Source organism: Chiroxiphia lanceolata, unplaced genomic scaffold (assembly GCF_009829145.1).
Source record: "Chiroxiphia lanceolata isolate bChiLan1 unplaced genomic scaffold, bChiLan1.pri scaffold_52_arrow_ctg1, whole genome shotgun sequence".
Taxonomy (NCBI): domain Eukaryota; kingdom Metazoa; phylum Chordata; class Aves; order Passeriformes; family Pipridae; genus Chiroxiphia; species Chiroxiphia lanceolata.
Window position 1 is genome coordinate 53,088 of NW_022476525.1, and position 65,647 is coordinate 118,734.

Here is a 65,647-nt window from a genome sequence, read left to right on the forward strand (position 1 = left end):
ATAAATACTATAACACAGATGTAGTATAACTCGATTTTAACCCATACTAATTATAGACTGAGCTTCTTTTAGCATCTTCCAATCTAAAGCTTCTCAGGAATTATTTTCCCTATCGTCTACAAACACAGGGAAAGCACCAGCTTCTGAGAGCCCAAAGTCTCCATCAGAAGCAGCACTTCGTATGATGGTTCTCTAATTCTGTGCTGGATTACCACTCACCCCCTCCCTCCTCCTCCCCCCACCCGGCAAGGCTGGAAATCCTGTACCAGAAGTTTCCACCCCGGGCATCCCAGGAAAGGGGTTTGGAGGAGGTGATGTCGGCACTGTAGACAAAGCTGGAACATTGGAGAAGTATGGATTTTGTGGAGCGAGCTGTCTCTCTGCTACTTCGCTTTCAAGCTCTTGGAAGCAATGCAGCAGATTGTTCATTTGCAAGGATAGCAACATCTTCGTTTCTATCTCCCGAGCTCTCATCATCTATCATCTCATCTCATCCAGCTCCTGTCCCTGCTGGAACGGCGGCTTTCGCCGGCTTAGCGGCGGCTTTTTTTTTTTTTTTTTTTTTTGGAATAGCTTCTGTGGCTACGGCGGCGACTCTCGCTGCCTTTCTGCCGGGTTCGGGTGCGACGGCTCCCGATGACAGATTCAGGCGACACGGTGGCTCCAGGTGACCGCAGGGACCTGTGGTGACGCGGAGGCTCCGGGCAGCGTTGTTGTTCCTGCGCAGGAGCCGCTGCGGGCTCAGCGCCCGGAGCGGGCGCGGTGGGGAGCGACGCCGCTGACTGCGCGGCCGCGGTGCCGCTGGCTCGGCTCCAGCCTTGTCCTCCACAGCTGCTGTTTTTCCTGCAGCCTCTACATTTTCTGCCGGCACAAGCGCGGTGCTAAACGGAGTTGATCCCGATGCTTTTAAGGTTTTTAGCGTTCGCGACTTTGAAATCGCGGGCGCCAGGACCTCCCCGAAGGCAGACTGATCGCCGCGGGGACGCGCCGTGGTCCCGCAGTCTCCCGACAGAGTGATGCCGTGGAATGTTGGTGCAAAAAAATTAACTCAGGAGCAGTTAATTAGGGGTGAGATAAGGAAAGGGTTTAATTGTGCCAAGGCAATAGATGTTACAAGATGTGTGCACCCCTGTGCCCGAGATGTTGCATTTTATGATACCATCCATCCAATCCCAAGTGTGTCCACCCCGTAGCCTTTGCTCTGGACCGTCCTGGGTCCACCCCCTGAGAATTGAGTCTGGGGGCTTTGGGGGACCACCTCTTCATCATCTTCACCATCTTCAGAGCACAAAGGGTACATAGTCACCTAGTTCTTGACTCTGTTTTGTTACTCAGGCCCTGATATGGGTGTTCTCTAAACAGCCTAGGCCTTGCCTTGACAAGAGACTAAACATTGCCACTGAATTCAGGGGTAGATTTGATATGGGGAGCATAGAATGGGGTAAGAGGGTTAAGGAATGTGTAAACTACTTGTACTACAGGGAAAGGGAGTGAGGGCTGCTGCTTTTAAAATCTACTTCTACTACTTATAAAACTTACAAAAATTAGAAAAATAAAAACTAATAGGGGCTTAAGGCATCAGTTCTGCCTGAACATCTATGAGTTCCCACTGCTCAGCGCTAAATTCTTGCAACGATTTAACTGCCAGATGCCAAATCATAGGATATTCTTTAGTGACTTTTGATCCCTTAGAAATTTCTTCCCATAACCGTTCCTTTATAGTGTCCCGTGTGGACACCTCAAAGGCAGCTTGAGCTGTGGGGATTAGTTTCTTTGCTCTAGTCCATACTAGCAACCCTTTAAGGGCTTTTTCATCACAATTAGAATCTCTCTCAGAGAGAATTAAATGGAGGAGCTTTTCCACCGCCTCTTCTTCTTTTGAAAGAACGGACCCCATACTCCCCCCTCAGCCACTCACCTGGCCAGGGCAGGATTTAGCTGTACTGCACGCAGCTTTAAATTCTTGGCACTGGGGGCAACACTGCACCTTCAACTGCTTCCCTCAGCTCCTTCCATTCGCCTTCCATTCATCCCACAGAATGACGAATCAGGAGTCCCTGCTTTTTCGGGCACCAGATATCGGTGGAGAGGCACGGACAGGCTGCTCACAGACCAATTTGATCGGCAAAATGTCCGCTTTATTAGAAGAAAAACACTTTACATACTGCTTATTACACCCAGATGTGTGATTCTTCTTCACACAGCATTGGATACATAAGGAAAACATACTTTGTTGTCCACTGCTAATTGGACCACAACAGGTGTCCATATGAGCTGAGGGCACATGTTCACCCTCTTGAAACTCCACCTTAACCTTGGCAGGGAGCCTTCTTTGTCCTAACTTCAAAGACTGAAGCCATATTAGCTACGCAGTTCTTTTACTGTCTGCACCCAGCCATGCCAAGGCAAGGCTCACAGAAATGCAAAGGAAATTGTTCATGCACAATCTCTATTCTCCCAACACAGCCCCAGTCCAAGCAGGCACACATCAGCTGCCCCATCATCTCCCCCTCCTGCAGGTTCATCTCCTTGAGACAAAGGCACTGAGGTGACCCCAAGACCTGTCACTGAGGTATTCATGAGACAAAGGCACTGAGGTGACCCCAAGACCTGTCACTGAGGTATTCATGAGACAAAGGCACTGAGGTGACCCCAAGACCTGTCACTGAGGTATTCATGAGACAAAGGCACTGAGGTGACCCTGAGACCTGTCACTGAGGTATTCATGAGACAAAGGCACCGAGGTGATCCTGAGAATAAGTGCAAGGCAGAGGTGCTGCTGAGGAAGGACAGCCCCGTGGTGGGGAAGAGGCCAAGCTGTGAGTGCCCAGCCCTGAGAAGGTGCTGTGTCCATCCCCTGTGTGCCAGGTGAGCTGGGGCTTTGCTGCAGAGCTGCGGGCGCTGATTTGAGCGGCTCCAAGTGCTGAGATGGTGGGCACCCAGGAACACAAACTGTGCCTGGCCACGGAGCCTGCAAGGAGGAGCAGAGACAGCCCTGGCAGTGTGGGGGACCAGGTTGTCCCTGTGCCTTCCCCTGCAGGCCCTGGCTGTCCCTGCTGGGCCCCTGTCCATCCCCATCAGGTCCCTGCCCGTCCCCCCCGGGCTGAGCTCCCCCCGGGAAGTGCCGTGGAGCTGAAGCTGCTGCCATCCCCCCCCTGCAGCCGCTGCCCCAGCCAAGGGAGCAGCAAAGGCAGGGCCAGGAGCAGAGGCAGCAGCAGGGGAGCCCTGGGGGGAACGGGAAGCTCTTGTGTGGGGCAGGAAAGAGGCGCTGGGCACGAGGCCGGGGCTGTGCTGAGCAGGTCCAGCCCTCACATCCCCCCAGCCAACGCCGGCTGCCCGGGGGGCGCGGGAGGGACCCCCAGCCCGTGTGCCCCACAGTGAGCTGGCAGAGAGAGAGCCAAGGGACAGGGACATGGGTGAGGGACAGCCAGGGACACAGCCAGGGACACGGGTGAGGGACAGCCAGGGACACAGCCAGGGACACGGGTGAGGGACAGCCAGGGACACAGCCAGGGACAGAGGTGAGGGCACATATCATAGGTTTGAAGAGATGTTGGAATTTTTTCCCAGTGTCCCCCCTTCCCCGTCTGTTTCTTCTGGGATGGAGGGGGGGACAGAGCGAAGCTGCTTGCGCTGGGCAGTGCAGGAGCAGGGGGGAGGACGAGCTGTCTCGGGAAACGCAGTTGCTGGGGGACGGCTGGGAGTCGGTGGTTTGGGGGTTTTGGGTTTGGTCCGTGGACTGGACAGAGCAGAGAGCCCAGTTTGGGCTGCTTCTTTTTCTTTTCCTGAGAGGAAATTCTTTTCCCCACGGGACACCTCACGGAGAACAACTGAGTGAGAGAGACCGACCCATCTCAGAGCGGGGTATTCTGCCTTCGGACTGCCCGTGGGAAAAAGCACTTTTTTTTCAGTGCAAGCAGCTGTTGAACTGCCAGGACAGTCCTGCCTTCCAGCCCCCCCCTCCCCGGGTTGCTGTGGGTTTCTCCCCCTCAAACCTGGGGAATTGGGACTTTGTTTTGTTTCTTCTGAAGGTTTTTGATTGCACCATTTGTTGTTCTTTCAGGTTTTGTTAATAAAAAGCTGTTTCTTTTCCTTTTCCACACTTCCACCTGAAGTTTCTTAATTTCTAAATTGTAATCTTGTTAAACTAAGACAGCATAGCCAGGGACACGGGCAGGGACACAGGTGAGGGCACAACCAGTGGCAGCAGAGCTGCCCAGGGCCAGGGGCAGCTGGGGGTGTTGGTACCAGCCACTGCTGGGGCCGAGCAGAGCACGAGGCCTCTTCCAGACCCCTGGAGCAGCCTCCCACTTGCCAGCCCTGTCCCCATGGGGTGACACTGCACTCACAGGGGTGGTCACCACAGGGGTGGGCCTGCACTCACACAGAAACCTTCTGAGGGTCCTTTTGTCTGTATCCCCATTTGCCAGTCCATCCCGGGCACTCGAGGAACCCTCTGCAATCCCATCCCTGAGGCAGAATTCCCTCTCCTGCCCCTGACTGACTGATGTCACAGGTGCCATCTCTCTGCTCGTGAGGAGCTGGATCTTGCACCCAAGGCATCAAATCCTCTTGCCAAAGCCTCTTTCAGTCCAGCCTCGGGTGCAGTGTCATCCCCCCTGTCAGGGCAGATTTCAGAGTTCCCAAGGAGAGGGCACAGCTGGGACCCCCGGGCTCAGGAGGGTGATGCCAGCCCGGTCCTGCCCTGTCCCTGTTCCCCGGGGATGCTGCTGCAGCACCTGGGGAGACAAACGGGGGCTCAGGACCCGGGGAGACAAACGGGAGCTCAGGACCCAGGGAGACAAATGGGAGCTCAGGACCCGGGGAGACAAATGGGAGCTCAGGACCCGGGGACACAAACGAGAGCTCAGGACCCGGGGAGACAAATGGGAGCTCAGGACCCGGGGAGACAAACGAGAGCTCAGGACCCGGGGAGACAAATGGGAGCTCAGGACCCGGGGACACAAACGAGAGTTCAGGACCCGGGGAGACAAACGGGAGCTCAGGACCCGGGGAGACAAACGGGAGCTCAGGACCCAGGGAGACAAACGAGAGCTCAGGACCCAGGGAGACAAATGGGAGCTCAGGACCCAGGGAGACAAACGAGAGTTCAGGACCCAGCCCCCGCCCCGGCCCCCTCTGGCCTTTCAGCTCCCTGTGGTGACACACGGGTGCCATTGCCCGGAAGCTGCTGGCCCCAGGCAGCTGTAGAATGGCAGTCTGTGTCCCCATGGATGTTCCTCCCCCTGCATTCACTCAGGTGCCCACAGGGAACCAGGAGAATGTGGAGACCAACAGCCAGGTGTCATCCCAATGTGAGTCACTGGGAACATGGGTAACCAGGTCTGTTCCCAATGTGGATCCTCCGATGGGTGATGCAGTTGGAGCAGCACATGAAGCTCTTCCTGCAGTTGGTGCACTTGTAGGGCTTCCCTTACAGGTGGGTCCATTGGTGTGTGGTCAAGGCCCACCTCTGCCTGAAGCTCTTCCCAGGCCCACCTCTGCCTGAAGCTCTTCCCACACTTGTCAGACGTGTAGGGCCTCTCCCCGCTGTGGATGCGCCAGTGGGTGACGAGGTGGGAGCTGCGGGTGAAGCTCTTCCCACAGCGGGTGCAGAGGAAGGGTCTCTCCCCTGTGTGTGTTTGACAATGCAGGAGGAGATGTGAGCTGGTCAGAAACATCTTCCAACACTTGAGACACTCGTAGGGCTGTTCCCCACTGTGGATCTTCTGGTGGCAGATCAGGTTGGACCTGACGCTGAAGCTCTTCCCACACTCAGGGCACTTATAGGGCCGTTCCTTTGTGTGCAGGCGCTGGTGGGTGATGAGGTTGGACTGGTCACTGAAGCTCTTCCCACATTTCCCACACGTGTAGGGCTGTTCCCCCATGTGGATCATCTGGTGGCGCTTCAGGTGAAAGTTCCGGCCGAAGCTCTTCCCACATTTCTGACACTTGCAGGGCTTCTCCCTTGTGTGCAGGCACTGGTGGGAAATGAGGCAGGAGTTCCAACTGAAGCTCTTCCCACATTCCAAGCACTTGTAGGGCTGTTCCTCAGTGTGCATGGATTGGTGGGTGCAAAGCTTGGAGCTCTGGTTGAAGCTCTTCTCGCATTCCAAGTGCACATGGAGCCCTCCTCAGTGTGAACCCGTTGGTGGAAGAAGAGGGTGGAGATCTGGCCAAAGCTCTTCGAACATTCCAAGCAACTGTAGGACTTCTCTCTGGGGTGAAACTCAACGTGGACCATCAGGTCAGGGCTCTGGATGAAGGTCCGTCCGCCTTCCCGGCACAGGGTGGGTCTTTCCTCCTCAGAGCACCCTGGGCTGGCTTTGGAGCCCCTCCTCCGGGGGGATCTCCGGGCCTTTCCCTCCCCACTGCCTTCCTGTGCCGTGGAGCCCTTCAAAACGGCCTCTCCCACCAGGCTCTGCTGGGGGGATTTGTCCTCCGGGCTCTCCGTCCTCAGCTCGGGGCCTGGGGCAGGAAGGAAGAAGGACAGGGAGGGGATTTGCCTCCAGCCCAGAGGGAAGGCCAAGGACATCCCCCCAACTCTGGCCCCGGCAGGACAGCGGCGGCAGCGGGGTTGTCCTGCAGCCGGGGGCCATGCTCAGCTGGGAGATACAGGAAAGACAGGGCAAAGGGGCACTGACTTCCTCCTCACCTGCCTGGGGGTCCTGGGGCATCTTCCTCTTCCTCACAGCCTCCTCTTCCATCCACCCAAGGTTTGGGAAGGAGAAATCCTGGTGTAGGGGGAAAAACAAAGTGTGAGTGCATTGGCTTGGGGGTTCCTCCTGCCCAAGTCCATCTCTAGAATCACTAAGTGTCCTGTGTCCATAATAACCCCTACAAGTGACCCAACTGCAAACCATGTTGGACACAGACCTACTGACCCACATTGCAGGTGATCCATGCTGGCAGTGCCTTGGGTTTGCCAGGTTTTGGTAGCAGGGGGGCTCCAGGGCTGGGTTCTGTGAGCAGCTGCCAGAAACTTCCCCCATGTCCAGCAGAGCCAATTCCAGCTGGTTCCAGGACACACCCGCCGCTGGCTGAGTTCATCAGAGATGGCAGTGACACCTCAGGGAAAACGTACTGAAGGAGGAAAAAGTCCTTGTGCAGATGGAATTGGGTGCAGAGAAGAGCAGAGTGGGAACAGGGGAGAGGAACAGCTCTGCAGACCCCCAGGGCAGTGCAGAAGGAGGGGCAGGAGGTGCTCCAGGCTCTGGGGCTGAGATTCCCCTGCAGCCCAAGGAGGAGCCCACAGAGCAGGGGGATGCCCAAAAAGAAGGATGTGAGCCCGTGGGAAGCCTGTGCTGGAGCAGAGTCCCTGCAGCTGCTGCGGCCCCAGAGACCTCAAAGGGTCTCACTCAGCACCGCTGGTTATGGGGCCCCCACAGAAGGGGCTTGAGGCACAGGAATTGTCCATCCTGGCCCCAAGTCAGGTCCGTGACTTTCTCTGAAAGTTGGAGAACAAAAAGAGGATTCCACTTGGGTTGTTCCTCAGGCAAGAAAAATAAGAAGCGTCCAAAGTCCATCTCTAGAAACGCTGAGCATCTTGTGTCTGTAAAAAGCTCCAAAACACCAAGATTCATCCCAGAAAAACACAGACCCATGAGGACTCTGCCTTAAAAAACCCTCCCAGGAGTTTCCCTTCTCCAGTGTCTCAACTTTGGCATTCTGGGGTTCCCCCCGTCCAGGCTCCTGATGGTCCCGCGCACATTGAGGGTTCCTCCTGTCCAGAGTCATCACCCTCTCCGGGCTTCTGGGGGTCCCAGGAATCCCAGAATCGCCCCCTCTCCAGTCTCCCCACTTTGGGTTCCTGAACTTTCCCCGCTCTCCACGGTGCTGCTCAGGGATACGGGGAAATTTGGAGGTCCCAGGGGTCCCTTCTCCCCTCTCTCTCTGCTCGGAGGTACCGGGTTCCCAAGGTCCCCCCTCTCCTGGGTCCCACCTTCCTCGGGCTCCACTTTCAGGCTCCCGGGGTCCCCCCCACGTGCTCCCCCTCCAGGCTGCCGGGGGTCCCCCAGCTCCGCTCTCGCCCCGCTCCGCTCTCCCCACTCCGGGGTTCCTCCCGCACCCCCGGCTCTCCCGAGGGGTCCCCAAACCCGCTGGGTCGTGTCCGTCCGTCCCCCCCGGCCCAGCCCCCCCGCCGGTACCGCGGGACAGCGGAGGCGGCGGGGCCTGACCCGGGATCACCGACCCCCACTGCGGGGGGGACCCGCATCCCCCCGCCCACCGCCGGGAACCCACCCCGGGACCCCCAAAAACACCTCCCGGGGACCCCCGATAGCCCCCCGAGGGGCATTTGGGGCTCAACTTTGGGGTCCTGCAAGATCCAAACATTCACCCCCCTACCCGCCATGAACAAAAAACAACGAACCAACCAACCAAGATTTTTGGGACGAGCTCCTTGTTCCCAGGAACCTGCGGGACGGGGCGGGGCGATCCTCTCTCGTTTCCTTTTCCTGCTTTATCCCCTCCCGTTCCTCCCGCTCCGCCTTTTCCTGTTCCGTCCCTGCGGCCGCGGAGCTCTCGGGTGAGCGGGGGGACACGGTGGGAAAGGGGGAAGGAGAGGGGGAAAAGAGGGGATGGGACCCGCAAACTGAGCGCGAGGGGCGGTGGGTCACCCCCAAAGGGAGCTGGGAAGGAGCCGGGGTTTGGGGGGACGGGGGGAAAGGGGTGGGAGAGGGGGGATGAGGGGAGGTGGGACGGCGGGAAAGGGCTTCCCTTGGGGTCCCTTCGTGTCCCCATCCCTTGGGCCCTGGAGAGAGGGGACCCCCGAGCCCCCTGTCCCGAGCGAGCGGTCGGGGCCGCGCTGCTCGTTCTGAATTCCCGTCAGGCTGAACAAAGACCCGCTCCCGTGTCGGGAGCTCTTGTGTTTTCTTGTCCCCAACACTTGCAGGAGCTCCCCCCGCATTCTCAAAGTCCTGCCGGGCGCTGGCTCGCCAGGCCCAGCAGAGCCCCCCAATCCCTGCCGTGCCCCTCAGAGCTCGGTGCGGGGGTGGGATAGAACAGGAGAGCCGGGCTGGGCCCGGGGAAGGGCCGGGAAGGGAAGCGGGAATGGCCCCGGGGCTTGGATGCCGCGTCGGTGCTGCCGCGGGGCTGGGCCGGAGCTGGGAAACAGGGCCGGGCAAGAGAGGAGAGAGAAAGTGCTGCGGGACTCGAGAGCCGAGCCCCGAATGTCTGGGGGGGCTCTGGGTTTGTGGGGTTTTGAGGGAGAGGATGTTTGGGTGTTGCAGGACCCCAAAGCTGAGCCGCAAATGCGCCTCGGGGGGCTATCGGGGGTCCCCGGGAGGTGTTTTTGGGGGTCCCGGGGTGGGTTCCCGGCGGTGGGCGGGGGGATGCGGGTCCCCCCCGCGGTGGGGTCGGTGTTGCTGGGTCAGGCCCTTGGTTGCCAGCCCGGAGCACGGAGAGGGGGGAGCCCTGGGAGCCCGAGAGGGGGATCCAGGAGAGGGGGGACCCTCGGGCCTCCAAAGTGGAGAGAGCAGAGAGGGGGTAGTGCTGGGAGGGTCATTTTGGGCTGAGTCTTGGGGGTGCAGGGGGGACACAGTGCTGGGGAAGGGGGTTCCCGGGGGTCCCAGGTCTAAGGAAAAGGGGGTGCAGGGACTTGGAGAGGTGGGATGGGGTGTCAAGTGGGGGTCCAGGTTACAGGGTAGGGGGACACACAATGACAGGAAAGGGGGTTCAGGGGGTTCCTCAGTGTTCAAAATGCGGGGGTCTGGGGTTTCAGAAAAGCAGGAACGGGAGTCCAGGAGGTCCCAGTGTCAAGGAAAAGGGAGACCTGGGGGCTGGGAGAGGCTGGATGGCAGAGAAAGAGGGTGCAGGGGGGTATTGGTGCAGGATAAGGGGGTGCAGGGGGGTTCTTGTGCCCAGAAATGGGGGCTCAAGGGGGGGTCCCAGAATCAAGGAGAAAGGGGTGATGTAGGGATCGGCACCAGACTGGGTCTAGAGGGTCCCTGTGCCCAGGAAAGGGGGCTCCAGGGGCCTCCAGTGTGAGGGAAAGGTTGTTCATTGGGTGGGGAGACCTGGGATGTTCTGGAAGGGGGTTCAGAGGGTCCTGGGTGTTGAGGAAAGGGAGGGTTATGGTCTGGAAGAGGCGGGAATGGGGGTCCAGGGGGTGCCATGGTCAAGGAAAAGGGAAAGTCTGAGGTCTTGGTGAGGTGGGATGGTCAGGAAGGAGGGTGCAGGGGGCCCTGATTCACAGCAGTGGGGGTCCAGGAAAAGGGAGTGTGGAGTCTGGGAGAGGTGAGGTAGCCGGGAAGTGGGTGCAGGGGGTCCCGGTCCTAGATAAGGGGCTGCACGGGGGGTCTCAGTGCACAGAAATGGGGGGTTCAGGGACCCCCTGGGACACCCCAGGACCCCCCTGCAGGAAGCACTGGGAGTGGGGAACTGGGGAGACACAGAGATTTGGGTGTTGCGGTTATCCCAAGGTCAAGGAAAGGGGGGAACTGAGAGAGCCAGGAAGGGGCTGCAGGGGGTGCTGGGGTGAAGGAAAGGGGGGCTGGGAGTGAGGTGACCTGGGGTGGCTGGGAATTGGGGCTAAGGAAAAGGGGGATCCAAGGGCTGGGAGAGGTGGGATGACCAAAAAAAGGGGGGCAGAGGGGTCCTGGAATCAAAGAAAGGGGGGTCTGGGGGCTGGAAAACTGGGAATGGCTGGGCAGGGGGTCCCAGTGCCCAGGAAAAGGGGGTGCTGGGGGATCCCAATAATAATAGGGAAGAGAAGGAGGAAACAATGGGATGAGGCTCCCAAGTGCCGATTTCCAGGGGCAGGAAGGCAGGGAGAGGGCAGGGAAGTGCCCCCAGGGAAAGGGATCCCGGAGTGGATCTGCTGGTCAGGGCCAGAGTGGGAACTGGGAACAAGGATTTTGGGAATGCAGAGCAGCAGGAAAGGGTTTACCCTCTCCCTCCTGCCCTTTCCAGAGCTCAGTCACTCCCAGTATGAGCCCAGTTGCTCCCACTATATCCCACTTGCCCACAACATGGTCCCAATTGGCCCCAGCATAGTGCCAGTCACTCCCAGTACGATCCCAGTGTGGGCCCAATTTCTCCCAGTATGATTCCAGCTGCCCCAGCTGTGGTTCCAGTCCCCCCAGCATGGTTCCAGTATCTTCTAGTTGATCCCACTTGCTGCCAGCATGGGCCAAGGAGCTCCCAGTAACCCCCAGTAAGGTTCCATTCACACCCACTGTAATCCCAGTTGCTCCTAATATGGTCCCAGTCACCTCCAGTATGATCCCAGTAGCTTCCTGTCACTGCCAATATGAACCCAGTATCATGCCAGTTCCTTCCTGTCATTCCCAGTATGATCCCAGTTCCCTCCAGCGTGGTTCCACTTGCTCCCCTTGTGACACCAGTCACTTCCAGTATGATGCCATTTACATGGTCCCAGTTGCTCCCACTCACCCCCAGCATGATACCAGTCATTCCCAGATATTGCCGGTGTTATTCCAGGCACTGGTTCCTGTCACCCCCAGTATATCCCAGTCACTCCCAGTTCCTCCCAGTTACTTCCAGCATGATCCCAGCCATGCTCACAGCCACTCCCAGTCACCCTCAGTGTGGTCCCAGTCACTCCCAGTTTGACCCAGTCACCTTGAGCATTGTTTCAGTTGCTCCCAGTATATTCCAGTTGCCCCTACCAAGGTCCCAGTTGCCCCCAGCATGCTCTTTTTCCCTGCCATTATGATCCCAGTGACTCTCAGTGTGATCCCAGTTACCACCATCATGGTCCCGTTTGCTCCCTGTTCCTCCCAGTGTGGTCCCAGTTGCCCCTAGCATAGTCCCAGTCACTGCCAGTATCATCCCAGTCTGTTCCAGCAGGTTCCCAGTCACCCCCAGTATAGACTCATAGCTCCCAGTTGTCCCCAGCCTCTTGCCCAGTTGTCCCCAGCATGGTCACAGTCATGCCCAGTATGGTTACAGGCAGCCCCAAGATATCCCAGTTGCCTGCAGCATGCACCCAGTCCTTCCCAGTGACTCCCAGTTGCTTCCAGCATGATCCCAGTTTCTGTCAGTTGCTCCCAGTAGCCCAAAGTGTGATCCCTGTTGCCCCAGTTGTGGTTCCAGTCCCCCCAACATGGATCCAACATGGTCCCAGTTGCCCCCAGCATGCTCCTTGTCACTCCCAGTATGATCCCAGTCCCACTCACTGTGATCCCAGTCTCCCCAGAATGGGCCCAGCTGCTCCCAGCATGGTTCCAGTGTCTCCCTGTTCCTCCCACTGTGATCCCAGTTGCACCCAGGTGCTCCTAATATAGTCCCAGTCACTCCTAGTATGACCCCAGTGTCTCCCAGCATAGTCCCAGTTGCCCTCAGGATGGTCCCAGTCACCCCCAGTATGGTTACAGGCACTCCCCGTATGATCTCAGTGTAGCCCAGTCGCTCCCGGGATGATCCCAGTGTACCCCAGTCTCTACCAGTATGATCTCAGGATGATCCCAGCGTAGCCCAGTTGATCCCAGTATGATCCCAATGTAGCCCAGTCTCTCCCAGTACGATCTCAGGATGATCTCAGGATGATCCCAGTGTAACCCAGTCTCTCCCAGTGTGATCTCAGGATGATCCCAGTGTAGCCCAGTCTCTCCCTGGGTGAGCCCAAAGCTCCTGGAACACCTGGAGGACCCACCCAGAGGAAGGGTCCCTCCAGGTTCTGTGGCTGCAGAAGAGCCCCCAGGAGCCGAGGTCCCCCCAGAGCCCCCCAGGCAGGAGAAGGTGGTGACAACTCTCCAGCCCGGGGTCCCGGGAGCACCGGGGGGTCTCCAGCCCGACCCCCAGCAAGGGGCTCCCACAACCCCTCACGCTGCCCCCAAAATCCCTCAGGATTCCCCATCATCCGTCTCTGCATTCCCCCCTCCAAGATCTGCAGGCTCCTGAGATGAACCCAAAGGGCTGGAAGTGCCACAAGCCCTGAATTTTTATCTCCAGCCACCTCTTTTCCCTCTTTTGCTGTTCTTTTGCCCTTCCTGGGATCCCCCCAGGGGGTGGGAGCAGCCAAGAGCCCAGCGCTGCCCCATCCCGACCTGCCCCAGCTCCATCCCTGCTTCTCCCGGGGGATGTGATGGGTTTGGGGGGAACGGGGGCCAAGGGTGGGTACTGGTCCTGGGGAGAGGAGAAGGGATGGAGGAGGAGGAGGGGAAGGAAGAGGACCTTCAGAGTGGGGAGAGCAAAGAGGAGTGATGCTAGAACTGGGGGACCCCCAAACCCTGAAACAGGGGCCTTGAGAGGGGGTACCCTTGGGACACTGAAGTGGGAGCCCAGAGAGGGGGGAGCCCTTGGACCCCCAGCAGTGCAGACAGGGGGGACCCTGGAGAAAGGGGAGCCTGGAGAAGGGGGAGTCCTGAGAGGGGGTACTCCCAATACATGTGGGACTTCTGGCAGCCTTGACCAGGGAACCCCCAGAACCCCAAAGTACAGAGACCAGAGAGGGGGGACTACTGGGAGGGCTTTTTGGGCTGAATCATAGTGTTTTGGAGGTTTTCTTGGCCAGAAGCCGCCCAGTAACATGTAGAGATGGACTTGGGCAGGAGGAACCCCCAAGCCAATGCACTCACACTTTGTTTTTCCCCCCACACCAGGATTTCTCCTTCCCAAACCTTGGCTGAATGGAGGAGGAGGCTGCGAGGAAGAGGAAGATGCCCCGGGACCCCCAGGCAGGTGAGGAGGAAGTCAATGCCCCTTTGCCCTGTCTTGTCCTGTATCTCCCAGCTGAGCATGGCCCCCGGCTGCAGGACAACCCCGCTGCCGCCGCCGTCCTGCCGGGGCCGGAGTTGGGGGGATGTCCTTGGCCTTCCCTCTGGGCTGGAGGCAAATCCCCTCCCTGTCCTTCTTCCTTCCTGCCCCAGGCCCCGAGCTGAGGACGGAGAGCACAGAGGACAAATCCCCCCGGCAGAGCCTGGTGGGAGAGGCCGTTTTGAAGGGCTCCACGGTGCAGGAAGGCAGTGGGGAGGGAAAGGCCCGGAGATCCCCCCGGAGGAGGGGCTCCAAAGCCAGCCCAGGGTGCTCTGAGGAGGAAAGAGCCACCCTGTGCCGGGAAGGCGACGGGAGCTTGTGCCGGAGTTCCGACCTGGTGGTCCCTGAGCAACCTCCCACCAGGAAGAAGCCCTACAAGTGTTTGGAATGTGGGAAGAGCTTTAGCAGGAGCTACCACCGGATCCGCCACCTGCACACCCACACTGGGGAAAGGCCCTACAAGTGCTCGGAGTGTGGGAGCAGCTTCAGCCGGTGCTTCTGCCTGATCCGCCACCAGATCGTCCACACTGAGGAACGACCCTACAAGTGCATGGAATGTGGGAAGAGCTTCAATGACCGCTCCAACCTCATCACCCACCAGCGCCTGCACTCCAGGAAACGGCCCTACAAGTGCTTGGAATGTGGGAAGAGCTTCAGCCTGAGATGCGATCTGATCGGCCACCAGAAGATCCACAGTGGGGAACGGCCCTACAAGTGTCCTGAGTGTGGGAAGAGGTTTAAGACCAGCTCACATCTCCTCCTGCACCAGCGGACGCACACAGATGAGAGGCCCTTCCTCTGCACCGACTGCGGGAAGAGCTTCAACCGCAACTCCCACCTTGTCCTGCACAGGCGCATCCACACTGGAGAGAGGCCCTACAAGTGTGATGAGTGTGGGAAGAGCTTCAGCCAGAGCTCTCACCTGATGTACCACCAGCACATCCACAGCGGGGGGAAGGCCCTACAAGTGTGATGAGTGTGGGAAGAGCTTCACCCAGAGCTCTGGCTTGACCACACACCAACGGACCCACCAGTAAGGAGAGCCCTGTGAGCACCTCAACTGCGGGAAGAGCTTCATCTGCTGCTCCAACTCCATCAGTCATCGGAGGACCCACATTTGATGATCCACAGTGACCCACATTGGGCACAGATCTGCTGACCCATGTTACAGGTGATCCATGCTGGGAACAGACCTGGTGACCCACATTCCAGGTGATCCATACTGGGCAGTGCATTGGGTTTGTGTGGCCAGATTTTGGTAGCAGGGGGACTCCAGGGCTGGGTCTTGGTGTTTTGGAGGTTTTCTTGGCCAGAAGCCACCCAGTAACATCTAGAGATGGACTTGGGCAGGAGGAACCCCCAACCCAACACACTCACCCCTTGTATTCCCCCCACACCAGGATTTCTCCTTCCCAAACCATGGCTGAATGGAGGAGGAGGCTGCGAGGAAGAGGAAGATGCCCCAGGACCCCCAGGCAGGTGAGGAGGAAGTCAGTGCCCCTTTGCCCTGTCTTGTCCTGTATCTCCCAGCTGAGCATGGCCCCCGGCTGCAGGACAACCCCGCTGCCACCGCCGTCCTGCCGGGGCCAGAGTTGGGGGGATGTCCTTGGCCTTCCCTCTGGGCTGGAGGCAAATCCCCTCCCTGTCCTTCTTCCTTCCTGCCCCAGGCCCCGAGCTGAGGATGGAGGGCACGGAGGACAAATCCCCCCGGCAGAGCCTGGTGGGAGAGGTCGTTTTGAAGGGCTCCACGGCACAGGAAGGCAGTGGGGAGGGAAAGGCCCGGAGATCCCCCCGGAGGAGGGGCTCCAAAGCCAGCCCAGGGTGCTCTGAGGAGGAAAGACCCACCCTGTGCCAGGAAGGCGACGAGAGCTTGAGCGAGAGCTCTGACCTGGAGGTCCATGAGCAGCTCCATGCTGGGAAAAGGCCGTTCAAGTGCTTGGAATGTGGGAAGAGGTTTAGCAAGAGATACCACCTGATCCGCCACCAGCGCATCCACACTGGGGAAAGGCCCTACAAGTGCTTGGAGTGTGGGAGCAGCTTCAGCCGGCGCTTCTGCCTGATCCGCCACCAGATCATCCACACCGGAGAACAACCCTACCAGTGTGGGGAATGTGGGAAGAGCTTCAATGACCGCTCCAACCTCATCACCTACCAGCGCCTGCACTCCAGGAAACGGCCCTACAAGTGCTTGGAATGTGGGAAGAGCTTCAGCCTGAGATCCGACCTGGTCCGCCACCAGAAGATCCACAGTGGGGAACGGCCCTACAAGTGTCCTGAGTGTGGGAAGAGGTTTAAGACCAGCTCACATCTCCTCCTGCACCAGCGGACGCACACAGATGAGAGGCCCTTCCTCTGCACCGACTGCGGGAAGAGCTTCAACCGCAACTCCCACCTTGTCCTGCACAGGCGCATCCACACTGGAGAGAGGCCCTACAAGTGTGATGAGTGTGGGAAGAGCTTCACCCAGAGCTCTGGCTTGACCACACACCAACGGACCCACCGGTAAGGAGAGCCCTGTGAGCACCTCAACTGCGGGAAGAGCTTCATCTGCTGCTCCAACTCCATCAGTCATTGGAGGACCCACATTGGTTCCACAGTGACCCACATTGGGCACAGATCTGTTGACTCATGTTCCAGATGATCCATACTGGGCAGTGCATTGGGTTTGCCAGGTTTTGGTAGCAGGGGGACTCCAGGGCTGGGTTCTGAGAGCAGCTGCCAGAAACTTCCCCCATGTCCAGCAGAGCCAATTCCAGCTGGCTCCAGGAGGGACCCGCCGCTGGCCAAGGCCGAGCCCATCAGAGCCTATTGCTAGGGGCAACTGGGACCATGTTGGAGCCCATCAGAGCCCATTCTCACCTCGGGGAGAATGTATTTGTCTTAGTTTGAGCTGCTCCCCAGGGCTGGGAGCTGGGGTGGTTGGTCCCAGGAGAGTTTCCCGCTGAGAGACCAATCGCAGCTGTTCTTTTTCACTCCTTTGAAATTAGATATTCACAACAGCCGGCAGTCATTGGCAGTTTTAGTTGTGTGTGAGAGCGTGTGTGTGTGAGAGAGAAGCTGGAGGGGTTATGGGGGCCCCCCATAACCCAGGGGGGGCCCCTGTGCCCCCACGGCCCTGGCTCGGCCAGGGCTGGAGGCAGCGTGTAGGAGTATGTGTGAGTTGTGAGGGAGACTCCCTCTTTCCCCCCCCAGCTAGACTGCAGGGCTTGGGACAGTTTGAACTGAACTGAGAACCCTGTGACCAAGGCGAGGGAGCTTTCTTTTTCTTCGCCCCCCCGCCTGGGAAGGCGGTCGTGTGGATTCAGGGCATGCTTGGCATTGGAGCCAAGCCAAGAGATGGGCCAGAGGGGTCTGGAGCCTGGAGAAGTGGCTGGGATATATGGAAAAGCTGGAAGAACTCCAGGCTGAAGGAATTGGAGATGGGCCAGAGGGGCTGGGAGGTGCCATATGTTGGGTTTGGACCTGGGCTACTGAAACTGAAAACTGCAGCAGCTAAGGAAGAGCAAGAGAGCCAAACCAGCAGGTTTTTCTGAGTAAGGACTTTTTGATGAAAACTATTTGGGGTAAAACAGGACTGAGCAGAGACCCAGAGCCTGCAACCTGGAGAGTGAGAAATGGAACATCTTACTGCTTAGGAGGAAAGCTTCATGAAACCAAGGAGGAAGGACTCAGAGCTGACTCCCTGGACCTTTTTGTGATGAAGACCTGGTGAAGTGAGTGTTTCCCTGGCAGCCCAGGATGAGACCTCAGCAGGAGCTGAGGGCTGGTGGGGGTGCAAGAGAACCCATTTCCCTGATACCCCAATGAGAGAGAGACTTTTTCACTATCGCCCTGAAGACAACTTCAGAACTGATGTAGGAGTGTTCAAGGGGAGCTGTGTTAATATTATATATTTTTAGTTTGTATAGTATTTATTGGGTAATAATAAATTGTATGTAATTCCCTTCCCACATACTGAGGTGTGCCTGTCTGAAACTTTCTCTTCGGTGTTGAGGCAAATTGTGAGGGGAGCTTGAAGATTGGATTTATGTGGAGGTCGAACCCCCACAGTATTGAAGGAGGAAAAAGTCCTTGTGCAGATGGAATTGGGTGCAGAGAAGAGCAGAGTGGGAACAGGGGAGAGGAACAGCTCTGCAGACCCCCAGGGCAGTGCAGAAGAGGGGCAGGAGGTGCTCCAGGCTCTGGGGCTGAGATTCCCCTGCAGCCCAAGGAGGAGCCCACAGAGCAGGGGGATGCCCAAAAAGAAGGATGTGAGCCCGTGGGAAGCCTGTGCTGGAGCAGAGTCCCTGCAGCTGCTGCGGCCCCAGAGACCTCAAAGGGTCTCACTCAGCACCCTCAGAAGGGGCTTGAGGCACAGGAATTGTCCATCCTGGCCCCAAGTCAGGTCCGTGACTTTCTCTGAAAGTTGGAGAACAAAAAGAGGATTCCACTTGGTTGTTCTTCAGGCAAGAAAAATAAGAAGTTTCCCAGGCTGTTGGTTAAACTGCAGGAGCTGGTTAGACAGCACCAGTTCCTGGCAGCAGAGAGTGTTTCTGAGCAGCTCAAGAGCAGCTCAGCCCAGGGCTGTTCATCAAGGCTGAGGCCTAAGGAGCATTTCTCAGATCACAGGGAGGCCTGGGGGGGGTGGGGATGCACCACCACACCTGGAAAGGTGTCGTCCCAAGGACTTGCACAGCCGGGAGGTGTTTTCAGTTCCAGACCCCCCGGTCACCCCACAAGGTGCTGGACGGCCCTTCAGACCCACCTGAGGCCACCCCCTGTCTCTCCAAGAACCTGCAGGAGGGAAAGCAGCTGAGTCTAAACCAGCAAGTGTTCTGTCGAGCTTTAATGTCTCGTGGCTGCTTGCAAGCTTATTTTGCTTTGTTTGCTAACATGCAGAAATAGTAAAAAGCTTTGTGAGTTGTGCTTGACTTGTGAAACAGCCCCGGGCAGCCAACTCTGAAACAATAACGACTCAATGTGTGTCTCGACTGTGTCGTTATCGGCTTGTCGCAGGCCGGGGACCGAATGTGATGTTTGCGGCCAAGGCGGAGGCACAAACCCGTTCCGAACCCGCCGGGGCTCAGCGGGAAGGAGGAGCGCGCGGGCAGCCGCTCCCTCAGCGGCCCCTGGGGAGGGGACAGGGGGGACACGGCGGGCCGAGCCCGCCAGACCCCGCTCCCCAGGGCCGCCGACACCGCCCCGCCCGGGGCAGGCCGAGCCCGCCAGACCCCGTTCCCCGCGGCGCCTCCCGCCCCCTCCGCCTCCCCCCGCCCGGTCCCGGGTCCGAGCCCAGCGCGCTCCAGGCCCCGCCGCGGGTCCCGCTCGGCCCCGTCTGAGGTGGATCGGCACCAGGTCCCCCCTCCACCCCCGCGCTGACCAATCAGTGCGCGAGGACGAGGAGTGACGTAGGAAACAGCCAATCGGAGGGAGGCGCTGGGTTTTTGCACCCGGCACACTGCCCCCAATGACGTCATGGCGATGTCTGGCCAGCTGGGCCAGAGCTGCCCAGTTCCGCCCAGTGCGGGCCCGTGTCACTGCCAGCTGGGCCCGGGGGCTCCCAGTCACCCCCAGTATGGGCCCAGTCACTGCCAGCTGGGCCCGGGGGCTCCCAGTCACCCCCAGTATGGGCCCGTGTCACTGCCAGCTGTGCCCAGGGGCTCCCAGTCACCCCCAGTATGGGCCCGTGTCACTGCCAGCTGGGCCCGGGGGCTCCCAGTCACCCCCAGTATGGGCCTGTGTCACTGCCAGCTGTGCCCAGGGGCTCCCAGTCACCCCCAGTATGGGCCCGTGTCACTGCCAGCTGGGCCCAGGGGCTCCCAGTCACCCCCAGTATGGGCCCAGTCACTGCCAGCTGGGCCCGGGGGCTCCCAGTCACCCCCAGTATGGGCCCAGTCACTGCCAGCTGGGCCCGGGGCTCCCAGTCACCCCCAGTATGGGCCCAGTCTGATATCAGTCACTTTCAGGCACTCCCAGGAAGATACCAGTAGGATCCCAGCATGGTGCCAGTTGCTTCCATTCACCCCCAGTATGGTTCCTCCCACTCGTAGTATGGTTTTAGTCACCTCCAGTATAATCCCAGTAAGAACCCAGTGACTGCCAGCATGGTCCCAGTTACTCCCAGTCATCCCCAGTCACCCCCAGTATGGCTTCAGTCACTTCCAGTCCCTCCCAGAATGATTCCAGTATGATGCCAAACACTCCATATATGGTCCCAGTCACTTCCAATATGAACCGTGTCACTCCCAGTCTCTCCCAGTATATCCCAGGCATCCCCAGCATTCTCCCAGTATATCCCAGGCATCCCCAGAATGCTCCCAGTGACTCCCAGTACGATCCCAGTCTCTCCCAGTCATTCCCAGAAGCTTTCAGCATGATCCCAGTTGCTCACAGCCACCCCCCCATCACCTCCAGAGTGGTCCTAGTTGCTCCCAGTCACCTCTGGCATGATCCCACTTGCTCCCAGTATGTCTTAGTTGCCCCAACATGATCCCAGTTACCTGCAGCATGCTCCTAGGCACTGCCAGTATGAGCCCAGTCACCTTCAGTCTAGTCCCAGTTGCTCCCAGTATGATCTCTGTTGCCTCAGTTCTGGTCCTGCTGGGTCCTAGTCCTGGTCCCAGTGCATCCCGGTGTCCCAGTCCACCCCAGTCCATCCCATCCTGTCCCAATCCATCCCGGTTCCTTCCCGGCAGCCGCCGTTGTTTGTCAGATCCTGCCCCCCCCCCGACCCAGAGCTGCTGCCGGATACCGCCCCCCCATCCCGGTGTCACCCTCTTTGCTCTCCCCACAGAGCTCCTGACCCAGCTCCTGCTCCTCCCAGGGAGGGCTTTTGGGAGCACCCCATTTCCTGGCCCCTGGGACCCCCTTGAATCCCCATTCCTGGGCACTGAGAGGCCCCTGCATCTCCTTCCTCAGATCCAGGACCCCCCTGCATCCCCTTATCTGGCTCTGGGACCTCCTGCAATCCCTTTGTAATAGACTATGGTAAGTGGCATTGTTTATCAAACAGGATGTTCTGCTTAAAACCGCTAAGCTAAGGCAAAGGCTAAACCACAAAAAGTTGTACAAACGCCTATGCAAGGTATATCTTAAGTTTACCATGTTCCAAGAATTTAAAGGGCAACCCATATAAGGAAGACAGCTGCTGCCAGAGCTAGAGGGCAAAAAGAGGACACCTGAGGAAGACGTCTTACTTCATCCTGAACGACCACCTGGAGGCAGAAACGACCCCCTAGCAACAGCCCAGGCATGCGCAGAGTACTATAACCACATCACAGAAGACGGAACTGGAAGGATATAAATAACTACTTGCTTAACATGTTAGTGCGGCAGTTGGTGGAGCGGAGACTCCCCTGTCGCCCAGCGCTGCATTTGCTCATATTCTGCTTGCTGTATTAATAAATTCCAATTGATAATTTGATCCGTTGTGGTCTAAATTTATAACAATTTGGTGCCGTGACTCGGATCAGGAACGGTGGGCTACGGCTCTTCGGGGAGGCGCCCCGCGCTTGTCCGCGGCCCCGTAGGAGACCGACGGCTCACTGCACCCTGACCGACGAACCTAAATTTGGAATATTGAGCAAAGGAAGAACCGGTCAAATCCCGTAATATTTTGTGCACAAAAGTCCGGACGAAGACGCAGGAGGCGTAAGTGTATCGCGATTTTGGTTCGCGGGGATTACCGTTCGGGCGGGATTGGGATTCCTGGAATATAACGAATGAGAGGCTCGACACACTGAGCCAAGTGAGAGCGGACCCTTTAGTACTGCGGTTCCCATCTCCCGCGAGGGACTGGGCCAGGAATAAGGGGAACGAGTGTGTGTGTGGTTGTAGATATTCCAGAAGATGGGGGCAGAAGACAGCAAGCCTTCTGTCACCCATGGGAAGGGTACCTCTGTACCTAGGAATACCCCTCTTGCTTATATCTTAGCTAATTGGAAATACTTCCCGGGAACAATAGGGAAGAACAAGCAGAAAATGGTTATATATTGTACTAAGATATGGGGAGGGAAGAAAATTGTAAAAAATGTCTTCTGGCCAGTTTATGGGTCTGGAGAAGACTGGGTAAGGCAACAGTTAAAACTTTGGTTTAATAATAAAAAACCACTTAACTTGAAGCGGAACCCTCTGGGAGATAGACAGTCTGCACTAGGCAGCTGCGGCTCTCAGAGCAGAAGGAATCTTGTTAGGGACTTGTCTATCGCAGAAAAAGAGGAACCTCTGGGTGAGGTTAAAAATAATGAGAAAGAGGAACCCCAGAGAGAGATTGGAAATAGTTCTCTGGAGGAAAAGAGATTAATAAAAAGAGGTTTTGAAGTTAAGTTGCAGGGGATTCCACCTGAAAGCCCCCTTGGTAAGTTCCTTAAAAATTGGAGCTACTACTCCTGCACTTTTAGAAGATCGAAAGAAAAGATGGTCTATTATTGCATTGAAGAATGGGGAGGTAGAAAAATTGGAAATACCACTTACTGGCCAACATACGGCACTTTTGAGGACTGGGTCTGTGAACTTTTAAATTGGTATGTCAGTGATAAAAGACCCTTTTGTCCAGAAGAAAGTTTTTATGCTGTCATCTGGTTGGAGGCCAGTGAAAAGAATTATTTATTCCCCTTAAGGGAAAATAAGCAGGGGGACTCATTTAAGAATTTAGTGTCTTGGAACTCTCCTCCACCTTATATACCCCCTTGCAATGGAGAGAGTGTGACCATGCCAGGTGCCCCGGCGGAGTTAGAGTGGGGGTCTCCCAATTATACCCCCCCCCCCTCTGGGAGACAACATTACCAGGCAGACAAGATGAAATAGAGTTTGTGTCCGAACTGTTAAATTCCGGAGATGTCCGGGCATTTAAAAGAGAAATGGGAAATCTATTAGCAGATCCTATTGGAGTCTCCAAAAGATTTGATCAGTTCCTAGGGCCCAATCTTTACACCTGGGATGAAATGCAATCAATTCTAAGCCAATTATTTACTACTGAAGAACGAGACATGATTAGGTGGGCTGAGATGAGAATCTGGGACTCGCAGCACGCCCAGGGACCACAGGCAGAAACCAAGTGGCCACTCTGGAGACCTAATTGGGATGATCAAGACCCGGCCCACCGAACCAATATGCAAGATTTAAGAACAATAGTGATTCAGGGTATTAGGGAAGCTGTGTCTCATGGTCAAAATATTAATAAAGTATTTAATGAGATGCAAAAGAAAGATGAGAGTCCTACTGAATGGCTAGAGAGATTAAGAAAAGCTCTCCAGCTGTATTCAGGTGTCAACCCTGACAACCCATCAGGACAAATATGGCTTAAGCTACAGTTTGTGGCAAAGTCATGGGAAGACATTAGAAAGAAAATTGAAAAGTTAGAAAATTGGCAAGATAGAGGTCTGGATGAGTTGTTGAGAGAAGCCCAAAAGGTATATGTAAGAAGAAAGGGAGAGGGTAATAAACGACAAGTAAAGATGATGGAGGCAGCAGTAAGAGAAGACCATAGAAGGATGCTCAAAGACCATAAATTTCTGGGAATGAGCAGGGAGAAAGAAGTGACAAGGCGAGAACAAAGAAGTTGTTTCCATTGTGGGAAAAAAGGGCTATGTGAAGAATTGTAAACAACAGATTCGAGATGAAAAAGGCTTGAAGGAGAAATAAGACAGTCAAGAGCTCTATATTTTAAGGGACTGTAGTCATCCTGAGCCCTTGATGAAATTAAAATTAAGTCCCTGTAAACAGGAGTTCACCTTTTTAGTCGATACAGAAACTGAAAAGCCAACAGTTAAACAAATCCCTAATTCCTGTAGAGCATCATCTGAAAGAGTGCAAGTAATTGGAGCAAAGAAAACTATTTAAAATAAGTAAAATTAAAATTGTGGTATTTAAAAATAAATTTAATATAGGTGAACTCTTGCTCGTCTCGAAAGCGGAATATAATCTGTTGGGACGAGATTAAATGAATAAATCCTAAACGAATTAAAGGTATTATAAACCTGCAGTTTCCAAAGACAAAAATGATAAATTCGATATTGGTACTACTTAACACATTATGTAGAGGCATTCCCTACCTCAAGGGTTACAGCCAACCAAGTTACAAAAGTAAAGAATGAATGGGGAACTAAAAACAATTCTTTTACTTATGGCCTTGCTAATCATTCGGACAAGGTCTCGGGCAGACTTAAGCGTATCAACCTTTGAAATGATGTATGGAATGCCCTACTGAATCGAAGAACCCTAAAATCATGTGGTAATAAGTGATAATAGTATTAACGAATATGTTTTTCAACTTTCAACCACCTTTAGATCTAAAAATCCATAACATCAAGCCAAGAGACTGGGTAATAGTAAAAAACCTGGAAAAACAAAGAGACATTAAAACCTAGATGGAAAGGACTTCATTTTGTTTTGTTTACTATAGAAACAGCAATTAGAGCTGCAGAATGTGAATGGACACATGCCAGTCACGTCAACGGATCAGTGAATCCCTCACACTGGAAAATAATCAGCATTTCTAGAGACACCAAACTGGTCCTGAGAAGATAGGCTATGATAGAGACATTGAGTAATTTCTTTGCTACTAATTTAAATTTTTGCTGCTAATTTTAATTTAGAACTAAGTATTTACTAGTATTTATGGTATAGTGGGATTTTTTTTATTGATGTTTGTATATTATCTATGGAAAATTGCGAAGTGGGGCCAGGGCTTACTATAAGATTCGGGGGACGAGCAGACCTGGAATACCTTTATTGCCACAATATAAGAGTTCGGTGCAACATACCGGGTTGTGAATGCTATCCATTCATTTGTGTCAAGTGTAAAAAGTGCCAAGAGAAGTGGTGGACGCACTGTAGAGGAGGATTTCCTCCTAGAAGAATCTGCGAGCAGTGCTACCGAACAGAACAAAATTTTACTATTTGGGCATTGAAAACAACGGGGATCCCGTAGAAATCCCCCAGATGGTGGAGTTATTTTGCATTTAGAATTAATCCTCAATATTTCTGTTTCCACCTAAATGAACCAGCGCCTTTTTGTGGTAGATATAGTGAAAATCCAGTGCCGACGGGAAATTAGTGCCTTGCCGTGTGTCGGGTACATGGTAAAAGCCGCCTCGTGGTCCGCGTATACATTACGACTCACTAAAAATAAAAGGCATATTCCTACCTGGGACTCCTGCTGCCGAGAAGATGGAACACCCTGTGACTCGAGGCAACCGAGCCGACAGGCGAGGCAGAGGAGAAAATCCCGGAGAAGGAGGAAAAAGCCTAAGCCATGGGACACACAAGCTGCAATGGCCGAATTCCCCCACGACTGGTGAAGGTAAGAGGGCTGGTAATACCCAAATTAATAAAAGAATTGGAATTAATAAAAGTCAAAGTTTTTCTCTAGGCACTATTTACATAATTGTAGTCCCCATTGCACTGTTAGCAACACCAATACATGCGGGTAACCCCCATGAACTAATGACTTGGACTTATATTCCCTAATACCTATTGAAGCTGGAGGATGTGTTGGACAAACATGCCCGACATTGAGCAAGAAGCAAGTGCAGTGTAAAGCATTTTATATTTGTCCAGCCTCTAATCCAGGAAAGAGCTATTGTAATTATCCAGGGCATTATTTTTGTGGGTATTGGGGTTGTGAAACCATTGCCTCCGATTGGTCTACCGGAGGAGACAGATATATAGATGTGACCTGGGGACCTCCCGGTTGTATTAAACCAAAACATAGCTATTCAGGAGGGGTACAAGGATGCTCAGACATAAGAGTAACTCCATGCCTATCTCTCAATGTCTTTAATGAAAGTGTATTTTGTATCCAAGTAATTATCATACCCAGGATCATGTATCACACCTCAGAAGATGTATTTCGGCACTTTGAAAGAGGACTATCCAGACAAGTCAGAGAGCCTTTTACTGCGGTAACTATAGAACTTCTTTGGTAAAGGGAAAAGAGATACAAAATTTACAATTAGCTGTTGATGAAGATTTAGCAAGAATAGAGCAATCTATACAAAACTTAGCTACATCTGTTAAGTCACTATCGGAAGTCGTTTTACGAAATAGAAGAGGGCTAGATTTATTATTTCTAAAAGAAGGAGGGTTATGTGTAGCCCTTAGAGAGGAATGCTGCTCCTATGCTGACCATACAGGGGTAGTACAAGATGCTATGGCAGAATTAAGGAAGCGGTTAGAATAAAGGAAGAAAGATAGAGAAAGTAATCAATCATGGTATGAAAACTGGTTTAATGTTTCACCATGGCTAACCACCCTGCTTTCAACCTTAGCAGGCCCAATATTCATGATCATATTAGAACTAGTGTTTGGACCATGCATTTTAAAGTATATCTTGCGCTTTATTAAAGAACGCTTTGAGATTGCAAAATTGTTAATGATTACTTCGAGATACAGTGTTGTAACCACCGATGAAGCTGATAATGATTTTGATTATGTACGTGATAATTGTTGTAAGCGAGAAAGTAAAGTTTGATAAACAAATTTTGATTGTGAAAAATAAAAAGGGGGGATTGTAATAGACTATGGTAAGTGGCATTGTTTATCAAACAGGATGTTCTGCTTAAAACCGCTAAGCTAAGGCAAAGGCTAAACCACAAAAAGTTGTACAAACGCCTATGCAAGGTATATCTTAAGTTTACCATGTTCCAAGAATTTAAAGGGCAACCCATATAAGGAAGACAGCTGCTGCCAGAGCTAGAGGGCAAAAAGAGGACACCTGAGGAAGACGTCTTACTTCATCCTGAACGACCACCTGGAGGCAGAAACGACCCCCTAGCAACAGCCCAGGCATGCGCAGAGTACTATAACCACATCACAGAAGACGGAACTGGAAGGATATAAATAACTACTTGCTTAACATGTTAGTGCGGCAGTTGGTGGAGCGGAGACTCCCCTGTCGCCCAGCGCTGCATTTGCTCATATTCTGCTTGCTGTATTAATAAATTCCAATTGATAATTTGATCCGTTGTGGTCTAAATTTATAACACCTTTCCCGGCCATCCCACCTCTCCCAGCCTCCCCGTTCCTTGACCCTGGCACCCCTCTGAACCCCCATTCCTGGACACTGGGATACCCCTGCACCCACTTCCCTGGGAAACCCGTGACTGGGAAAGGGGTTCTCCAGCCCCTCTGGCATTTAGGATCACCCCGAGGAAAGGGAGATAAAAGCTTCCCTGGGAAGCTCTGGAAGGCAGTATCCAGGAGGGATGAGGAGGGTCTGCGGGGGGCGGTGGGGGCTGCCCGGGGAGGGCACTGGCACAGGGAGATCCCCCCCGCGGGGTCCGCAGATCCCGGCGCTTCCCCCGCTTTGGCCCCAAAGCGGCGCCTTTAAGGCCGAGTTTAACCGCAGGGCCCGGGAGTTCAGCTCAGCCTGGCCCGGGGGTCCCGCAATACGTGGCCGAGGAGGGTCACAGGGAGGCCCAGGGGGTGCCCGGAGGGGTCCCAAAGGGGATCCAGGTGAATTCCCAAGAATTCCCCCGTTCCCGCCCCCCGCGCTCCCTCGGTCACTTCCGCCTCACAACCTCCGCCACCGGGATCTGCTCGGCGACCGGTGACGTTCAGAGCAGATCGAGCTGCCATTGGCGGTCAGGAAATAACGGCGCCAATCGCGGGGCCGGAGGCGGCTCTGTGGGCGGGGCCAGGCTGTGGGCGGGGCCAGCGGAGCAGCGCCATGGCTCCGGCGCTGGGGCTGGGGGCGCTCCTGGGAGTCCTGGGGCTCCTGAGGACCCCGGCGGGGGCGGCGGAGGGTAAGTGGGGCCCTCGGAACCGGGAACTCCTGGACCGCCCCTTCCGGGCACGAGAGCCCCCCTGAACCCCCATTCCTGGCATCGGGACGCCCCTGAACCCCCATTCCTGGGCATTGGGTCCCCCTTGAATCCCCTTATCCAGCATCGGGACCACCTGAAACCCCCGTTCCTGTGCACAGGGACCCCCCTGCACCCCCTCATCCGGCACCGGGACCCCCCTGCACCCCTTTTCCCGGCCATCCCACCTGTGCCAGATACCCCTTTTCGCTGACCTTGAGACCCCCTGGATCTTCATTCCCTCCTTTCCCCAACCCTTCTTTTCTGCAACACCGAGGACCTGCGGGCCCCCCATTCCTGGCCATTCTGGGTCTTCCCACCCCGTGACCCCCCTTTCCTTGGCAGAGGGACCCCCTGGACCACCCATCCCACCTCTCCGAGCCCCTGCCCCCTCTTTCCTTAACTCTGAGACCTCTTGAAATCCTCCTTGCCCAGCACCAGTGGCCCCCTGGACCCCCTTATCCTGCACCAATATCCCCCTGCACCCCTTTTCCCAACCATCCCACCTCTCCCAGACCTCCCTTTTCCTTGACCCTAAGACCCCCTGACCCCATTCCTGCCTTCCCCAGCCCCCAACCCCCCATTTCTTCTACACTGAGAAACCCTGGGACCCCCATTCTGGCCCTCCTGGGTCTCCCCATCCCATGACCCCCCTTTCCTCGATACTGGGACCCCCTGGACCCCCATTCCTGCCTTTCCCAGCTCTCAGACCCCACTTTCCTCAACACTGGGGACCACTGTACCCCCCTTTCCTGGGCACAGGACCCCCTGAACCTGCATCCTGCCTCTCCCGGTCCCCTCACCCCCTTTCCTTGACACTGGGACCCTCCAAACCTCCATTCCTGGGCAGGGCACTCTCCTACACCTCATTATTCAGCACCCAGATCTCCCCGAACCCCTTATCTTGGACTGGGACCCTCTCCCTGCCCTTATTGGGTACTGGGACCCCCCTACACCCCCTTCCCCGGGTGCAGGGACCCCCCTACACCCCCTTGTGTGGCAGCAAGACCCCCCTGAATCTCTATTCCTGTGCACTGGGACCACCTACTCCCCCTTATCCTTTACCAGTACCCCCCTCCATCCCCTTCCTGACCATCCAACCTCTCCCAGACTCCAAACAGCTCCTTTCCTTGACTCTGGGAACCCCTGGAGCTCCATTCCTGCCTTTCCCAGCCCCCAGGCCCCCTTTTCCTCAACACTGAGGATCCCTGTGACCCCCCATTCTTGGCCATCCCAGGTTTCCCCACCCCATGACCCCCCTTTCCCCATCCCTTGGACCCCCCTTTTGTGGGCACAGGGACCCCCTGGAACCCCCTGTCCCACCTCTCCCCATCCCTGCATCCCTCTTTCCTCGACCCTGGGACCCCCAAGCCCCTTTCTGGCTCTCCCGGCTCTCCCCGTTGCCCATTTCCTTTACCCGTGAGCCCCCCCAGCCCCCCCAGCTCTCCGTGTCCCCCCAGTTGTGCACTCCCTGCGTTACCTGCGCGTGGCGGTGTCGGAGCCGGGCCCGGGGCTGCCCCGGTACGTGGCCGTGGCGTCCGTGGACGGGACCCCCTTCGTGCGCTACGACAGCGAGCGGGGCCGGCTGGAGCCGCAGACTCTGTGGATGGCGGCCGGAGCCGAGCCGGGATATTGGGACACCGAGTCCCGGATCAACGGGAGGTACCGGCGAAAGGACCCCGCCCACCTGGACATGCTGCAGATCCGGCACAACCAGAGCGGGGGTGAGTGGGGGGAGCCAGGGAAGGGGGGATCTGTGGGGCTGGGATGTGGATCTGTGGGGCTGGGATGTGGATCTGTGGGGCTGGGGGGGATCTGTGGGACTCCAAGGGACTGGGACGGGATGTGTGGATCTTCCGTCAGACTATGGGAGTCCATAGGGCTGGAATGGGGCCCTGTGGGGCTGGGACACACTTCCATGGGTCTCTGTGGATCCGATTCCTCCCCCTCCAGGTCTCCACACGCTGCAGCGGGATTGTGGCTGTGAGCTCCTGTCCGACGGGAGCGTCCGTGGATCCTATCGGGAAGGCTACGACGGACAGGATTTTCTCTCCTTCCAGTTGGGATCCAGGAGCTTCGTGGCGGCCGACGGCGCTGCCCAGATCATCAAGAGGCACTGGGACTCTGATGGGATCACAGTGGAGAGGTTGACAAATTTCCTGGAGCAGACCTGCCTGGAAGTGCTCCAGAAACATGTCCAGTATGGGCAGGAGGTGCTGAAGAAAAAAGGTGGGGGCAGAATTCTCATGGGAACGGGGGATATGAGATTTGAGAACACAGGAATTCCCGTGGAATTCTGTTTACACATCTCGCCCTCATCCTGTTCCCATGGGAATTCTGTGGATGGATCTTACTGCTGTCCCATTTCCTTGGGAATTCCATGGATAGATCCCACCATTATCCTATTGCAGAGCCTCCTGACGTCCAAGTGTCCGGGAAAGAGGAACACGGGATCCTGACGTTGTCCTGCCGCGCGTACGGGTTCTACCCCGGGGTCATCGAGATCAACTGGCTGAAGGGGGATGAAATCTGGGATCAGGAGACGTGGTGGGGCGGGATCGTTCCCAACAGCGACGGCACCTTCCACAGCTGGGCCAGGATTGAGGCGCTGCCGGGGGAGCGGGAGCAGTACCGGTGCCGGGTGGAGCACGCCGGAATGCCGGAGCCCGGGATCTTCGCCTGGGGTGAGGCTGGGAACGGGCAATGTGGGAATTGGGAATTTGGGAACGAGGAGTTTGGGAATGTGGAGCAGTGGGGTGGGGGTTCCCCTCCCCCTTCTCACCATCTCGCGCTTTCCAGAGCCGGAATCTGGCTGGAATCTCATCCCATTGGTGGTCACAGTGTCCGTCATCGCTGCCATCATCATCATCGGTCTCATCCTCATGGGATTTGGCATCTGGAAGCTCCGATCTGGTAACTCATGGGATGGGGATTGGGAAGGGGCACGGATCCATCTGGTGGCATTCCGGGGATCTTGTGCCACAGGTGCTGATCCCACTTTATTTCCATAGGGAAGAGGGAGAGGAAGAGATGCGTTGCGGCCAATGGTGAGTACCAGCAGCATATCCAGAACCTCTCCATGTGGATCCCGTGATGGATCCTGGAATGGGTCCAGGTGTGTGATCCAGGCCAGAATCTCATCAATCTTCTCTTTCCACAGGAACAGACATGGGAACTGACTGCTCCCTCACAGGTATGGAGCAGGATCCATGTGGTATTCCAGAGGGAAATTGGGGCAGGATAGATGGAGCAGGATTGGGACAGGATTCCAGATCAGGGCAGGATTCCAGAGTGGGATCAGGTGGAATTCTGGGGTGGGATCAGGGCTGAATTCTGAAGCAGGATCAGCTGAGATGGATGGAGTGGGATTGGGTGGGATGGATGGAGTGGGATTGGGGTGGGATTTCAGAGCAGGATTGGGATGGGATGAATGGAGTGGAGTCAGATGGGATGGGTGGAGCAGGATGGGGTAGGATTCTGGTGCAGTTCCTCCTCTCTGTGGGCTCCGCAGCTGGACCCATCCTGTGGGATGGGCACAGGGACATGGTGACTCTGTCCCCTACTCTTGTCCCGGCAGGAATCACCGCCTGAGTGATCCATGGTTACGGTTCCAGAGGTGCCAAAAATAAGAGCTGTTCCTGTTGTCACTCCGGTTCTCCAGCAGTGTTTCTCTTTCATCCCCTGTGGGGTGAAGTCACAGCCCCACAACTGAAGTTTGAGGGGTTTGGAACATTATAAAGTGTTGGGCCGTTTTCCATGGGAGCAGTAGAGCTAATTAGATAGTTCCCATGGACACAGCCTTGAGCTGTGTGGCTGAGTGCAGGTGCCGCGTTCCTGGATGTTGTTGTAAGAAAATGTTTGTAGTGTATGTGTGCGGGAAAGTGGAACTTAGCACCAACTAAAAAGCTGCCTGCTCAGCGTAGCGGGCAGACATCTCTCTGGCTCTTCATCCTAGTGTGTCTCTTCATCCTAGTGCGTGTGCGTCGCATGTCTTTCTTCCCCCACAGGACCAAGGCCTTCGACAGATACCCAGCGACAATCCCCCCCAAGGGATCCCTCAGGAAAAGAACCTGTTGTGGTGCCTCCACGTGTCGTGACACGGGCTCGGACAGAGCCACGAGCGGGAAGCGCCGGGAGTGGAGAATGGGGGGGACACGGAGGTTGGGGGGTCTGGCAGGACACTCTGCCTGCATAGAGCCTAAAATCCGGTCAGAGAACCCAAACAACCCAAGCTGGCTGTGTTGAGCTCCCACTGGTGCCAAGGGGCTGCTTTTAGTGTTGGGCTGTATGGCGTGGGGTACCTTTATATGACAAAGAAGGATGCACGCTCTTCTGAGATGGAGAACAAAGAGACTTATTTGAATTCGGCACTTTCCTTTATACTCTAGAACCACGTGACCTCCTTAACCAATTGGGTTGTCCATTTCGGCGCACGCTCCCCTGGGCATTCCTGCCCCAGTACATCCCCCGTACCTTGGACACGCCTCCTACATCACCCCCTTCTCAATTGTATAAGAAGGTCACAAAAACTGCAAAAACAACAGTGCAATCAGTTGTTTACACTGTAAACTACCAAAGCTTGCAATGACCCAGCACATCGCTTGCTTGGCCTCTTATACCTCTATGGTAAACTTCGTAAAACTTTCTTATATTCCTAAAGGGTGGTGCAACTTGGAGAAATAACTTTATTAACCTAAAGGCCTTAGCCAACTGTGCATAGATTTATAATCTTCATTAATCTGAGGGTTTTGAATAACTGGGGAGAACAACTTTATTTAAGGAACAGGCTAAGCTTAGCAGAACTAAATTCTCTTAAAGTGACCGTGTGGTGGAGGTAATGTTATTTTGTGAGGTGTTTTGTTTCTTAATATTTGTCCAGTCAAACAACTCTCTTATTCATTCACTCTCTCATTCATTGATGGCCGTCATTCATTCATCTCGCACACATTCATAGATTTTTTACAGACTGCTTTTTACCACATTGGTCATCCCTAAATGTAAACCTGAAACATAAACATAACTCTTTTATACCTTTTGCGTTACTCTGGTTCTTGCTGCTGTGGTTGTGTACCTAAGCAGGGCCTTAAACACCTTGAAGGAATCCACTTAAGCTCTTTTCCTGTCGCCACACAGGCGTAGCCTCTCCCCCAAGTCACGAGATCTAGCGGTCCCGTCCACTGTCCCGAAATCAAGTCTCTCACCGTGACTAGTGGTTTGGGTGAGGTGGGAGCCTGAGGCCTGTGTTGCCTTTCATACTTACTTCTTTCAGCGCTGTCACAATTTAAAAAACTGATAACATATGTGGCTTTCCACAGACGCTCTTGCGGGCTACGCAGATTCCCCCCTTTTTTTGTTGTTTATCTAACATGTGTTTCAGTGTGTGATGTGCCCTTTCAATAACTGTTTGTACAGTTGGTGAGTGTGAGATACCTGTGATGTGAAATTTCTCTATTTGATAGGAAGTAAAGCTTTTTTATTGTCAGTTTTTATTTGATGTGGGGTACTCAGGGTTGCTAAGCAACTGAGCCAGTGTGTTTTTACACTCTTGGCCTTTTTCTCCAGTGGGTGCTGTGGCAGTTATGTATTTTGAATGTGTGTCCACAGTTACATGTACATACTTTAATGTGCCAAATTCGGGGATGTGTGTGATATCTGTTTGCCAGATCTCATTTGCCATTAACCCTCCGGGGTTAACGCCTTTCTGAGATGGCATGGGTGTGTTTTTCTGACAGTTTGGGCATGACATTATGATGTTTCGAGTCTGATTAAGTGTTATCTGGAATTGTCTCTTTAGAGAACGTACGTTTTGGTGGAAAAATGAGTGAGACAATTTTGCTTGTTCTAAGACTCTAGGTATAGTGTTAAACATAGCTGCTTTATCAGTTTCTCAGTTTCCATCAGCTATTGGTCCTGGTATGTCAGTGTGTGAATTTGTTTGTATTATATAGAAATCAAGCTTTCTGTGATTCACAAGAACTCAAATAGAACACATTTCAAACAACAGGTGAGGGTTAACAATATCTCGAAGAAACGAACTCTCGAGACGGGAGACTAACTATGCAGTATAACAGGAATCAGTTACAACATTAAAAGGTTTTTCAGAAAAATTTCCCCAAGGCAATGGAATGGTAGCCAGTTCCAGAACCTGTACAGAACTGTGGTTCATGGTCTGTACCTCTCGTTCCCACTGTTCTGTGGCAGGGTTTTACCCAAGTCACTGCAGCTTTTTGTGTTTTTCCCAGATGCATCTGTGAAAACCGTGAGGCCTTTCACTGGTTCATGTTTGCATCTGGTTGTGGCTTTTAAAGGTAAACTACCAATTTCTGCCCACAATCTGTGTTTAGGGAGATGGATTGAAATGTCACCGTCAAAGCTTGCTAGGGCAGCTTGGAATCCTGCGTCCTCAGCCGGCATCCAATCCAAGTTGTCCTTCGTAGCTGGAATGTAGATGATGGCAGGATTCCTTCCACCTGGTTCCTGCAGTTGTCCTCTGCCTTTAATGACAAGCTTTACAAACATCTCATTAGCAGTCTACACAGTTTTAGGTGGTGTGTGGGGTAGAAACAGCCACTTAGAATTTGCAGTGGGTCTGATCCCACTGAAACAAAACTGCAAATGGCTGATATCTGCTGGAAACAAGGGCTAGGCAGATTTGCAGTTCAGGATTTCTCCATTGTCCTGTCTACTTTCTATTGCCTTGGCACAAATGTCTATGCCTATCTTGCCTCTGCTGTCAGAGACCTGTTAGACGTTAGATTGGAGTTCCCCTTTAGCAGCTCAAATAGAGGGTGTAGCCTAAAATAGGTCTTAACCAGTTGATGGCCCCCAGGAGTTTTTGCAACTCGTGTAAAGTTAAAATGTTTTTTACCTCGAGCTGCAGTGGCTGTGGGGAAATTTCCTGCTGCGTGATCTTCCATCCAAGGTAAGTCCAGGGTTGTGATGGTTGGATCTTCTCTGAAACAACCTGTAAACCTGCATCTTGGACAGTTTTGGTTAGAGCAGTAATAACAAATGGCAGTTCATGTCTAGTGGCTGTGGTTATTAATATGTCATCTACGTGATGGTGTATGATAACTGTCTGATTTCTCGTTGGGCTGTTTTGCATCCCCTGAGGAAGGACAACCCAGCAGTAGTGTTGCATGGGCCGTGCATTGTTCAAGGTCATGATGGAAAAGGTAAACCTTGGCTTGTCCTCAGGGTGCAGGAAGATGGTAAAGAAACAGTCCTTTAAATCAATTATCACTGGTGGCCACTTTGCTGGAAGCACTGTAGGTGAGGGCAGTCCAAGCTGCGATGCTTCCGTAAGCTCTATGACTGCATTTACTGCTCTTAAAATTTGTAGTGTTCTCCACTTTTCACCTTTCTTAGGGGTGCAGAATACAGGGGTATTTTTGGGGGTGGTTGTTGGCACATTGTGGCTTGCCTCAAGCTGCTTCCTCTCTTGCTCGGGAAAGCGGGTGGCAGAGAGGAGGATGGTGAGCAGCGCGGCAGCAAGCAACGTGATGCTCAGGGCGTGGTCTCTGCCTCGCCCACGGCACCCTTGGTACAATTCAAGTCCGTTCCCTGCTGTCTGGGTATTTGTGGGATGTTGCTGCTAAGGGTCTCCAAGGGCAATCCTTTTGAAAGTGGTCGGGGGTACCACAGATGTAACAACCACTTTTGGGTCTGGCTCTTTTCTGCACTCTTAGCCGGGCACTTAGTGCTGTTGCTAATGAGTCAGTTTGATGTCCCACTGAGCCAACCTCTTGACAGGTGCGAACCAGCTCAGCAATGCTGCGGCTTTCCCTTTCAGGAAGGGTTTGCAAAGCTCTTTTACAGTCTGGGTTCGCATTTTCAAAAGCCAATTGCTTATACAGCATCTCTCTGGCTTTATTGTACTCAACTTGCTTGTTTAAAGCAGATTGCAACCGATCTAAGCATCGTGAATTTGGTTCAGTACAACCTTGTAACACTTTTGTGGGGGTCAGATTCCTATCTTGGTTTATAGTGGGAAGGTTTTTCATAGCTTTTAGGGCCTGTTTGGCTATTACACCGTATATCTCTCTATGGTACTTAGATTGTGTATCTATTGAACTGTAATTTCCATCCCCGGTTAACTGGTGTGCTGTGACGCCTGCTCGTGGATCATTAGCATACTCAGAGCAATTCTTTTGAAAGTCAGCTAACCAGACTGTATATTGGGTGTTATTAAGAATTAATTTCATTAGATTCTTCCAGTCACGTGGGGTGAAAAAATAGATGGAACTCGGTGTCTCCAAATACTTGAAAGTATTGGTTAAGGACATGCCAGCATCTCTTACTGGCTGCCTCAATTTCTCTGTAGCCTCATATGATAGAGGCTGAAATTGAGGGGGCTGACGTTGGCTAGTATCAATTGAGCATGCCTGAATATCCTTCAAGCCTCTCACTCGAAAGGCCTCATCCTGACATTGCTCCCACTTGTTAGCTGACTTTCCCCTTTTTGCCTCCTCGCTCCCTCTTGCTGGAACCATCCGTGATTCTTCCTCCTCATCCCCCCATTCCTCCCCCGCTGTGGTCCCAGTAAGCCCGGTTCCCTGTGGGGGGGTGGTGAGGGGGCGGGGCTACCTCCCCCCTCGTGCCTATGGCTGGGGCGGGGCGGCGTTGGGGCCGGAAGAGACGGGTCAGTTTCCGGTCCATGTGGCGGGCGAGATGGTGGTACCCACACCGGGGCACGCGGCCGGTGGTCATCCGCAGCACGGGGTGGCAAATGTGCTGGGTTACCCCCATTTTGGTGTAACGGGGCCCTCCCTCTGCGCTGGTCCCATGGGCTGGGATCCCGCATTACAGACCCCGTTCCCTCCCGGCGACCTGCGTCCCCTTGGCTCTCGGCTCTCGACCCGAAGCTTAACTCACCAACAGCTCCTTTCCCTCCCCCCGCTGGACGTTGTGCGTTTGTGTTACTATGCCTGGGGGTTGTGCTGCTGCCAGCAGTGTGAGCGGGGGGTGGGGTGTGCGTTAATTCCTTAATTGTTTCGTTCCTCCGTGTGCCTTGTGCAGGGCAGACCTTATCACCGGTCGCTTGGCTCGATCCTTTGGTTTAGAATGTGCTCCAGTGTTTCCCATGTGTTTAAATGTAACACTTCTGTTAGTGGGAGTGTAGGGTGTACAGACCTAACAAATCTTATTCATTCGTGTAACTGTAGTTTGAATGTGGCAAGATTTTAGCAGTAAAGTTATTGTTTCAATGTCTGTGAGGTTTCCATGGAGACAAAGTTCCCCATGTTTACCTTAGCTCCAGGCGGCTGCTGGCACAGGGGGGTGGGAGTTCTTTGTTTGGCTGCTTTTACTTTTGGTTTCTGAATCGGCTGTTTCTCTGCGGTTTTCTTTCGTCTCGGTGTCTCTGCGGGGTCTGGCGCGGGTCCCCAGGGCTTGGGTGCGGCGGCGAGGGGTCCCTCGGTGCGGCTGGCGGCTGCAGCGGGCTCTCGCGGTGGCGGCAGCAGGGGCGCTTCTCAGTGCGGCGTGGCTGTTCCTCGGTGGAGGCTCACGCGGCGCGGGGCTGCTCCGGCTGCGGCGGGGCTGTCCCTCGGTGCGGCGGTGGCGACAGCAGGGGGGGTCCCCTGCGCGGCACAGGGTCCAGGGGAAGCTCCCGCTGCGGCGGGAAGCGGCGAGGGGGGGTCCTAGCGCGGCTCCGACGGCGGTGGCGGCGGCAAAGCAGCAGCAAAGCGGCAAAAAGCGGCAGAGGTTCCTTCGGGGTCTGCAGTGCTCCTGGTGAGTCTTTCTGCGGCTTGGACGCGTTGTGCTGTTGTTAGAGGCAGACAGGGACCGGCAGAAGGTGGCTCCGGGGTTCCCGGGGTTCGCTGGGCGGAGGGGGGGGGGTCTGGTTGCCGGCGGGGTCGCGGTGCAGCTTCGGCGGGTCCCGCGTGGCTTGTAAGTGTGGCGCGGGGGGCCAGCAGGGGCGGCGGGCGCAGCGCGGGGTCCCTGCAGCAGCTGTTTTCACGCGCTCGGCTGAGCCGCGGCAGCGGGGGGGGGGCAGGGGGGTGGCCAGCAGTACGTGCGTGGCTTGGCCATTTCCCTGCGGTTGCAAGACTGCGGCACTTGCGGGGGGAAGGGCGGCTGGGCAGCACGTGGGGTCTTAGGGTCCCCAGGGTGTCCGGGGAGGCGGCACGGGGCGGCTTTGCTGCCTTTGCTCAGGTCTCCGTTGCTTTTTAGCTGCAGAGCGCCTGGCGGCAGCTCACGAGAGATACACAAAGCAGCTCCGAGCCCCCCTTGGCGAGGGCTGGGGGCTACAATGTTGATAACTCAGCTTTGCTGTTTTCACTACCCGCTTCTGCCTGCATGGTCCTCGGCTCCTCTCTTCGCCGCCCACTGTTTCGTTTCTCCTTTTTCTTTTTTTTCTTTCTTTTTTCTTCTGTGCACTTTCCCTAATACTTTTGAGCTCTCTAAATTTACTTTCCATTTCTCAGACGCCACTGAGACAACGATTTACAGACGTCTAGGTTTTTTTTGGTGAAAATTCCCATCTCCAAACAATTGAGACGATATCCGGAATTACTGAGTTTTCTGCCTGATTCAGGGTATGCTAAACTAACCTAATATAGGTTCAAGTCCAGGTTCGGGGCACCAAATATGGCGTTTGGGGTACTTTATATGATAAAGAAGGATGCACGCTCTTCTGAGATGGAGAACAAAGAGACTTATTTGAATTCGGCGCTTTCCTTTATACTCTAGAACCTCGTGACCTCCTTAACCAACAGGGTTGTCCATTTCGGCTCATGCTCCCCTGGGCATTCCTGCCCCGGGTACCTTGGACACGCCTCCTACAGGGCTGTGCTAAAACCAGCCTGGTTCACAACTGCAAACACCCCCCCTGCTTTTGGAAGCAGCATTTGACTGATAAGCTACTGGCTGGCCTGGAGAAATGGGACTGGCAGTCAAACTCTTTATTACTGTAAAAGCCCAGCCCAGTCCAACTTTCATGTGGCAGATTCTTCCAGACTTTCCTGGAGTGTGTAGAGCTTGTCCCGTGGAGCAGGGAGGCGTCTTCATGGTTACTGAGGGGCTGAGTTGCGCGGAGTTATATCAGTCTCCACTAATGTTTGTTTCTTTTTGCCAGCTTTGATACAATTTGATGCAATTGCTTTACTAGAATTGCTTTGTTAACGTAATCAGAGGCTGAGATTGGATCCAGCTGACCCCAGGCTCCTCTCTGAGCGGGAGTTTAGAAAGCCAGGGAGTCCTTTCTGCACCTCGGGACTCAACAGCAGGAACTTCTCTAATAAACTTTTGTCTCAAAGCCTTCCACTCCCACCCACAACAATTTGGTGTAGTCGGCAGGATGGCAAATGATTTTGAGAAACAGACGAAAGGCTTAACAGAATATTTACGGAGGCACAGTCACACATTAACACTGATGATCATTGGCCAGTGGATAACTGGGAGGAGTGGGAAAATATGCAAGGAAAATGTATTTAGTGGGGTGACAAAATGAAATCAAAAGAGATATAATGCATAATGAAACTTTACGAGATCCACAGGCCCTGAGGAGACTGGTCCCTATGTGGGCAGAACTCTTGCATGACATGGTAAACCATGCAAGGCACAGGGGCTGGGAAAATCATGCTGTGGAACACACCAAAAGGAACCAGAAAACAACTGTGAAAACCTCTTCAAAGGCAGGTGAAGACTGTAAAGCATAACCCACCCGAGAGAAGAGAAAAATCAAACCCCTCTGTTCACTCACGAGAACAACGAAACGAACTGCAGAAAAGAAATTAGAAAGGCAAAAGCACAGTTCGAACTCCATCTGGCCACTTCTGTAAAGGGTAATCAAAGTGTTTTTATAAATGCATCAATAGCAAAAGGAGGGACAAAGAAAACCTGCATTCTTTGTTGGACATGGGGTTTGGAGGAACATAAGTGCCAAAGATGAGGAAAAGGCTGAGGTACTTAACACCTTCTTGGCCTCAGTTTTCAACAATAAGGCAGGTTGTCCTCAGGACAAGGGCCTCTGGAGTTGGCAGACAGGGACAGGAGGCTGAATAGCCCCCCTGTAATCCAGGAGGAAGCAGTTGGTGACCTTCTGAGCCACTTGGATCCTCACAAGTCTGTGGGGCCAGATGGGATCCAACCTGGGGTGATGAGGGAGCTGGTGGAAGAGCTCACCAAGCCACTCTCCATCATTTCCCAACAGCCCTGGCTCACTGGGGAGGTCCCAGATGATTGGAAGTTGGCCAGTGTGACCCCCATCCTTAAGAAGGGCCAGAAGGAGGATCCAGGGAACTCCAGGCCTGTCAGCCTGACCTTGGTACCCAGCAAGGTTATGGAGCAGATCTTCCTAAGTGCAATCCCACAGCACCTACAGGAGGGACAAGGGATCAGACCCAGCCAGCACAAATCTAGGAGGGGTAGGTCCTGCCTGACCAATCTGATCTCCTTTTATGGCCAGGTGACCTGCCTGGTGGATGAGGGGAAGGCTGTGGATGTGTCCACCCAGACTTCAGCAAAGCCTTTGACACCGTCTCCCATGGCACACTCCTGGCAAAACTGCAGCCAAGGCTTGGACAGGGGCACTCTGTGCTGGGTTAAGGGCCCAGGGAGTGGTGGGGATGGTGCTGCATCCACTTGGGATCCAGCCACTGGTGGTGTCCCCAGGGATCAGTGCTGGGCCCAGTCCTGTTTAACATCTTTACTGATGATCTGGATGAAGGGATCGAGTGTACCATCAGCAAATGTGCAGATGACACCAAGTGGGGGGAGAGTGTCAATCTGCTGGAAGGCAGGAGGGCTCTGCAGAGGCACCTGGACAGGCTGGAGAGATGAGCCAAGTCCAAGGGGATGAGGTTCAACCAGGCCAAGTGCTGGGTCCTGCACTTTGGCCACAACAACCCCCTGCAGCCCCACAGGCTGAGGCCAGTGGCTGGAGAGCAGCCAGGCAGAAAGGGACCTGGGGGTACTCACTGACAGAGGCTGAACATGAGCCAGAGTGTGCCCAGGTGACCAAGAAAGCAAATGGATCCTGGCCTGGCTCAGGAAGAGTGTGGCAGCAGGAGCAGGGAAGTGATTCTTCCCCTGTACTTGGCACTGGAGAGGTCACCCCTGGAGTGCTGTGTCCAGCTCTGGACCCCACAGTTTAGGAAGGATGTTGAGGTGTTGGAGCAGGTCCAGAGAAGGGCAGTGAGGCTGGTGAAGGGACTGGAGCACAAGTGCTGTGAGGAGAGGCTGAGGGAGCTGGGCTTGTTGAGCCTGGAGAGAAGGAGACTCAGGGGAGACCTCCTCACTCTCTACAACTCCCTGACAGGAGGTTGGAGCGAGATGGGGGTCAGTCTCTTCTCCCAGACAACCAGCAATAGGACAAGAGGACACAGTCTTAAGCTGCACCAGGGGAGGTTTAGGTTGGACATTCAGAAGAATGAATGATTGGGCATTGGAATGGGCTGCCCAGAGAGGTGGTGGAATCACCATCCCTTGAGGTGTTTAAGAAAAGACTGGATGTGGCACTTAGAGCCATGGTCTGGGTGACAAGGTGGTGTTGGGTCATAGGTTGGACTCGATGGTCTCAGAGGTCTTTTCCAACCTAGTTGATTCTGTGATTCCTTCACGACCCCTTGATTCCATGAGGTTTTGCAGTGGTAAAATGGCCCTTTTATTCCATGAGGTTCCGCATGTCACAATGGCCCCTTGGTTCCATGACTTTCCATGACTGTCCCAGGGTTCTTTTGGTTCCATGAGGCTTCTCAATGTCACAATATCCCCTTGGTTCCATGAGATCCCACAGTGTCACAATATCCCCTTGATTCCATGAGGTTCCACAGTGTCACAACAGCCCCTTGGTTCCATGAGGTTCCGCAGTGTCTGAGGGTTCCTTTGGCTCCATAGGGCTGACACTGGGTTTGGAGACATAACAGATCTAATAATGGTTGCAGCAGAATGTGCCATAGAAAATTTCTGTGTAACCAAACTGCCATGCAGAGAAACCAGCCAAGAAAAGAGACAATAAAGGCAGGAACTTGTGGTTAACAGAAGCAGCAAAGCAGGCAAAAGTGGGGTGTTACAAAGAATCACAGAATATGCTGAGTTGGAAGGAACCCATGAGGATCACCAAGTCCAACCCTTAGCCCTGCACAAGACCATCCCCAAGAGTCACACCTTGTGCCTGAGAGCGTTGTCCAAATGCTCCCTGAGCTCTGTCAGCTTTGGTGGTGTGACAGCTGCCCTGGGGAGCCTGTTCAGTGCCCAACCACCCTCTGGGGGAACAACCTCTTTCTAAGATCCAACCTAAACCTCCCCTGACACAGCTCCAGGCCATTCCCTCAGTCCTGTCCCTGGTCCCCCAGAGCAGAGCTCAGTCCCTGCCCCTCCTCTGCCCCTCCCCAGGAAGCTGGACCTGCAGTGAGGTCTCCCCTCAGTCTCCTCTTCTCCAGCTGAACACACCAAGTGCCCTCAGTGTCCTCACACGACTTCCCCCCAAGGCCCTTCCCCATCTTCCTTGCCCTCCTTTGGACACTCTCTAATGGCTCAATCTCTCCCTTCCATTGTGTCTCCCCAAACTGCCCCAATGGTGCAGGTGAGGCCGCCCCAGGGCAGAGCAGAGCGGGACAATCCCCTCCCTGGCCCGGCCGGCCATGCTGGGCCTGATGCCCCCAGCACAGGCTTGGCCCTCCTGGCTGCCAGGGCACTGCTGACTCAGGGCCAACTGGCCACCCACCAGCACCCCCAGGGCCCTTTCCCAGCACTACTTTCCAGCCTCTCCTTCCCAGTCTGTCCGTCCATGCGGGGTTGCCCCATCCCAGGGCAGAATCCGGCACTTCCCCCTGGTGAAGTTCTGAGGGCTCCTAAAGAGCCGGGAGGTCACAGAATGTCACAGGGACTCCATGGTGACCTCCCAGGTGTCATCCTGAGGAGTCTCCTGGAATCAAGGGTCTATTATGACACTGCAGGGCCATTTGGAGTCAAGGGGCTGTGGTGATACTGTGGAAACTTGTGGAATGAAGGGACCACTGTGACACTGCAGAGCCTCATGTTATCAAAGGGTCATTATGGAATCACAGGTCCATCGTGACAGTTCAAGGCCATACAGGGTCAGAGGGGCAATTGTGACACTGTGGAACCTCACAGAATCAAATGGTCATTGTGTCACTGCAGGGGCTCATGGAATAAAAGGAAACATGGGCAACTGCAGAAACTCATGGAATCAAGGGATCATTGTGATATTGGAAAACACTGTGGAATCAAAGGGCCATTGTGACACTGTGGAAACTCACGGAATAAAGAGGACATTGTGACACTGTGGGACCTCATGGAATGAAAGGAAACATGGGAAACTGCAGGAACTCATGGAATCATGTGTCATTCTGATACTGCGAAACATCATGGAATCGAGGGGCCATTGTGACACTGCAGGGCCTTAAGGAACCAAAGGGAACCTGGGAAACTGCTGAAACTCATGGCACCAGTGGCCATTGTGACATGGAGGGCCTCATGGAACCAAAGGAACCCTAAGACATCTTGGAACTCCATGGAATCAACGGACCATTGTGACATTGCGGATCCTCATGAAATCAAGGGGTCAGTTTGACACTGCAGGACCTCATAGAGCCAAAGAAATCCAGGGACACTGTACATCCTCATGGAATCAAGGGTGCATTTGGCTTTTGTAGCCTCATTGAACCAAAGGAATCCTTAGATATTTTGAAACCTCATGGAATCAAACGACCATTTTGACTCGGAAAAGCCTCAAGGAACCAGAGGGGCCTTGGGAGAGTGCGTATCCTCATGGAACCAAGGGCCACTGTGACACTGCAGGGCCTTCTGGATCCAAAGACACCTTATGACCCTGTGGAAATTCGTGTAATGAAGGGACCACTCTGACACTGAGGAACCCCCTGGTCTCAGGCAGCCACTGTGACACTGCAGGGCCTCATGGAGTTGAGGGCCCACTGTGGTGCTGTAGAACCACACGGAATCAATGGGACAGTGCAGAACCGCATGAAGTCAAGCGACTACTGTGACACTGCAGAATCTCGTGGAATCAGAGTCATTCAGACACTGCAGGGCCCTATGGAGCCATAGGAACCACCATGACACTGAAGAACCTCATGGAACCATAGGAACACTGGGACACTGCAGAACCTTGTGGAAACAAGGGGCCTTTGTGACACTGAGCAGCCACATGAAATCAAGCGGCTCTTGGGACACTGCAGGGCCTCGTGGAACAAAAATACCCTTGGAGACTGTGGAACCTCGCGGTGTCAAGGCTCCATTGTGACATGTCAGGGCCACATGGAACCTAAGGAAACTTGGAGCATGGCAGAACCTCATAGAGTCAAGGGGTCCTTATCACAATACAGACCCTTATGGAGCCAAAGGGACCCGGGGGCAGTGTGGAACCTCATGGGATTAAGGGGCCGTTGTGAAACTTCAGGGGCTCATGGAATCAAGAGTCCACTGTGACATGTGGTGCCTGATGGAACCAAAGGAGCACTGAGACATTTTTGTCATCTTATGGAGTCAAGGAGTTATTTTTACACTTCAGAAATTTATGGAGCAAAAGGGACCCTGGCAAACTGCAGAACCTCATGGAATCAAGGGACCACTGTGACACTGAGGAGCCTCATGGAATCAAAGGGCCATTGTGATATGTAGGGCCTCATGGAACCAAAGGAATCCTGGGAAACTGCAGAAACACATGGAATCAAGTGGCCACTGGGACACGCGGGGCGTCATGGAATCAGGGGAACCCTGGGACACTGCAGAACCTCACGGAATCAGGAGGCCATTGTGACACTGTAAGACCTCTTTGAACCAAAGGGGCCTTGTGCTGGGCTATCACAGGCCAGGGCAGGGGCAGTTGGAGAGCCCCTGGCCCAGCCCTGAGTCATGGGCTGAGCCATCAGCTCCTGCAGAGAGAAGAGACCTCACAGGCCCTTCCCCAGACACCTTCCTCCTGTTGGCCTGTCCCCTCCAAGGGCAGAAGTGACCTCACAGTCCCTTCACAGCCACCAGCTTCCTACTGGATAGTGAGTTCCTGAAGTACAACTGATCACACAGCGCCGTACCCAGCCTTCACCCTCGTTTTTGTGACCTACGACAGGACCAGAGAAAAGGAAGCTTGGTTCATCAAATCTATCCAACAGATTTCCTAACAGACATCCAACAAGCCCATTGGGTGGGGGTGGGTTGCAGAGACGCTTCCTGCAGGGCCAGCACTGCCCAGGGACAGCCAAAGGCTTGGGCTGGGACCAACAGCGCTGCGGCCACGAGCACCAACACAGCAGGACAGGGGCTGCTCTGGGCAAAGGGAACTGCAGCCCAGCCACAGCCAGGGCAGTGCTGCTCAGGGGGCTCTGCCAGCCTCTGCTATTCTGGGACTCAATTAAATTTTTCTTTGACAGAGAGGCAGAAATAGAACTGTAAAATGCACCAGCATAAACACGGCAGTTCTGAGGATCATCTCTCTACTGAAATCATGGAAGTCTACTGAACAAATTTGAGGAAACAGGTTTATGGGTATATGGCCATGTCATTTGCTGGGCCACAAGGAGGGGGATGGTTGGGTACAGTATCAAGGGATCAGTTGTGCCTCAGGAACTCATCACCCAGTAGGAAGCTGATGGCTGTGAAGGGGCTGTGAGGTCACTTGTGGCACAAGGCCCCTGGCTGGCACAGGCCCTGGGAGATCCCCTCTGCCCAAGGGCCTGGGCTCCCTCCAGCAACGGGGCTTCTCTTTGGGCTGCCCCGTCCCTCGTGCTGAGCGCAGGATGAGACGGCAGCAGGCACAGCTGGACCCTGTCTGTGCCAGCAGCTGAAAGGAGCAGCCTGGGCACAGCAGGGGGAGGCTGCTGCTGGCAGGGCACAGCAAAGGGCCCGGGAAGGCTGGGCACTGGCACCCCCTTGTCCTTCCCTCAGCGTCACCCCCCCAAGGCAGTGCCCCCGGCAGAGCCCTGAGCGAGGCGTGAGGGACAGGATCTGCCTTCCCCGGGCTGGGGAAAGCATGGCTCTTCCTGTGATTTTCCTCTAGTCTAGACAGTACATTAGGAATGTTGTCTCGTGGAATCAGGGAACCATTGTGACACTACAGGGCCCCAGGGAACTCTTTTGCCCACGACGAGGGTCAGCACAAGAGACACCGACACCAACTTTAGAGAACAAGTGTGTAATTTTACTGCAGTGCAAAGCAGCAAAGAATGACAAAAGGCTGAGCTCAGTAATGCACCTCATCGTTCCTACAAAGAGTGCCTGGAGTGATTAGAAAAGATCCCTGCCCAGCTGCCCTCATCTGTTCCCCTCAGCCAGGCCCGCACGGCAGCGGGGGAGCCCCGGTCACAGCCAAGGCTTGGAGAACCCCTCCCGGGCACGGGAAATCCTGCCCAGGGCATCCACTCGTAGGGGAGGGTTCCATCTCTGCTGGGAGGGGGTCCAGCTTTTCTGCCCTTGGATAAACAAGCTCACAGAGCTACGAGTGTGCAAAACCATCTGGCTCCCTTCTCCTCCTGGGTTCCACCCAGAGCCTGGCCAGGGATTAAGGGGAAAACCAAGGCAGTCAACCTGCCCCATCTGCTGCCAAACAAGGCCACACAGCCACTGCCATGGCCTTGACCACTCTCTAAAGACAGAAAGATAAAGATCACATTTTGCTCACAATCAGACATAAGATTTGATTAACGAACACATACAAATATCATTCACTAATGAGCCCAGACTCACAGATCTCACTGATAAGCACATTTATTTGGTTCATGGGCAGATACACGGGTAGTCTATCCACACTACATCTTTGACCAACAAACATACACAGTTTGAGCTAAGGAGCAAATACAGGGATAAATACACTGTTAGGTTGGAAGGTTCATCTAGAGCTCAGCTTGGCTCAGGGCCTGTTGTTCAGCCTCAGCACTTCAGTGACAGACAGACAGGGCTTTATATTACACACACAGTTTCCATGTTCATTACATATTCTCCCTTACTTAAGACACAGACATCACTTTGCTTTACACAGTCACACCCCCTATTGCAAGTCCTTAGTTGGTCCTTTGGGGTCTCCTTCAGGGCTCTCTGGTGGGTTTTTTGGCATCTGGTGCCCCCCAAAGTTGAGGTGTCCACTTCTTGACCTTGGTTCTGAGCAGACACAGTGTCATTACCTTTCACCACAAAGACTGGAACGTTTGGGTTTGATCTTCTCTGGGTCCACAGAGCTCAGCTTCCATCCTGTTTGCTTAGTTACATCCCTGATCCAATTCTCCAGGACCTCTCCAAGATTCTAGTTTTCCTTCCTTGGCCATAGAGAAATGTTGGGAGCAGTCTTCTAGATCCCACATCAAATCCCCCCTTTTTCCAGACTAAGCTCCTGAAGGGATAGAGTGTCTTAGGAGCTTTATTTCATTTTACAGCTCAAGGCATTAGAACAACTACAGCACTGAATCCTGATGCAAGCTGAAATATAAATGCCCTTCCAGCTTTGGGGCAACCCTTCACAGGTGTTATTTCCACACGGCCAACACCACCCCGTTCCATTGGGGACCGGCCAAGGATCAGTCATTTCCCCAGCAGGAAGGGTTTGAGGACATTGGGGGTGATTTCCCACAAACGGGCCACTCTCATTAACACAATCCAGTTCTCCTGTCCCTTTAGTGGGGGTCACAGCTTTGGACACAGGCAGGATTGTCAGAGATGGTGGGGGGTACTTGCACACTCACTGCTGGGTCTCCTGTTTGGGGAACACAAGTGCTCACCCAGGGACCAGGAATCATTTCTTGCCAGAATAGGGGAGGCAGAAATGGGGAATGGCTTCCTTGTCTTTCCAGGTAAAGGAGGGCACACCCAACAATCCCTTGGAGGCAACACTTGGGTCACATTTGAGACTAAAAGGAGATGTAAATTTTGCTCCCAAGTCAAGACCCAATTCACTATTGGCAGGAGAGCCAAAGCAGACTGAAGCATTTGGTTTCTTCTCAGACAACCTCTCAATTACCCAAGGGGCTCTGGCCTTTGGAATTCTGCAATAATGCATCCCTGATTTGACTTGTTGTACCCCTTCTACAGTCAAGTGGGCACCTCTGTCTGGTGACATTCCCAAATGTACCTCAAATCCAGGGATTCTTGGATTCAACAGTATTCCACTCACTTCCCCAGCCCGGCTGGTGTGACAAGGAAAAGCCTCTGGCCACCCAGAGAAGGTATCCCCCAAGACTAGGAGATCTTTACACCCCCCTTTTCTGGGCAATTCAGTCACATCCATCTGCCAATATTCACCTGCAACATTTCTACATTTCCCATCACCTATTCCCACTCCACTGGCAGGGCTTGGATTATTTCTCTTCCACACACCCCACTGCTGACTCACTGCTTGTACAACTGGGGTCAGCTTTGGACCTAGAACCCACTTGTGCAAACGTTACAGTGCAGAAACAAATACAAACACAAAACAATGATCAGTGGATAAAACAAAGCCAGAGACCAAATTGGGGAACACCAAATAACCCACCCAAAGAGCTGGAAGATCCACACGTCTTAGAGGGACAGGATTCCCCAAAAGAATGCCTTATTATCCAGTGGGATCTTCCCCCATCCCAGACCAGTCTGGAGATCTGTGCTCTTCTCCAGGAAAGTCCTGGGGCCGGCGTGAAGATCCAGAGATCCCTCGGATCCACGGGAGATCAGGCAGAGGGTCCCATCTGGGGCCAGAAATGGTCCCCAAAAGCAGCAGAAAGCAACTCCTTAACCCCAGCTGGGAGGTGTTAAGAAGCAGGCATTCTTTAGGGCAGCGTGCTGGATGCCTGCAGGAGAGTTCTAATCCAGCCTGCTCAGGGACACAGGCAGGGCTTTGGATTACACACACTGATTCCAGAGGCCTTGGATATTCCCCCTTACTTAACACATGTCCATTACTGTGCTTTACACAGTCACACCCCTATTGCAAGTACCTATTTGGTCATTTGGGGTTTTCTTTGGGGGTCTCTAGTGGGTTTTTTGGCATCTGGTGCCCCCCAAAGCTCAGGTGTCTGCTTCTTGACCTCAGTCCTCAGCATCACTGGTTTTCCCCACAGAGACTGTCACGTTTGGTTTGATCTTCTCTGGGTCCCCAGAGCTCAGCTCACATCCTGTTTGCTTGAGTTACAGCCCTGATCCAATTCTCCAGGACTTCTCTAAGATTCTATTGTTCCTTATTTGGCCAGAGCAGAATCTTGGGAGCAATGTTCTACTTCTCCCAAACCAAGGCTCCCCCTGCACCATCCACTGCCAAACAAGGCCACACATCCACTGCCATGGCCTTGACCACTCTCTAGATACAGAAAGATAAAGATCAGATTTTGCTCACAATCAGACATATTTCATTAATGAACAGATACAAACAGGATTCACTAATGAGCTCAGACTAACAGATCTTCCTAATAAGCACACCTGTTTGGTTCAGGAGCAGATACACAGGTGGAGTCCCATCACACCCCATTTTTACCAACAAACAGACCCAGTTTTAGCTCATGAGCAGATACATGGAGACACAGCCCATTAGGTTGGAAGGTTCATCTAGAGCTCAGTTTTGGCTCAGGGGCTGTTGTTCAGCCTCAGCACTTCAGTGACAGCCACACAGGGCTTTACATCACACACACTGTTTACATGTTCATTACAGAGTCTTGCTTACTTAATACAGACACTTGTAGGCAACACTTGGATCACATTTGGCACTAAAAAGAGATGCAAATTTTCCTCCCACGTCAACAGTGTTTGAACTGTTGTCAGAAGAGCAAAACAAGAGTGAAGCATTTTGTTTCTGCAGTCAAGTGGGAACCTCTGCCTGATGACATTCCCAAAGGCATCCCAAATACAGGGAGGATTGCATTGAACAGGATTGCAGTCTCTTTCCCAACCTGCTTAGTGCAACAAGGAACAGCCTCTGGCCACCCAGAGAAGGTATCCCCCAAGACTAGGAGATCTTTACACCCCCCTTTTCTGGGCAATTCAGTCACATCCATCTGCCAATATTCACCTGCAACATTTCTACATTTCCCATCACCTATTCCCACTCCACTGGCAGGGTTTGGATTATTTCTCTTCCACACACCACACTGCTGACTCACTGCTTGTACAATTGGGGTCAGTTTTGGACTTATAACTCACTTGTGCAAATGTTTCAATACTTTGCTTCGCTCCAAGGAATACCCTCACGTTCCCCATCCACCAGGTCACACCAGATTGGTTCAGGGACTATTATTTGCCCACTTGGGGTAACTGCCCAGCCTCCTGGAGCAAATTTTACTCCTGAGGTTTCAAGGAGTTGACAATCCTTAGCACCACACTAATTTTCTTCTACTGGGAAAAGGATCTCTGTCAGGATCTCTGACCTGGTGGTGGGGAGTTCCTGTGCATCCAGAGAATTGTTTTCCATTCTGGACAAAGCTGCCCCCACTGGGAAACAATTCCCAATCAGGACTTTCCAAGGGGCTGTCTCCTAAGTCAGCTCTGCCCGAACACACTTCTCCTCTAGTCTGGAAGCAATCCCGCTCTGGGCTTCCTTTGCTGGGGCTGGGGCAGTTGACAGATTGCTTCTTTCCTTCCTGGCCCAGCCTCCCTTGTCCTTGGAGAATTTCAAAGCCCAGGGAGGCTCCTGGGGTCTGGACTACTTGCACTTTGTGTTTGGGATACCCCATATCCACTCAGCCCAAGGAAATTCCACAGTGCCACAGTCTGACCCCAACATTGCTGCTCAGCATCAGTGGCTATCAAAATATCATCCACCCACTGGAATAAGGCTCCAAGAGGGTTTTGACTTCTCCTTTCCTCCAGTCCCTTTGCCAATTGAGTTCCAAATATTGGGGGGCTATTTTGAAACCCCTGCAAGAGGACCACCAAAGTCAGATGGGTTTTCCTCAGTCAGATGCATTTTCCCATTGGAAAGCAAAAAGCTCTTGACTTTCCCAACTCAAAGGGATACAGTAGAAGGCAGCTTTCAAATCTAATCCTGTGAAACATATTAAACTCTCATTTAGGGGAGTTAGCAAAGGGTAAGGATTCGCCACGACTGCTTGTATATCTTCTACTCTGTTCTTTATAGCTCTAAGGTCTGGGACTATCTGGCGTAGCCTTCCATGCACCTGCTTGACTGGCAAAATTGGAGCATTCCATTTAGATTCACATTCTTTTCACAAGCAGAATTTCATCAGTTTTTCTACAAAGGGTGAGAATCCCTTACAACTTTCTCTTTACAAAGGTATTGCTTTGGCCTCACCAACCCCACTCCAGGTTTCACTGGAATTCTCACGGGTTCTGCTCTTTTGGATCATGGAGGCACCTCTCCAGCCCATCCTGTTGAATCACTGCATCCCCAAGTGACATTGGCAGATGGATTACTTCTGCTTTTGGAGACTCTCATGCAAAACTAGAAACTTCCACAGAATTAGGCTCTGCAATAATAACCTATATTTGACCATTTTTAAATTGGATTGTGGCATTTCATTTTGCCAAGAGATCTCTCCCAAGCAGAGGCTTTGGGGAATTGGGGAAATACAAAAACTGGGGAGCCAACCACTGTTTTCCCAATTTAAAAGCTACAGGATTAAAAATGGCCCAGTTTCCCAGTTCCCTGGCACACCAGACAATTGTTCTACAATTGTCCCTTGAGTTTCATTTTCCCGGATTTAACACAGAGGAACAAGTTCCCACAGCCACAAACAATTGTGCTTAGCTTGGCTGGAACCAGAGGTTCTGATGGGGAAGAATCCTCTGGTGCCCCCTCAGTCGTCTTCAGTGATGCCAGGAGAGGGTTCTGAGGGTTCTGAAGTTTCAGTTATGGACAATCCCATTTCCAGTGTCCATCTTTCTTACAGGATGCACAGGGATTGATCCCAAGTCTCCTGGGGGGATGTTTGAAGTAGGCTGCCCATGCTCTCGTCCTCTTCCTCTCCCCGGGGGCACCATTTCCCCAGGGATTCCTTCCAGAACTGCAGCTCCTTCCTGCTGAGTTGATTCCTGCTGATTCTCCCAACCTCCAACAATGTCCCCAAATTAGACTGATCGTGTCCTTCAGCTTGATTTTCCTTTCCGGGCTCACACCAAGGGCTCTGAGGGCGCTGCATTCACACCACAATCTTTCTGCCATTTCACAGGTTCTGCAAAGGGAAAAACACATCACCAGACATAACCTCCTTCCACTTCTGTTCCCCTTCTAAAACAGCATCAGCTGTAACAATGGGTTCTAATTCAATGTTCCAGAACAGCCACCCATTGATTCCAACACTCCATTAAGTTCTCCCTGGGAGCTGTTCCTCCGGGGGGGCCGCCAATCTTCATCCAATATTGCAAAGTGCAACCAAGGGGGACTTCTTCAAAATTCCCCCTTCAGATTGCCCACTTCCCAGCTCCAAAGAGTAGACCCAAAATGTTACAATACAGAAACAAAGACAAGGACAAAACAAGAGTGATCGATAAAACAAAGCAAAGACCAAATTCCAGAATACCAAAGAACCCACCCAAAGGGCTGGAAGATCCCCAGGTCTCAGATGAGCAGGATTCCCAAAATACCAAAGAACCCCCCAGTGCGCTGAAAGATCCATACGTTTGACAGGGGCAGGATTCCCAAAAAGAATGCCTTGTTATCCAGTGGGATCTTACCTGTGTCCCAGACTGGGCTGGGGATCTGTGCTCTTCTGCAGCAAAGTCCTGGTGCTGGCGTGAAGATCCAGTGATCCCTCAGATCCGCGGCAGATTGGGCAGAGGTGTCCTGCCTGGGGGCCAAAAATTACACTGAAAAGCAGCAGAAACCAACTTCTTCACCCCAATTTGGAGATGTTAAAAAGAGCATTCTTCTTTATTCAGCTTCTGGGCGTTCAGAGGAGAGCTCCTCTAATCCACCGTGCCAAAGGACAGACAGGGCTTTTTATTACACACATTGTTTACATGTGCATTCGACAGTCTTGTTTACTTAATACATATTCATTACTCTGCTTTACATAGTCACACCCCTTTTGGAAGTCCTTTTCTGGTCCTTCCGGGCCTCCTCTGTCATCCTGACCTCAGTTCTTGAGCAGCACAACATCATTGTGTTTCACCACCAAAAATAAAGTTTGTTTATGTGGGTACACAGGGCTTAGTTTACATCCTGATGGTTTGGGACACCCCTTATCTAATTCTCTAGGACTTCTCCAGGATTACATTGTTCCTCATTTGGGCACTCCAGGGGACTGGGAGGAGAGTTTCTATTTCTTCTCTCAACGGTTTGATGGAGACCATGAGGAGCTGGGAACTCATTGCAGGGACAGGAGGGAGCAGTTGGGAAGTAATGGGCAGGTGGGGGAGAGAACTGTTCAGAGAACAGCTGAGATACAGCTCGAGCAAGCTGAGAACTAAACTGTCATTTGGGGTCATCCCAGATCGATTGGATTTCAGAAATTATTCAATTACAGGTGCCACCTCCTCCAGCCAAGCCCAGGAGATCAACCTCCTCAGCAGCTGCAAGAGCGGGATGTTCATGTGCCTGCTGCCATCTCCCAAAAGCCATTATCCCACTCCTGCTGAGAAGATGGGCAAGATGAGCATCTACCTCACAAGATCTGCTGCCGGAAGAAGAGCGTGTCCCAAAGGATGTCCTCAGCCTTCTCAGAGGGGACGTCGGATCCACTCCAGGGATGGTCCCAGCCCTTCCCAATCTGGACTGGGCACCAGCTCCAACTCTTCCCTCGAAAACAAACAAGAAATTCATGAACAGAGATTACAAACCAAAAGTGGAAACAAGAAAAAAAGGTAAACTGTTAACATTCTGTCATGGTTCTGAGGAAGGCCCAACCCGTCCAGGCCAAAGAAAAACCCCACCTCCCCCAGCTCAGGAAAACCCAGGCCTTCTCCCTGCCCTGCTGCGTTGGCCCAAAGAAAGGCTCCTAAGCCAAGGCAGCCCAAGCCTTCCCTGGCCTGCAGCCCAAAGCAGCTGGTGTTCTGCAGCCCCGCCTTCGCTCCCCCCACGGGGGTTTGTTTTTGGCAGGCTGGCTGCCCCTGCCCCAGCCCTGCCCAGCAAAGGGGCAGTGGCAGAGGCTGGTGGCAGAGCCGGGCTCCCATTTCACAGCCAGCCCAGAGCACCCGCCCACCCTCCTGCCAAGAAGCAGCTTGGCAGCCGGCTGAAGAATTCCTCAGGTTCCCCGCCAGCAAAGGGGGAACCTTGGGTGCCCAGTCAGGCTGAGCAATGCCCGCGTCCGGGAGCACCCCCTGGGTGTGGACTCATCTGCAAACGGCGTGTGGAGCACGGCTTGGAGGAAGGGGCCAGAATCAAAGTCCATCATCCTCAGCTCGCCGGCGTCCGGGTCAGCTAAGAGCTTGTCATCCTTGACGTCGTCCTCCATGTCTCCAGCAGCAGGCCCACCCGGCACAGCTTCTCCAGAGGCCCCTTCTCCTTCCCTGGGGGCCAGACCAGGCTGTCAGCGTTCTGCCGAGGGCCCAGCTGTCTGTGAAGCGGGACCAGCAAAACCAGGTTGGATGGTGGCCACCAGCAGCACTTGGAAGAGCGGGTCTGCAGCCCAGCTCCAGCACAAAGAGGGGCGTGTTCCCGTGTGATGACCCCCCCCTCAGTGCTACAGGTTGACAAAAAAGTCTGGTTTTCTTTGCTTCTATTGCCAAGAGATGTGTGGAGGTGTTACTTGCCAGGCCCCTGGATCAAAGTGAGCACGTGGATCTCTCCCGTCTTCTAGGGCAGGGGAATGCTCTGCACCCAAGGATGGCACAAAAGGTCTTCCAATGCTGGCCTGTCCGAGGGGCGGATGGACAAACACCACCTGATAAGGTCCTGGCAGCCTGGGGGGAAAATGGTCGGTCAGTTGGAGAAGGATCCTGTCCCCTCTGTCCCACTGTCCATGTGCCCAGGCTGTGCTGGCTGTGCTCAGAGCTGTGCCCAAACTTCTCCATCGATTCTCCCTTTTGGAGGGGAGCAGGATGGCAGGACACAGGCCACCTCCTCCAGCCACCCATGGGACACAAACAGCTTCAAGAGCGGCGTCCTCGTGAGCCCGCTGCCCTCTCCCAACACCGTTATTCTCCCCGTGCCACAAAGATCGGTATCCACCTTCAGAGACCCGTGGTGGGAACGGGAGCTGGTCCCAGATGGTCTTGGGGCCTTTGCGGAAAGGGTGCTTCCCGCAGACCATCTGGTAGAGCAGGATGCCCAGGGACCAGATGGTCGCCTCCTCGCCGTGGTAGCGTTTCAGGTAGATCCACTCTGGCGGGCTGTATGACAGTGTTCCTACGGAATACAGACGCAGTTCATCAGCTGGATGCTGCCTGTTCCCAGAGCCTCACCCCAGCATCCCTGGCAATGTGGGGCCTGCCCCAGTGGCACACGCTGTGACCCACTGCCTTCTCGCCGGCCCCTGACTCTTGGTTACAAACTCGGGGTTGGAGAAGAAGCCGCTGGTGTCCAAGAGGGCAGCGGAAGCCCTGGCAAGGCCCAACCATCACATGCAAGGGAAAAACCCCTCCAGTGGTGGGGCAAAGCCGTGCCTTCTCCCCGCCCCACTGCACTGCCCCCAACAATTCATCCTAAGCCAAGGCAAACAAGGCAAGCAGAGCAGCCCAAGCCCTTCCTCGCCTGCACACCAAGCCAGCTGGTGCACAGTTCTGACCCTCTTCTCTGCTACCCTCCCGGGGGTTTTGCTCAGGCTGGCTCCCCCCTGCCCCACACCCAGCCCGGGACAGGGTGGGTGGCACAGGCTGTCGGCAAGGCCAGGGTCTTTCTCACAATAACCCCCCGGCCCCATCCAAAAGCAACTTGGCTGAAGAACTAATCCTGTTCCCCCTCGGCCAAAGGGGCGATCTCCGGTGCCACACCCGGGCATGGCCATGCGATGCCCGGCACCAGGAGCATCCCCCGGCTGTGGGCTCACCTGCAAACCGGGTGTAGACCGTGTCCCGAAGGAAGGTGCCGCATCCAAAGTCCAGGAGCTTGGTCTCGCCGGTGGCCAGGTGGAGGAGGATGTTCTGGGGCTTGATGTCCCAGTGCAGGACGCCGCAGTTGGTGCAGTGCCGCACGGCCTGCAGCACCTGGCGGAACAGCCCCCACGTCATCTCCTCCGGCAGGAACCCCCACGCCCTGATTAAGCCAGAGAGGTCCTGAGACGGCTTCGGATGCTCCATCACCAACAAGAAACCGTTGGGGAGCTCGAACCACTCCAGCAGCCGGATGACACCAGCAAAGCCATTGGACACCTTGTCCAGCAGCACGATCTCCAGGGGGGCCCGGGTGCCGTCAGGCTGCGGGGGGACCACGGGGTCGTCAGTGGGGCTGATGCCGTGCCTGTCTGCCTGCTACCCCTCCGCCAGCCCTGGATGCTCCCCGGCCCCCACCGAGCCCACGCCCACTGTCCCTCCCGAGAGGGAGAGTCCCGGCGGCTTCCACCCTGCCGGGCCTCGGCTCGTCCCCGCCCGGCCCGCCCCGCCCCGCTTTCTCCCGCTGGCCCCGCTCGCTCACCAGCTCGCCCAACCGCCGGATGCCATCCCGGGACACGGCTTTGATGGCCACCTGCAAACCAAGGGCAACGGCGGCTTGAGCTCGCCGCCCGGCCCGCTCTCCTCCTCCCCCTCCTCCTCCTCCCTCCTCCCCCTCCTCCTCCTGCTCCACTCACCGGGGCTCCGTCCGCCAGGCGGGTCCCCGCGTAGACGCGCCCGAAGCCGCCGCTGCCCAGCAGCGAACGCAGCCGGTAGCGCTCGTGCAGCGGCTCCTTGGCCTTCGGGGCGGGCGAGACGTGGCCGTCAGCGTTCGGGCCGGGGCCCGGCACGGCCCCCGAGCGCCCCTCGAGCGGCTCGGGCCGGGCTTTCCCAGCCGCAGCGGCCAGCGGCGGCTCGCTGCCGGCGGCCGAGCTGGCGAGCGGCGGAGCTCCGGCCGGGGAAGCCGCCGACGAGGCGGCAGCGGCCGCGGCGGCCGCGTCCCCCGCCGGCCCCGGCAGGCGCCGGGCTCGAGCCAGGCGGAGCCAAGGGGCGGCGAGGCCGAGCCCGTCCCACAGGCAGCCCCACAGCAGCGCCCAGCAGCGCCACAGCCGGCGCGCCGGGAGCCGGGCGAGGCCGGCACCGCGCCGGGCCACCCAGGAACGGGGACGGGGCGGCCCCGCCCGGCAGAGGGGAACGGCCGGGGCCATGGCCCGGGCCGGCAAGGGGATGGGGAGACCGGGAAGGGGACAGGGACACCGGCACAGGGACACGGGGACAGGGACACCGGCACAGGGACACCGGCACAGGGACACCGGCACAGGGAGAGGAGGAGGAAGAGCACGAGCAAGAGTCAGAGCGAGAGCGCGTCGCTAGAGTCGCTGCTGCCGCCGCTGCTGCCGCCGAAGCGCTGGGGCCGTTGGTCCGTTGGTCTGTTTGTCCGTTCCCCGTTGGCCCCCGCGAGCCCCGGGGGCAGCCCCGGCCGCTCCGCTCCCAACCAGCCCCGGCCGCAGTCACGGAGCTCCCCTTCCTCCCGCCCCCACGCCAAGACCACGGGCTTTTGGAGCTGCTTCGCTTTAGTCCAACTTCTTTGCTGCCAACTTTGCAGCTTCCCGCCGCTGCTCGGACCCCATCCCGGAGGACGATCGGCAGGGGAAACGCAGCCCTTCGGGGCAGCGCTGCTCCCCGACCACACCAGGGCTCTTCCTCTTTTCCTGCCCGCTTCGAGGGAAAATCGGCGACTGCAGAGAGGATCACGAAGAAGAGAATTAGAAGACTCTTCTTGCTGCCATTTGGATGCCAGTCCCTCCTAATAAATGCAGGCTTAATTTGGAATGGACACGATGTAGCAGCTTTTTCAGCACCCAATATTTAACAGCTGCCTTTCAGGGGACAATGGGAAAGGGGGGGAGAACGGGGCAAAAGGGGGCCTGGGACCTCCAAAGGGACCGAGGAAGGGGCTGAGACTGTGAAACCGAGCAGGGCAGGGGGAAGAAACACCCTCAAACCGAGCTGGGGGGGGCTGGGAATGTGGGGATGATGGGAAAGGGGTGGGAGAGGGGAGAAAAGGGGTGTTGGACAGTGGGCAGAGGGACAGAGGGCAGGGGGTTCCCACATGGGTCCCCCCTGTCCCCCATCACTTGAGCCCTGGAGCGGTTCCCTGGGGCTCTGGGAGGGGGCAGATCCGCACTGGGAATGTCCACTGCTTCTGTAACCCTTTGTGTGCTTGCTCTGGTCACGATTGCCCACAGGTGCCCAACCCCCCTGTCCATCCCTGGGGGGCTGATGGGGGACTCCCCCACCCAGTAACTGGTGCTGCAGCAGCTGTGGGGCAGAGGGGGGTGGGAAAGGGGGGTCCGGGTGGCCCCCTGAGCTCCCAACCTGCTGGGGGGGCTGAGGGCTGCTGGGGGGGCACCCCCTGACCTGTGTCCCTGCACACACGGGGCTGTTCCAGGTCCTGGGAAAAGCCGAGTGAACGGCCCCGACCGGGAGAGGTTCCTGCCCGGGTACATCTACAACTGGGAGCAGCTCAGGATCTTCAGCAGAGATTTGGGCACCTGGGGGGGGACACCCTGTGTGGGGAGACCCAGGCCAGGCACTGGAACAGCCAAGGGGAGTTCCTGGAGAACAGACAGGATCAGGGGACATGAACTGCTGGCACAACTACGAGAATGTGGCCCCATTTGCCCAGCCTGGGAACCCCCATTTTGGGGTAATCTCCCCCAAATCCTCCCAAATATTCCCCTGAATCCCCAAATGCCCCCAAATCCCAGTAAAATGGTGAGGCTTTAGATGTCTGTTGAATGTCTTTGTTTTAAATTTAACAAATCAGCTCTTCCCACTGAATTTCCCAGGTCAGTTTGTGACCCCCTGGATGTTTCTCCCACTGTGTTCACCCGGGTGCCTGCGGGGAACAAGGAGGATGTGGAGACCACCAGCCAGGTGTCTTCCCAACGTGGATGCTCCAGTGGGTGATGGAGTTGGAGCAGCAGACAAAGCTCTTCCCACAGTCAAGGCACCTTTAGGGCTTCCCTTACCAGGGGGGTCCGTTGGTGTGAGGTCAAGCCAGAGCTCGGGGTGAAGCTCTTCCCACACTCCTCACACTTGTAGGGCCTCTCCCCTGTGTGTGTCCACTGATGCTTGAGGAGATCTGAGCTGGTTTGAAAGCTCTTCCCACACTCAGAACACTTGTAGGGCCGTTCCCTGGTGTGGATCTTCTGGTGGCAGATCAGGCTGGAGCTGTCGCTGAAGCTCTTCCCACATTCCCCACACGTGTAGGGCCTTCCCCCACTGTGGATGTGCTGGTGGTAGATCAGGTGAGAGCTCTGGCTGAAGCTCTTCCCACACTCCCCACACCTGTAAGGGCCTCTCCCCGCTGTGGATGCGCTGGTGGGTGACAAGGTGGGAGTTGCAGTTGAAGCTCTTCCCACAGTGGGTGCAGAGGAAGGGTCTCTCATCTGTGTGAGTCCGCTCATGCAGGAGGAGATTCCCGCTGCTCTGAAACCTCTTCCCACATTCCAAGCACTTGTAGGGCCGTTCTCTGGTGTGGATGATCTGGTGGGTGAGGAGGTGGGAGCTCTGGCGGAAGCTCTTCCCACATTCCCCACACGTGTAGGGCCGTTCTCCCGTGTGGATGTGCTGGTGGGTGGGGAGGGCAAAGCTCTTGATGAAGCTCTTCCCACATTCCAAGCACTTGAAGGGCTTTTTCCTAGTGGGAGGCTGCTCATGGACATCCAGGTCAGGGCTCTGGCTCAAGCTCTGGTCGCCTTCCCGGCACGGGCTGGCTCTTTCCTCCTCAGAGCACCGTGGGCTGGCTTTGGAGCCCTCCTCCAGGGGGATCTCCAGGCCTTTCCCTCCCCGCTGCCTTCCTGCACCGTGGAGCCCTTCAAAACGACCTCTCCACCAGGCTCTGCCGGGGGGATTTGTCCTCCGGGCTCTCCGTCCTCAGCTCAGGGCCTGGGGCAGGAAGGAAGAAGGACAGGGAGGGGATTTGCCTCCGGCCCAGAGGGAAGGCCAAGGACATCCCCCCAACTCTGGCCCCGGCAGGACAGCGGCAGCAGCGGGGTTGTCCTGCAGCCGGGGCCATGCTCAGCTGGGAGATACAGGACAAGACAGGGCAAAGGGGCACTGACTTCCTCCTCACCTGCCTGGGGTCCTGGGGCATCTTCCTCTTCCTTGCAGCCTCCTCCTCCATTCAGCCAAGGTTTGGGAAGGAGAAATCCTGGTGTGGGGGGAAAAACAAAGTGTGAGTGCATTGGCGTGGGGGTTCCTCCTGCCCAAGTCCATCTCTACATGTTACTGGGCGGCTTCTGGCCAAGAAAACCTCCCAAACCTCCGTCTACCCCAGGATTCCCCAAAGCCGGGGTGTGTGTCCCGTGTCCCCCCACTCCCCGCCGGGATCCGGCGATCGCCACGTGGCTCCAGGGACCCAACATCCCCCTGCCCATCGCCGGGGCTCTGCCGGCAACCCACACCGGGATCCCGGAAAAGCACTTCTCGGGGATCCCTGATATCCCCCAGGGGCATTTGCGGCTCAGCTTGGAGTCCTGCAGAATCCAAACATCCCCCCGCCCAAAAAAAAAAAATCCCAAAGTGCCCCAAGATATTTGGGCGAGCTCCCCCTCCCCGGTCACCTGCGGGATGCGGGGGGCGATGCTCCCGGGACGCGGGGGCTGCGAATACAGCGGGCGGTGGAATGCACGTGCGTTCTTTCTCCTCCTCCTCCTCCTCCTCCTCCTCCTCCTCCTCCTCCTCCTCCTTCTCCTCCTCCTCCTCCTCTCCCTCCTCTCCCTCCTCCTCTTTCTCCTCCCCTTTCTCCTCCCCCTCCTATTCCCCCTCCTCTTATTCCCGTTGGAGCTGGGGCAGGTCGGACGGCGCAGCGCTCGGCTCTTGGCCGCTCCCGCCCGCACTGGGCCCCCGCCGCAGCCGCCACGGCCGGGACGGCGCGGGGGGACCCGGCCTGGGCACCCCCACCTCCCCTTTCCCCAAATTCCCGTCCCGGGGGCGCTGGGGTCGAGGGGGGACCCTGGGGGGCTCCGGGGGGAGCGCTGGGCGCTGCGGGTCTGGCTGGCAACTGATGAGTCATCAGCGCTGCGCGCTCGGATTGGCTGAGCACTGCTTTGGGGTGGGGCTGCAGGAAAGGGGGTTCTTTGCAGGGGAAGAGATTTGGAGCTGAAGGACTCCAAAGCTGAGCCGCAAATGCCCCTTGCGGGGATCGCGGGGGGTCCGCGGGAGGTGATTTGGTTTTGGGGGTGTCCCGGTGGCGGTTTCCCGGCAAAGCCCCGGCGGTGGGCGGGGGGATGCGGGTCCCCCCCGCGGTGGGGGTTGGTCTTGTAGTAAATGATCCAACTTGCCTAAAATTTTCGTCAGTGGCAGCAGTTGAGCGGGTTTCTTTTCACGGGCTCTTGTCGCTTTGATCTTTAAAGCACCCAAACTCTTTGAGTTTCTCTGGACTGGCTCTGATGAGCTTCCCTAAACAAAGGCCGAGGGAGCTGAAGATTGGACATCTGGGATCTGAAATTCCTGGTCCTTCAAGGACATGTTGGAGGAACCAGAAGGTCCAGAGGGGATTAACAAGATATTGCAGCCTGAGAGTTGGAGACTCTGTGTCTGAGGAGGAGTGCTAAGAGGACCAAAGAACGTGGACCAAATTAGCCAGTTAAGGATAGAATACTAATTAGAGTCTTAATTAATGAAGATAATTCATTAGTTCATGAATTGGGGTAAATTAGAATCAATGAACATTAATTTCTTTGTTTGTTAAATGTATAAATGTGTGAAAAGTCTGGAAAGGGACACGTGTGGCTGGAATGATTGGCTCCCTGTCTGTGGGCAGAACAAAGCAGTGCCTGGCTCACCAACACTTCCAGGGGGGTTGGAGGGTTCATTTCTTCCCAAGGATTTTCAGGGACAATTATTGGTGACCCAGGTGGGACAATGCTGTCGACCCTCCAGGGATTCTGGGACCCTGAGGACTCCAGCGAGCCCTGAAAATATTCTTCTGGGAGATCTCAGTCCCTGGATCTGGTGAGTTCAAAGCAAGATCCCTGGAATTTTATTCAGGCATTCCTGAGCGTATAAAAGGTATACCTAAGCATCCTAGAAATGGAGCTCTATAACAGAATAGAATAGAACTGGGTTGTAAAAGTGATGCTATAACTGTAAAAGGAGTGTGATATTTGGATTCTGAGAAGAAATGGCTATTGACTGAGTGAAAGGGGTGGGTTCCAGGCCCCAGGTGTGGTTGAGGGGGTGGGTTTCCAGGCCCCAGGTGTGGTTGAGGGGGTGGGTTCCAGGCCCAGGTGTGGTTGAGGGGGTGGGTTCCAGGCCCCAGGTGTGGTTGAGGGGGTGGGTTCCAGGCCCCACGTGTGCTTTGCCCACAGATCAGTCGCACACAGAGCTCTTGCCCGTAGAGCTGCTTTGGGGAGGGTTTGCTCAGGTGACTGTGTTTGTCAAACCCAGTGGTCAGTTGCTGCGAAAGTGAAGTGTTTGGGGAGTGTGTGTTACTGGGAGTGTGTGTTATAGTATTAGAATCCTGTCTGACTCAGGGACGCCCATAATGGATATAAAAAAGAAAAAATTCACTTGCTGTAAGAGTGTTAAATGCAGTAGTTTGTTCTTGTGTGAGTTTTAAGTATTTGGTGCACATTAAATATTTGAAGGAAGGTAAATTGCCACAGCAGCTGTTAAGCTGGGATTGTGTGTTCAGAGCATTCTTTAGTGTCAGCTTTAGTGTTTGCAAGGGTTGGATTTGTGTTAATTGTGCCGATATTCAATTGGTTCTGAGTGAATTAGAGATTCAGTTGTGGGTTATAATACAGTTTTTCAGTTCCTGTTGTTTTGTCCGAGAAAAGAGAAGTGAACTGAAATCTCTAGATTTGTTCTTTGAACTGAGCAATAGTCAGGGTTTGGGAAGGTGTGGTTTGATGCCAGGGAGCAGCGGCAGCTGGGGAGGTTCCTCCAGCTGCAGGGAAGGAGGCAGAATGGTCCCAGTGAGAGAGGAGCAGAAGAAAGGATTTGGGTTTGGAAAGCTCTGGAGGGTTTAGTCTGAGAGCAGGGATTGGAATGTGCGTGGGGAAGGGACAAACAGGAGCTGCCGCAGCCTGGACTCCCCCCAGGGCTGCTCCCAGTCACTCCTGGTCTCTCCCAGTATATCCCAGTTGCCCCCAGCTGCCCCCCCACCCCGAGCTGCCGTCGGACGCCGCCCCCCAAGATGCTGACGGGGGTCGGGGCTCCGTGCTGGGGTTCGTCTGCCTGGGCCTGCATGGAATGAAAGGGTCCAGGTGACACTGCAGGGTCTCCTGGAACCAAAGAACCCGGAGACATTTGGGAACCTCCTGCAATCAAGGGACAATTGGGACCCCGCAGGGCCTCCTGGAAAAAAGGGACCCTGAGACACTGTGGCAACTCATGGAATCCAGGGGCCTTTGTGACATGGGGGCCTCGTGGAACCAAAGGAAACCTGGAAACATTTTGGAAGTTGTGGAACCAAGGGACCCACTGTGACACTGCAGGGCCTCCTGGAATTAAAGGACACTGGGACACTGTGGCAGGATGTTCCCCCTGGAATGGGACCAAGACAATGCCCCTATTTGCAAATGTATCAGTGCTGAGCTGAAGGGGCCCAGGCCAGGCCAGGAGATGTTGGAAACCAGTCGGGTTCAACCCCAAATTAACATCCTGATGATGAGGCAACCCCTGGAGTCCAAGGACTGTCAGTCCATCACTTTATACTATAAAGTTCCAGTCCCCTTTCCCAGGAGCAGGTTCTTCAACATAACCCTTCTTGGGGTGTATGTTTGGAGATTCCCCCTTGGCTGGAGACCCCCCCAAGGTCACTTCTCGAGGCTGAAAGCAGAGATTTCCCCACAAGTGTTGATCTGGGGGTCACATCAATCTCTACTTAATAATTATTTTTTTTTGCCAGCTTTAGTATAATTTCTTCAACAATCTTATACTATACTACTGGTAGTTTTAGTGTTTATATTGTGTAGCAAATAATTCTGATTAAAATCTTTTGTCTTATCATCTACAATAATGAATAGTTCATTTTATATAAGTATATCTGATTTTCCATCCTTAAAAGCTGCAAGACAAAAGTTTCAATCGCAGCTCTGTAATTCCTTAAATTCCAACCATTGGCATAATCTGGCAGCCGCCACCAAAACCCCCCCAAAAAACCCACTTCCTGGGAACTGCTCAATATCCCCCCAAGGGACATTTGGGACTCAGCTCTGGAGTTCCCCAAGCTCCAAACCTTCACCCCCAAAACCTAAAATAAGACTCTTCCAAGATATCTGCGGTGAGCTCCCCATTTCCCCCTCCCCAGAGGTGTGAGGGGTTGTGGGGGAGCCCTTTGCTGGGGGGTTGGGCTGGACAGACTCCTGGGGCCAGAGAGTTGTCACCACCTTCTCCTGCCTGGGGGGACCTCGGCTCCTGGGGGCTCTTCTGCAGCCACAGAACTTGGAGGGACCCTCCTCTGGATGGGTCCTCCAGGTGTTCCAGGAGCTTTGGGCTCACCCTGGGAGAGACTGGGCTACACTGGGATCATCCTGAGATCATACTGGGAGAGACTGGGTTACACTGGGATCATCCTGAGATCATCCTGAGAGAGACTGAGCCCACACTGGGATCATATGGAGAGTGTCTGTAACCATACTAGGGGTGACTGGGACCATGCTGGGAGAGACTGGGATCACACTGGGACTATACTAGGGGCAACTGTGTTCAACTGGGATCACAGTGGGAGGAACGGGAAGCAACTGAAACCATGTTGGGGGCAATTGGGACCATACTGGGATCACACTGGGAGCAGCTAGGCCTATACTGGGGGACACCGGGATCATGCTGAGGGTGACTGCGATCATCGTAGACTCATACTGGGAGTGACAAGGAGCATCCTGGGGGCAATCAGGATTCTGTTGGGGACAACTGGGATATACTGGGAGCAACAGGGATCATATTGGCAGTGACCGAGACTATGCAAGTGGCAACTGGGTGAAACTGGCAACTGGGAGAAACAGGGAGCAGCTGGGACATGCTGGGGGCAACTGGGATCATACTGCGAGTGACTGGGATCATACTGGGATCATACTGGCAGTGGCTAGGAATATGCTGGGTGCAATTGGGACCCTGATGGGGGCAACTGGAATATACTGGGAGCCACTGGGATCATACTGGGAGTCACTGGGATCATACTGGGGGGCACTGGGAGGAACTGGGAGTAAAAGCATTGTAATGTAAACATACATAGGTATTCTTCCCAAGAACACCAAGGCAGTGGAAGGATTAAAAAAAGGTTTGATTCAGATGCAAGGAATACTTTTTTATGATGCAGCACATCAGACCTTTCAGGGGAAAAAGGCCATGCCCCACCTTCTCCAAGGGTTCTTGTACCTTCCCTCTATCCCCCCCCCTCCCCCGCCCCAGGAGGTCTTGTACATGTCTGCACACATGTCATCTTTCTGTATACCACAGAGAGAGAGAGCTGCTCACACCTTCCCTGCAACTTTCTCTGAAATGCAGGAGGGAAAAAAACCCATCTAACCCATTTCAAAAGGCATTTTGCAGTTTTTCTAAGCAAAACAAGTTCTAGATTTCCGTTACAAATTCTTGCGCGATTGCACCTACCCCTACAAGCATTATACTGGGAGTGACCGGGTTAATACTGGGAGTGACCGGGTTAATACTGGGAGCAAGTGGCCACACACTGTAGGCAACTGGGATCATACTGGGAGTGACTGGAAGCAACTGGGCTCATGCTGGAGTTGACTGGGATCATACTGGTGTTGACAGGAAGCAACTGGGACCATGTCAGGGGCAACTGGAATCACACTGGGAATGACCGGGATCGTACTGGAAGTGACTGGAACTATATTGGGAGGGGCTAGGATCACACTGGGATTACAGGGTGTGTGAACGGAACCTTATGGTGGGTTACTGGGACCTACAGGGCCAGTGCTGGGAACCAACTGGGGACAGATTGGGACCCAGCTGGGATCAACTGGAAGATACTGGAACCATGCTGGGAGGACTGGGACCACAACTGGGGCAAGTGAGATCATTCTGGGAGCAACTGGGCCCATAGTGGGGTCATACTGGGAGTGTCTGGGATGACTGGGACCACACTGGCAGCAAGTAGGATCAACTGGCAGTGACTGGGTCACTGGGGGCAACTTGGCATGCCTGGGCTCTGGGAAGTGCAGGAGGGGCAGGGCAACCCCCCTCCCACTGCTCTGCATTCCCAAAATCCTTGTTCCCAGTTCCCACTCTGGCCCTGACCAGCAGATCTGCTC

General features: G+C 54.6%; 5 protein-coding genes and 1 long non-coding RNA gene across 20 annotated transcripts in view; 3 read left to right on the forward strand and 3 right to left on the reverse strand.

Moving 5' to 3' along the window:
- Nucleotides 1-4,675: 4,675 nt before the first annotated feature.
- Nucleotides 4,676-6,374, reverse strand: LOC116781660 (zinc finger protein 436-like). Its single transcript, XM_032677343.1, has 3 exons — nt 6,037-6,374; nt 5,500-5,952; nt 4,676-4,739 (listed from the first exon to the last, which is right to left on the reverse strand). Exons 1-3 carry the CDS (start codon nt 6,060-6,062, stop codon nt 4,676-4,678), a joined length of 543 nt encoding a protein of 180 aa, XP_032533234.1. The 5' UTR covers nt 6,063-6,374.
- A 4,877-nt stretch (nt 6,375-11,251) lies between these two features.
- On the forward strand, nt 11,252-16,360 carry LOC116781661 (zinc finger protein 660-like). The gene is given in 3 exon segments (XM_032677344.1): nt 11,252-11,260; nt 13,922-14,686; nt 15,554-16,360. Coding segments are annotated over 3 exon segments (1,581 nt in total).
- A 217-nt stretch (nt 16,361-16,577) lies between these two features.
- Nucleotides 16,578-17,669, forward strand: LOC116781677. The gene is made up of 2 exons (XR_004354933.1): nt 16,578-17,252; nt 17,355-17,669. It is a non-coding gene; the product is annotated as an uncharacterized LOC116781677 (long non-coding RNA).
- Nucleotides 17,670-27,319: 9,650 nt separating this feature from the next.
- On the forward strand, nt 27,320-38,615 carry LOC116781669 (class I histocompatibility antigen, F10 alpha chain-like). Of its 12 annotated transcripts, none has more exons than XM_032677368.1 (9): nt 27,321-27,443; nt 28,961-29,224; nt 29,454-29,729; nt 29,912-30,184; nt 30,265-30,413; nt 30,512-30,547; nt 30,661-30,714; nt 31,551-31,781; nt 38,285-38,615. In XM_032677368.1, the coding sequence occupies exons 1-8, from the start codon at nt 27,368-27,370 to the stop codon at nt 31,743-31,745; spliced, it is 1,323 nt and encodes a 440-aa protein (XP_032533259.1). In that variant the 5' UTR covers nt 27,321-27,367; the 3' UTR covers nt 31,746-31,781; nt 38,285-38,615. The 12 variants fall into 12 exon arrangements, with proteins under 12 accessions (XP_032533264.1, XP_032533259.1, XP_032533260.1 ...); XM_032677369.1 differs by having other exon boundaries at nt 30,300-30,413; nt 30,519-30,547; XM_032677373.1 differs by lacking the exons at nt 31,551-31,781; nt 38,285-38,615 and adding an exon at nt 31,078-31,177 and having other exon boundaries at nt 27,320-27,443; nt 30,661-30,693.
- Nucleotides 38,616-46,166: 7,551 nt separating this feature from the next.
- On the reverse strand, nt 46,167-56,896 carry LOC116781670 (serine/threonine-protein kinase pim-1-like). 4 transcript variants are annotated; one of them, XM_032677382.1, is made up of 8 exons: nt 56,054-56,896; nt 55,900-55,950; nt 55,316-55,682; nt 54,503-54,675; nt 54,081-54,234; nt 52,993-53,884; nt 52,065-52,177; nt 51,436-51,562 (listed from the first exon to the last, which is right to left on the reverse strand). In XM_032677382.1, exons 1-5 carry the CDS (start codon nt 56,561-56,563, stop codon nt 54,124-54,126), a joined length of 1,212 nt encoding a protein of 403 aa, XP_032533273.1. In that variant the 5' UTR covers nt 56,564-56,896; the 3' UTR covers nt 51,436-51,562; nt 52,065-52,177; nt 52,993-53,884; nt 54,081-54,123. The 4 variants fall into 4 exon arrangements, with proteins under 4 accessions (XP_032533274.1, XP_032533273.1, XP_032533271.1 ...); XM_032677380.1 differs by having other exon boundaries at nt 54,077-54,234; nt 56,054-56,893; XM_032677381.1 differs by having other exon boundaries at nt 52,065-52,196; nt 54,077-54,234; nt 56,054-56,893.
- Nucleotides 56,707-65,647, reverse strand: part of LOC116781662 (zinc finger protein 501-like) — a 35,434-nt gene continuing 26,493 nt past the window's right edge. Inside the window, exons 4-6 of the mRNA XM_032677345.1 lie at nt 58,391-58,709; nt 58,250-58,257; nt 56,707-57,094 (exon numbers count right to left, since the gene is read on the reverse strand). Of these exons, the coding sequence (XP_032533236.1) occupies nt 56,707-57,094; nt 58,250-58,257; nt 58,391-58,709 (715 nt within the window). The remainder of the gene's footprint in view (nt 57,095-58,249; nt 58,258-58,390; nt 58,710-65,647) is intronic.

Coding starts and splice junctions, on each gene's coding strand:
- LOC116781669 (XM_032677368.1), top strand. CDS start 27,368: ATGGCTCCGGCGCTGGGGCTGGGGGCGCTCCTGGGAGTCCTGGGGCTC. Junction 30,185..30,264: donor GCCCGGGATCTTCGCCTGGG/GTGAGGCTGGGA, acceptor TGGGGTGGGGGT/TCCCCTCCCCCTTCTCACCA. Junction 30,715..31,550: donor TATGGAGCAGGATCCATGTG/GTATTCCAGAGG, acceptor ATCCCCCCCAAG/GGATCCCTCAGGAAAAGAAC.
- LOC116781670 (XM_032677383.1), bottom strand. CDS start 56,563: ATGGCCCCGGCCGTTCCCCTCTGCCGGGCGGGGCCGCCCCGTCCCCGT. Junction 55,683..55,899: donor TCCGGCGGTTGGGCGAGCTG/GTGAGCGAGCGG, acceptor GTCCCCCCGCAG/CCTGACGGCACCCGGGCCCC. Junction 54,235..54,502: donor CGTTCCCACCACGGGTCTCT/GAAGGTGGATAC, acceptor ACCATTTTCCCC/CCAGGCTGCCAGGACCTTAT.
- LOC116781660 (XM_032677343.1), bottom strand. CDS start 6,062: ATGCACACTGAGGAACAGCCCTACAA. Junction 5,953..6,036: donor ACTGAGGAACAGCCCTACAA/GTGCTTGGAATG, acceptor GAAGCCCTGCAA/GTGTCAGAAATGTGGGAAGA. Junction 4,740..5,499: donor GGGAAGAGCTTCAGGCAGAG/GTGGGCCTGGGA, acceptor TTGTCTCCCCAG/GTGCTGCAGCAGCATCCCCG.